At 42.8% G+C, this 72,089-nt stretch overlaps 1 long non-coding RNA gene across 1 annotated transcript; it reads left to right on the top strand.

The window, feature by feature from the left end:
• The first annotated feature begins 37,509 nt into the window (after nt 1-37,509).
• LOC138798831 (uncharacterized) lies at nt 37,510-65,791 on the top strand. The gene is made up of 4 exons (XR_011364177.1): nt 37,510-37,595; nt 56,890-56,994; nt 59,723-59,964; nt 65,740-65,791. It is a non-coding gene; the product is annotated as an uncharacterized lncRNA (long non-coding RNA).
• The last annotated feature ends 6,298 nt before the right edge of the window (nt 65,792-72,089 follow it).

Genomic DNA, 72,089 nt, shown 5'->3' with positions numbered 1-72,089 from the left:
TGCTGCGAATATTCGAATATTCGATTGAATATTCGATCCCATTAAAGTCTATGGGAACAAGTATTCGATTAGTGAAAAACATCCATTTGACCATTTGGATGGTAAAACCGGAAGCTGGGGGATTTGAACGCTTATCGAATATTTGTAGAATATTCGCGGGATGTTCGTACGAATATCGAATGTTCGAATATCTCACTATTCGATTGAATATCTATTCGATCGAACAGTATTCGCTCATCACTACTAGCTAGTCATTACCTATACCTGGTGGAGCAACCTGGTATCCTCTAGTAGAGATGAGTGCTACCCGAGCATGTTCGAGTGTGATTGTTTGGCATTTGAATACTGGAGGCTGCAGAAGTTGGATGTAGCCCTAGTGAGTTTGGGAAAACAAGGATACAGCCTATGGCCTATGGCCCTAGGGCTGCATCCAACTTCTTCAGCCACCGGTATTCAAACGCAAAACAATTGGACTTGAGCATGCTTGAGTTGCACTCATCTTTATCCTCCAGCAACCCGGTGATGGCCACCTCCCTTTCCATTATAGAGGCCACATTTGCATTGTATTGAAGCCCCTTAGCCAATATTCTTTCTGCAACACTTCCTTACTGTTTGTCGTTTCCGTACAGTCTCCACTCCAGACTATTCATAAAGACTCTTTACACCACGGTATTCAGATGACCTCTATATCGGATAACATAGAGGTCTGCACAGCGTGTTTACTACCTACTATAACAAATCCCTTTCCTGGGCATTAAGACTTGTTTGCGGAGTTCAGTGATCTCACTGTTATATCTTCTTATCAAAATAGAAAGTCTTAGGTTTCAATATCCGTAAGGTAGAACTAGACTTCTTAGAATCTAATTTCTCCTTAAATTGTCCTTTCTCACACATAACCTTTTTAAAGTTGTCCAAACTGGAAAGAACTTTCCTTCCAACCATTACTGGTGAATATAAAATCCATAATGTACTCGTGGACGGCACCCTATCTTTCCTGGACAGGAAGGGCAAATCAAATCCAGGTATTGTGCTCGGTGCATGAACAACAATTCTCCTCTATCTCTGTGATTTACTTCTGAATATCTACGGCATGACAGAGTAACACATTTCCACCATAAAATTCTTGTCCTACAAAAAAATTTACATTTAGGTTACAAGAAGTAAAAGTTCTAATAATATGTAGAGCCCCCTAAAGCGAATGTACCATTAGGTACATCGCTATGGGCTTTTTATATTAACAAGGATGCTGGTGGCGGTATCCATGCACTGTGCCGATCTATTCCCAAGAACCGGTCAGGCATGGAGCACTGGAGGTGGGCCCACCAGCCCCCATTGTGACAAAAGCCCTTCCCCTCTGTGACGTGGCTCCATTATAATCAATGGAGCCACGTCACAGTGCTTTATGCCCAGCTGGTGCTTGGGAATAGGCCAGTGTCGTACGCACTGTCTATTCTGTTAGTTCTAGAAGACACATCATACCTTTCACATATCTGTCTGTGACTCCAGAACGTAGAAGAATGCTTTATTCTCCTATGCAAAGTTTCAAAGAGGTGTTCCCAAGCTCCTTAAGTGTTACAAACTGTAACACTTCCTTGCTCTCCCTCCCTTCCCAGTTCCTGCTTAATTGACAGTAAGATAGATGTTAAGTCCTAAGGAAGAGAGCTGGGAGGGGGAGCAAGGAGGCGTTAAAGTTTGTAGCACTTCAGGAGCTTGGTAAGGCCTCGTTGACACTTTTCTAAGGAGAATAAAGCATTTTTCTATGTTCATGAGTCACAGACAGATATATGAAAGGTGTCTCCTTGACCTAACACCTATCCAACAGTGTCAGCAGTTTGGAATTCCTTTTAATGTAGAGTATAGCGGTGGCCACACCATCCACTCCCGTCCGCTAGCTAATTTTGACAGTGTAGCCTCATAGACTTACATTGTCATAATTAGCTGATCAGGAGATGCAGTCGGAGAGTGGCTCACGCTGCTGCCACACTCTCTTCCGGGCTATATCTTCTGATCTTCTTCTGAGACCCATTGCAATCAATAACTTTTGATATGCCTGATGACATAACTAAAATGAAGTTTTTAGTCCAACAGCATTGGATAAGGACCTGCTAGGGGTTCGGTCTGCCCAGGTGGTAGAGGTAGGATACATGCTGGATAGTCCACAATCCCATTTGTGGGCAAATAGACAGTAGTCCAGAGAGTAGTCCAACAGCATCCATAGGTGATCAAATTTTCAAAATTCACAGGTACAGTTGATAAAGTTCAGACAATACAGGAGTAGGTCAGCTCACCGTTGGAGGAAATGTGCAGGGTTGGTGGTAATCCCAATGGAAGCAGGTGGATATAAAGCGGACCGCACCCGGTAAATAATGAAAATAGGACGTAGAGGATCCACAGCTTCCAAAAAATAGATACTTTATTTATGGAGCATAAAAAGTTACAAAGGGGAAGAATAAAAACGTAGGCCTACATGTTTCGGGGAAAAACCCCTTGATCACGGCAACAACATTTAGACACATTTGAGAGATATATATGCTCCTGTTTAAGATACGTCATTAAGGAAACATCATTAGGGAAACACCCCACAGGTAGGAGGGATTACATGAAGGGAAAACCTATAATCAACAAAGCAGACAAAAAAAGGGTAACTATATTTACAAAGGCAATATAATAAACTGCATCAATACAGATATGACAAGTCAGTTTTAAAATTCAGACCTTTCGGTGCTCTAGTCTCGAGACAGAGTATCCAGAAAGCTTCGCGCTTACGGAGGAGGCGGACCCAATCTCCCCCCCTCTGTGGTCTGGATACTCGCTCTATAGGAATGACACATAGAGAGCAGCAATTCCCCTGGTGTGAATCAAAAAAATGTCTGGTTAACCCTGACATAGCTCTACGGGGGTTAAATCTAGCTGCTGCAGACGCATCAGAGATGTGCTCTGCAATTCTCTGTTTCAGTTTTCTTTTAGTACTACCAACATACTGCACATTACAATCAGTGCACCAAGCCAAATATACTACAAAAGTAGTGTTGCAGTTAATAAAAGAATTTATGGTAAATGTTTGGCCCGTGCTTACCGATGTGAAAGTAGTACTTTTTTGGATGTGACCGCATAAGTTGCATCTGGACATCGCACACTTGTAAGAGCCTTTGGTAGAAAGCCAGGTGTTTCTCCGGGTAGTATGGTTATGAATGACCGTAGGAGACAATATATTTCCCAGGGTTTTACCTCGTCTAGCAACGCAACGTATTCCTGAAGATAAAATAGCCTCACATTTATTATCCTGAAACAGAATAGGGATGTATTTACGTACTATATTTTCTATCTCTTTTCTATCTCGTCTGCAGCAGCTAGATTTAACCCCCGTAGAGCTATGTCAGGGTTAACCAGACATTTTTTTGATTCACACCAGGGGAATTGCTGCTCTCTATGTGTCATTCCTATAGAGCGAGTATCCAGACCACAGAGGGGGGGAGATTGGGTCCGCCTCCTCCGTAAGCGCGAAGCTTTCTGGATACTCTGTCTCGAGACTAGAGCACCGAAAGGTCTGAATTTTAAAACTGACTTGTCATATCTGTATTGATGCAGTTTATTATATTGCCTTTGTAAATATAGTTACCCTTTTTTTGTCTGCTTTGTTGATTATAGGTTTTCCCTTCATGTAATCCCTCCTACCTGTGGGGTGTTTCCCTAATGATGTTTCCTTAATGACGTATCTTAAACAGGAGCATATATATCTCTCAAATGTGTCTAAATGTTGTTGCCGTGATCAAGGGGTTTTTCCCCGAAACATGTAGGCCTACGTTTTTATTCTTCCCCTTTGTAACTTTTTATGCTCCATAAATAAAGTATCTATTTTTTGGAAGCTGTGGATCCTCTACGTCCTATTTTCATTATTTACCGGGTGCGGTCCGCTTTATATCCACCTGCTTCCATTGGGATTACCACAAACCCTGCACATTTCCTCCAACGGTGAGCTGACCTACTCCTGTATTGTCTGAACTCTATCTTCTTGCATGTCGTGCTCCGACTGGACTGTGTATATAAAGACTATATATTTTTGTGAAATAACTTCCTTTTTTGGTGGCTATCCCCTTTTTCCATAATAATAATTTTTTGGATATAAATACATTTTTCTGAATCTTTGTGAATATATAAGGAAACATGTCATTAGAAAATGAGGATCGCTTATTGAGAGTGGCTAACGTTTTTTCTGAAGCTAATACTGAAAACCAAAATGTGGAGATGCAAAAAACCATTTGGGATTTAGAAAAAGCAAAAAGCAAACAACTCCGTATCTGGTGGGATATGACTACACTGAACCAATACATGGATAAAAAAATGATACCACGTGGCCTAAGATTAAAGAAACCACCAGATACCACAGAGGGAGAAGATTACGTAAATGATTGGAACCAAGCCCTTTCGGACTGCTCGTTTAGATTGATGTCAATACGGACTGCAAAACAATAGAAAAAACTTACCGATCTTGACTCAACTATAACTGACCTACAATCATCTCTAGTACAATATGAAACTATGGAAAACTATACCAGTACTCTGGAGGAGATGAGTAAAAACCTGTTGGAACTGGAGGAAGAAATTGCACAAAACAAGAAAAATAAATTCAATCGGGATTTAAAAGACTACTTATCTGACAGTGTGTACACTTGGAAAGAGAAACGCCGCACACAGCGTCCACCGCACCCTATTTTGAAAAACAAACAAGCTGAGGGTGATACATCTCGTCGCTCTGTTACTTTTAGTAATACTGAGGAGGATACAACAGATACACAAACTGAGGCTTCGGAATTGGATGAACTGAACACAACATCATCACAAACAACACGCAAAAATACTAAATATAGAAAAAGATCTTCCAATAAAACCTCAAAGTGGACGGGGCCCCGTCCCAATACAAGATCTTATCAAAATACAGGGGATTCTTCCAGTAACTATAATGCCCAGCCATCAAAAAACGTACAAGGAGGGCTGGGAGGAAACATCGGCAGGGGAGGAAACGGATACAACAGACGCAGAGTCTGACCGATGCCCATGATGTCTACAACCTCTCAGCCTGTATACTTTCCTCCAGCCAACTAGAAGTTTTGGGCTACGGACTTTCATATGTTCCTACCTGTAATTTTGATTTGTACCAGACATTACAGGACATTAATAAGTTTGTCAGACTTCTCACTGTTAAGAGACATTTTTTTGCTGTTACAGATTGTGATGATTTATGTGATGCATTACCGCCCGATTTGAATTCAGTAGGTTTGGGACAGACCCCCCTCAGTTTGTCTTTCCAGGAACAGATAGCGGTACACACATTGCAGGATTTACAAACCAGTGACTCTTCTATTGCTTGTACTGTGGATACTACTATTAATAGAACATGTATACCCAACCCATATTTTTATCCAGTGAATTCACGTGTACCAGCTATGGATATTTTTCAACTGAAAGTGGAGGAAGAATTAAGATCTCTATCAACTAAACAGGTAAATAACTCCAAACATAATCTTACACCACCCCAAAAAAAAGCTCTCAAGGATCTGGCCAATAATCCCAATATTGTTATACGTCCCTCCGATAAGGGAGGTTCCGTTATAGTTTTGGATAAATCACTTTACATTATGGAAGTTCAAAAACTCCTAGATGATGTAGTGACCTACAAAACCATTCCCTTCGATCCCTCTGAGATTTTTAGAAAAAAACTCCAGGATGTCTTGGAGCTAGGGGTTAATATGGGTATCTTGGAGAACAAACAGATGGAGTACCTCCTAGTTGAACATCCTATGATACCCATGTTTCACGCACTCCCCAAGACCCACAAGGGCATTTTCCCTCCTCCACTACGGCCGATTGTATCGGGTGTGGGTTCTTTGGTAGAGCGTACGTGTGCATGGCTTGACAACTTATTGCAACCACTAGTTACCAGAACATCTGGTTATATACGTGACAGCAAAAACTTACTTGCGCAGGTAGATAATTTACCTTGTAATTCTTCCAGCTCTTGGCTGTCTTTGGATGTGACCGCACTGTTCTCCTGCATCCCACATGACAAAGCTATTACTGCCCTAAGATACCATCTCGCAAAATACAGCAATTATGGTGAGTCCCTAAAAGACTATATTACTATTATCACAGAATTCTTACTTTCCCATAATTTTTTTAAGTTTTGCGATACTTTCTATTTACAGTTGGTCGGCTGCCCTATGGGGGCGAAATTTTCCCCGTCTTTAGCAAATTTGTATATGGCATATTGGGAGGAGGTCATCATGTACAATCCACACAATCCCTTCCACGAGTATATCCAGTGGTATGGGAGGTACATAGATGACCTCCTCCTGATATGGACGGGGGGTCCTTCCCTTGCCAGTGATTTTGTGGAATATGTTAATTCAAATAATCTAAACTTGAAATTTACATATCAACATGAATTTTCTCAAATCTCCTTCTTGGATATTTCTTTACGTTTCCAGGAGGGCCGCATTCAGACAGGCCTCTACAGGAAACCCTCTGCAGGGAATGGATTACTACACGCACGTAGTCACCATCCGTTACATGTGACTCGCAATCTCCCAGTCGGTGAGTTTATTAGAGCTCGTAGAGCCTGCTCCAGCGATGTCACGTATGAGGACGCTTGTAATAATTTGATTACACGATTGGCTATCGCGGGGCTATCATCTACACACCATTAATAGGGCCAGAAGGATAGCCGACAACAAGGATAGAAGCTATCACCTTAGAGACAGACAACCTAACAATGTTTCCCCATCAGCTACATCTGTCTCTCCACTGACGTTTTCGACATCTTATAGCTCACAATTTAAAGAGATAGAAAATATAGTACGTAAATACATCCCTATTCTGTTTCAGGATAATAAATGTGAGGCTATTTTATCTTCAGGAATACGTTGCGTTGCTAGACGAGGTAAAACCCTGGGAAATATATTGTCTCCTACGGTCATTCATAACCATACTACCCGGAGAAACACCTGGCTTTCTACCAAAGGCTCTTACAAGTGTGCGATGTCCAGATGCAACTTATGCGGTCACATCCAAAAAAGTACTACTTTCACATCGGTAAGCACGGGCCAAACATTTACCATAAATTCTTTTATTAACTGCAACACTACTTTTGTAGTATATTTGGCTTGGTGCACTGATTGTAATGTGCAGTATGTTGGTAGTACTAAAAGAAAACTGAAACAGAGAATTGCAGAGCACATCTCTGATGCGTCTGCAGCAGCTAGATTTAACCCCCGTAGAGCTATGTCAGGGTTAACCAGACATTTTTTTGATTCACACCAGGGGAATTGCTGCTCTCTATGTGTCATTCCTATAGAGCGAGTATCCAGACCACAGAGGGGGGGAGATTGGGTCCGCCTCCTCCGTAAGCGCGAAGCTTTCTGGATACTCTGTCTCGAGACTAGAGCACCGAAAGGTCTGAATTTTAAAACTGACTTGTCATATCTGTATTGATGCAGTTTATTATATTGCCTTTGTAAATATAGTTACCCTTTTTTTGTCTGCTTTGTTGATTATAGGTTTTCCCTTCATGTAATCCCTCCTACCTGTGGGGTGTTTCCCTAATGATGTTTCCTTAATGACGTATCTTAAACAGGAGCATATATATCTCTCAAATGTGTCTAAATGTTGTTGCCGTGATCAAGGGGTTTTTCCCCGAAACATGTAGGCCTACGTTTTTATTCTTCCCCTTTGTAACTTTTTATGCTCCATAAATAAAGTATCTATTTTTTGGAAGCTGTGGATCCTCTACGTCCTATTTTCACAGTTGATAAAGACCTTAAAGGTCTTTATCAACCAATCTTAATAAAGACCTTTTTATCATAGGATAAGGGACAAGTAAGAGATTGCTGGGGGTCCGACAGGGGGTCATTCCTATGGAGAAAGAATAGGGCTGCTGGAGAGAGCAGAGTACAGAACTCTGCTTTTTCCTACGTCTCCATAGGAATGAACAGAGCTGCAGCTCATGTCCGTACTCACGGACTGATGCGGGGATCGGGGGGTACGGAGGTTGGACCTCCCCCCCGATCTCTTACTTGTCCCAAGTTATTTTATCTTCTTGGAATACCACTTTCGCTAAATATTGTTTCTTTTCTACTTCCCTTCTTAAGTTTTAAATAGAGAATGTGTTTGTACATCTTCTGATATATTTTATGTTAGTTTAATCTCTCCGAGGTGCTATTTTAATGAGTAAAGTTTTGTTTATTCCAGATGTTAATCCACCTCAGTGTTTATAGTGTTGTTTATACATGTGTAACAAAGACTTAATAAAAACTGAATTTAAAAGAAAAGAATAGTGCTGTGGGAGCTGCACTGACTTAATGCTGTGCTGAGCCGTAAAAAATCTGTGTCTTACAATTAAAGAGGACCTGTGGTCAGTATATTTTAAAAATGCCCGGACTCCAGCACTGCCTATCTGGACTTCAGCAAAGCCTTTTATATCGGTTCCCATAAATTGATGATAGTGAAGTTGCTGAGGACTGGACTTAATCCCTGTGTAGTTAAAGGGAACCTGTCACCCCCCCCCTTCCCCCGGTGCCGTGCCAGAGCCCGGCCGACCCCCCGCTAGAGACCCCTATACTTACGCTGTGCATGAAGTCCCACTCCCGCCGCTGAGATATCACCATCTTAAGCCCGGCGCACGTGCATCAGAGATGAGTCCGACGCTCATATAGAATGACTGGGCTCTGCCCCGGCACGGGGGGGGGGGGGGGGGGTGGGCAGGTTCTCTTTAAGTGGATTGGTGGTTTCCTAAAGCATAGATACTATATACTGTTATTTTTAATATGTTTGTGACAAAGGGGAAGGTTTGGTAGATAAGGTTTGTCTGTTTTCTAATGACACAAAAGTGTACAAACGAAAAAGCACTTGGGTTGAAGGAATCCTCAGAGTATCATATCAGTAGTTCTGTGTTGGCAAAGACTTCAGAAGAGAAGGATTAAGGCATAGTGATTTCTGATTTCTGCCTTAAAATAAGTCAACAGTGCAACTAGGTGGTAAGGAAAGCAAATCATATGTTGGGCTGTATAGCTAGAGGTATAACCAGCAGGAAGAGGGAGATTGTGATCCCGCTGTATAGAGCTCTAGTGATATCACATCACATACTGTCCAGTTCTGGAGACCTCACCTAAAAACCTTACTTAAAAGACCCCACCTACAAAAAGATATTGATAAAATCAACTGGATCCAAAGACAAGCTACAAAAATGGTAGAGGGTGTGAAGTAAAAAAAACAAACAGAAAGGACTAAATATTTTACACTAGGGAAGAAGGGAAAGGAGGAATATGAAAAAAAAACACAAGAAAAAAGGGAAACAGTCAGTGCTTAGTTTAAGTGAATGTACCATTAGGTACTTTCCCTTTAAGTTCTGCACATGTATAGAACAGCGTCGGGAAGTTGGTGCCACAGTGCTTTTTTTGAACCGTGGCCCAGTTCCCGTGTATGGCACAGCTCTATTCTCAGGCGCCGGCCTGGGCTGAAGCACTAAAGGCAGTCTGTCCCGCCCCCATTCAGAGGAAACCCCCGTCCCTCTAAGTTGCTGCTCTATTGATTCTAATGGAGCCACATCATAGAGGGGTGGGGGCTTAATCCCACTGGGGGTGGGCCAGCCCGCCCTCAGTGCTTCAGCCTGGGCCGGTGCCTGGGAATAGAAAAGTGCCGTGCACTGGAACCGGGCCACAGTTCAAAAAACGGACTGCGGCATTGGCTTCCTTGCACCAACGCCGTTCTATACATGTGCAGAACTTAAAGCAAATGTGTCAGGACAGGGGAGGTGTGGACAAGACAGGACAATGAGTCTTTATGAAGATCAAGAGCCCGGTCCTGATCCCCATTGGACCGGTGCTCAGGATCTTCCAGGCTGCAGACAGGCAGAGAAGAACGTCAATCAAACAGACTTGCTCAGGTGCTGCAATCAAGGTTAGCAGAGTTCAGTGTAACTCTTGCACCACCGGAAGCTGAAAAGCAATCGGGTGTGTCACACAAAAGCAAAAAAAAAAAAAACAGACTACTACACATTCCTGACAGAATGTACCTAATGGTACATTCGCTTAAAGGGTAAGATTGGAAGCACCATGAGAAAATATTACTTTATTAAAAGAGTAGTGGATGTTTGGAACAAACTTCCAGGTGATGTGATTCTTTCATGTACAATACCTGAATGTAAAGCCTGCTGTGATAAACATATATCTATCCTAAAATAGTAAAAGGGAAACACTAAAAGGGTGGAATAGAAGAAAGTCTCCTATGTTTCTATGATTTACAGCTTCTCAGGCTGTGCACCCCTACCCTTTCTGAGCCTGATTAACGCCTCCGTAGTCTCATATTCAACCCCCCCCCCTTCCTGGGCTTTATTCTTACCCCCTCAGGCTTATGTTCACTCCCTAAGCGTGATTTATACCCTCTTATTGACCCTCTTAGGCATAGCGTTCCTACTAGAGATGAGCGAACCGGGTTCGAGTCCATCCGAACCCGAAAGATCGGCATTTGATTAGTGGCGGCTGCTGAACTTGGATAAAGCTCTTAGGTTGTCTGGAAAACATGGATACAGCCAATGACGATATCCATGTTTTCCACATAGCCTTAGGGCTTTATCCAAGTTCAGCAGCCAACGCTAATCAAATGCCGAAAGTTTGGGTTCGGATGGACTCGAGCATGCTCCAGGTTCGCTCATCTCTAGTTCCTACCCCTTTCTGAAATAAAGTTCACACTTTTACACTAGGGCCTGTAAACCTTTGGCCAACAATACTTTATTGAGTGTTTTTTTTTTAATTATTATTTATTTATAGAGCACCCTTAATTCCACAGTGCTATACAAGAGATAGTGGGTAACAAACAGGAACAATACAAGATCAAAAACACATTACATGAAGGCAAATGGCAGACTAATTCGTGGGGGAAGAGGACCCTGCCCGCGAGGGCTTACAATCTTTTATTCAGTGGACAGTTTTTCTGCAGTTTTTTAAATTTATTTATTTATTATTACCATTTTAGACCAATATTTCCTTTGTTTGTTTGATAGTAAAAGCAGCAAACAATCCTCATCAATGGGGAAGGTGTTAATCATTCGTTATGTATTCAAACCCAGAGCAAATATATTCATGAAACATAATTAGGGACCACAATATGATTTATATTCACCAGGAGAAGGTTTATGCTAAAATCAAAGTAGATTTCATAAGCGGACTCCCTACAATACCATTACCCTGACGCTTATCGGAAGACGCCGATTGTGTCATGTTTATAAAGTATGCAATTAATTTGAAGAAATGTATTTTCTCATAAAAAAAAAGTTATATAAATAATGCAAGATGATTAAGATAAATGCAACAAAGAAATTCTCCGCCAAGATAATCGACAAACTTCAGGCGGCTTTTAACTTCCGAAACGTGACATTGAATGGAAAATCTCATTGCGCTTCATCTGGGAATTGGCCGAGCAGAAGACATTTGAAAAGCAAGAATTAAAATTTGTTGTATTTGCTCGTTTTTCACCATGAAGGATTTCTCCACCTGTCATTTGGCCCCAGTGTTTGTGCCCATTAATAGGAACTTCAATTTACACATGTTAATGTTTTCTCGCTCACCCTGAAGGATCAATGGAAGGATATCACCAATATCGCAAGTGGCTTCTTGTTAATGCATAATTCCATGAATCTCCATATATAATCTCTCAACCGTATCTGGTTAATTTGCTAAGTGAGCTCCAGGTGAAGGCTATAATAAGTTTAGATCTATTAACATTTACAATGAATTATCACCGATAATTCACCGTCAATTTTTCTCCGAGCTACAGTAACTAAACATGGCGCATGGAGACTATATGTAGGCTTGTCACAAGAGATGAGAAAATTTACAGTAAGTTTGGATTCGCGAAACGCGAATGCTCGTCATTTGACTTTCGGTGGCTTCTCCATAGTCAAATGCCAAGTGTTCGTCATTTTGTGAATTGAAATTTACTGTAAGTTGTCAGCTTTTCCACTCACAAATTTCAGATTTGGGTTATGTGGATCCATTTTTCGGGGGGTACAGTTATGTCCCCCCGACATATAAACAACAACATAAACTTAAAACAGGGATGTAGTTTTGGCGTTTATTTCAGGTCTCAGAGACTTAAAAGGACAGATTGACTATAACCCACTACCAGTAACCTTCTCGGCTCTCTATGGCGTCATAATGTGGCTGAGCTTTCTAAGTTTAGTTGGGGCAGTATTAACACAAGCCCAAGAAAATTAACACAAGCCCAACCAGGCAATAAGGGGAAAATCCACTTGATTGCTGATGTTTTGAGGTGCAGAACCTTATTAGTTGGCAGAAGACATACTCGTACTGGAAGCAGCTGGAGTTCGGTCATCATGGCAGTAGGATGGGGCAGGCAGAGTTTGGTCATCACAGATAATAGGTTCTTGGCCAAGGTAGTCAACAACAAAGAATAGCTGTGAAAACCTGGTCAGAACTTTGGAAATGCCAATAAGGAATCCATTAGCTGTTTGTTTGGACTAAAGAACCTTGTTGCACCTGTGCATCCATTGTTATTATTTATAAATCTTTCACAATATTTTCATTGGTAGAAACCATTCAACATGGCAAAGGTTACATATACGCCTTGCCTCATCCAACACAAGTTATTTTTCCTATAATACGGTATTGAAGAACAGATAGTATAAACACATACATCTACATTACATTAAATAGCAGTAAAAAAAAAAAAAGGTCAAAATATTCACATCTACCATTTCTCCATAAAAGCCTTACACACATGAGAAGCAAAGATCCACTCGAACCACATCAAATAGTGAATAACCTTGAGCTGCTGTATCAGGGCTCTGATTCCTATAGATAGGATTACATGTATAATTTAATGGGGCAAAGCACCTGCCTCTCACATACATATATCCCTGAGCTGCAAACCATCTGTTGTTATGCTGAGACGCCAGTCAAACAATTACCAAGCGGGGGAGACTGAATGACACTTCACTAACAAATACTGCAGTGAACTTCCACAAAGCAGCAGTCTTCACATTGGGTTTACCCTACAAAACAAAAAAAATTATAGATTTGGTTTACGAAGGAATTAAGTGTACACATGAAAAAAATACAGGAGAGGTGGTGGGATAACTTGAAGCTCTAAGACCCCAATGCTAAGTCTGTGATTTTCCCATAAACCTGAAGACCGATGGAATCCATAAGGTCCTCTATAAGGAGACTAGTAGTATGGAAGATGTATAATAGTTAGAGGGGAGGTCTGTTAAAGATTTTGCCCTAGAGCCTAGGAACTTCAAGCTAAAATTTTTCTGCTCAACTTAACTAAAGAAATATACGTAAAATATAATGTACAGTTGACCTGTTATTTTTTATAACGTCTTAAGATCCCAAGATCTACTATTATCTACTATTGTGAGTAGACAGTATCTAGTTGATCACGGGAGGTCCAACCACTTTGTTGCACACTGACCTTGAGAATGGAGGTCAATTGTCTCCTTAGTGACTGGAACAGCACTGCACATGCTCAACCGAAGCTATTTCATTCCCTATGAGTAGAGATGAGCAAAATTTTCAAAAGTTCCCGTAAAGTTTGGGTTTGTCTAAACCGAATCTTAAACTAACAACACTAATCCAGTTAAAAAATTAGTTCATTTATACTTAACTGTCCATCCCCCACCCCAGTGTCCTTCTTCTCCAGTGACCGGTGTCCCCTGCAGCCACCAAAATCCCTTTCAGCCACTTACTGAATGCGACAGGACAGTCCTGCAGCCAGTGAGTGGCTAAGTGGGCTGTCATTTGAGAGTCTCGAGAGTGACAACCTGCTCAGCCAATCACTGGCCGCTGTGCTGTCCTGTCTCAGTCAGTGATTAGCTGAATAGGCTTTAGGCGGCTGGAGACATCGGAGATAGGCGGACAGGTAAGAAACCCTTTTTTGTGTGTTTTAGATGTGTGGCCATCCTCCTAATGAACTTGTTCCAAAAGTTTGGAACAGATATTGGTTCACGAAGTCTGGTTCTCTCATTATGGGTCTAACAATCAATCCTGCATATGAAACTGAGTGATAGACTGAGTTGTCATTCCATTTAATTGGGGGACAGGTGACCTCCATTCTTTGAATTGATGGGGGTCACAGTGGTAGCACCCTCACAGATCAGCTAGATATGGTGGAGGTGCACCCTCCATTGTAGGACACCTGTTTAAATACACGGGGCAATATGGTTTGATCAAATTATATACCGAGATCCTGGTGTTGGTTTTTAAAATAGGCCTAGTGGCATTAGTATCAGCCATAGGTGGGATGTGCAGCCACTCCTTTCTCTCCAGGTCGTCTTAAAAATTTTTGTTATTGGTAATTGTGTATGTACAAAGTTTGGAACATCGGAACCAGGGACTTACAATTTTTCCCAGCAAAACTCCTTAGGTTTATATTATCCATCTCATCCTTAATGAACCTATTGATGTTGTACAAGACGGCTTAGTGTATCGTACCTCACCATAACAGATGTGCATTCACTTAGTATGAAACTATCTAGATTATGTGGTCAAATGAATATTTAAATAAGAACTTTCCATCTGGGATTAATCTTCCAGTAAGCATGCCAGTACTTCACGGTGAAAAGCGGGAAAAACACCTCAATACAGGGGCCACGTGACTGACCAGTAAATATGTCTGCAGATTCGGTGACCCCGTAACAAGGTTCAGAGTTTTCTCCAGAGTGAGTAAAAAAATAAAAAACCCTATAGTGATAAGAGCCTCTCATTAATCATTCACCACGCATGGAATATCCGCACTTACTGTAATTCTCCACAATCTAATTGTTCATACAAATAAAAAAAATCATACTAAAGACACCCGCGAGATGTCAGCGTGGTTTTCTGGTCTTGGTGACATATTAGAATGGATGAATGTTACAGGGAAATAAATGTCTTTCAACTTTTTGTTGTTATAGAAAAGAAAAATCACTGCATCTAATTACTACTGTGTTTTCTTTTCTTTTTTAATGGGGGGGATGTCATTGGCTAAAGGCTTATGTGAATATACATAACTATTGTTAGACTTGATGCTTGACTGAGCACCTCATGGCCATCAGTTATGTCTATGATTGCTCAAATTTTAGTAAAATTGTAATAAGTTATCCAGGCACTCTCCGCTATGCTGAGCAGGGGCACCCGGTTAAATGCCCGAGTCAAGCACTCGAGCATTTAAGTGCTCACTGGCTATTGATAACATAACTTGCTTTAAAGCGACTCTGTATCCACAAAATCCCTCCCCCCACCCCAAACTGCTTGTTCTGTCGGATAGCTGCTTTAAATCCAAGATCTGTCCTGGGGTCCGTTCGGCAGGTGATGCAGTAAATGTCCTAAAAACAACTTTTACATTTGCAGCCCTGTGTCAAATTGGCGTGGCCTAGAGCATGGGTCTCCAAACTGCGGCCCTCCAGCTGTTGCGAAACCACAACTCCCATCATGACTGGACAGCTAAAGCTTTGGATTTGGCTGTCCAGGCATGATGGGAAATGTAGTTTTGCAACAGCTGGAGGGACGCAGTTTGGAGATCCTCCCCACCCTCCTCATCATTAGGAATGCCCAGGCAGGATTTCTTCTATTCATCACTTGTCTGAACATTGCACATGGGCCTTAATGATCCAACACATGTGCAGACAAGTGATGATTAGAGGAAATCCTGCCAGGGCCATTCCTAATGATGAGGAGGGTGGGGAGGAGGGATGGAGAGATGGTGCAGGCCTAGGGCACAGACACTCTAGGCCATGCCAATTTGACACAGGACTGCAAGTTTAAACTTTTTTTTTTTAAGGACAATAACAACATCACCTGCCAAATGGACCCCAGGACAGATCTTGGATTATAAGCAGCTATCTGAAGGTACAAGCGGTTGGGGGGAGGGGGGAGTGATTGTTGGTACAGAGTGGCTTTGAACAAATTGTAGGCTACTGAAAACTGCATACAGCCCTAATAGGGAAAATCATACATACCCCTTCTTGCCATCATTAACTTTTCAATTTCATTTACTGTAAGTATTTTGGCTGAAGCTTCTGAAGAGTCAGAGACGTGGGATCTCTCCTGAGCTCCTGGCAACTGGATCATCTTCAGCTCTGCCTCTTACCAGAGATGGGACCGTAAGCTTGGGGAACCGTCCCACACCCAGGACCGTAAAAGGAGTTTTCTTGGTTATTCAAACACCATGTCATTCTTCTTCAAATAGTAAGGGGTTTAGTGTCAAATAGCACTAAAGTCTCTGCTATGGTCTCCTATGGGCATGCTTGAGACCGATCATTCAGCATTTGAATACCTGTGGCTGTAGCCCTAGGAAGTTTGGGAAAACATGGATACAGCCTATGGTCTTTGACTGTATTTATGTTTTCCCCAACGCTCTACAGCTGGATCCAACTTCTTTAGCCACCGGTATTTAAATGCCGGACGATCACACTGCTTCGCAACTGGTCATCTATACTCAAGTGGAGATATTTTGGGTCTTCCACATCCATGAGGAATCGTCATAGCTTGGGAATAGTAGAAACCTTGAGACCTCTGTTCCCGCTCCTGGTCCTACTTGCAGAGAACTATTTATATCACATATTTTATTGTCCACCTTATCGGACACAAAGCACTTAAGCACGAAACCTTCAACATGGTTCCTTTTTTTTTTCTTTCTTCCAATCTTTAAATGGTTCGATTTCCTTTTGCTAACAAATCTCCCATAAATCTAGCCGGTATCTGTCTAAATGGCCTGTAATGGTGTTCTTACATCCGGACGGGAGACTAGCAATCATTAACATTTATACTTCTTACTGGTAAAGAGGCAGATGACATAAATGCTGCAAAACGATCCAGTAATTCAATTGCTGTCACATTAGGAATTTTAATATTTAGGCCCAGGCCATAAATCCCAATTTCATGTGCTGTCAGAAGAGAACGAGTGTTAGGTTGTCTCCTTCTGTAGACGTACGCTGTCGCTGTCATCCGTATTTGCCATTTAATGATGTGGTAATAAGCCATTTTCAATACCTGGATGCAATTTTAGAAATCCACTCGGTGGTGCCAACTTCAAAAACTGTGGATACAATGTCATTTTTCAATGAGTAAAAGGTTATGAAACGACTCGAGCAAAAAGATTTTTAATAGAAAGAAAAAAAAAAGTTGGAGCTGTAATTGAAAAACTCAATGCCGAATGAATAAAGGCTTTTATATGTGAGTGCGAGCACAACGACATGGAGGTTCAGGGGCATCTTATGTTTTTTTCATGGTGTCATGGGATTTGGCAGCATTGGGGATAAGGGGTTGATACTTAATCACGGTATTGTGTGTAGAGTTTTTACACGCTTGTTATCAAAAATATAATGCGACTAGAAGGACTAAGTGAAATGTTATATACGTGAATGCAATGATGATCTATGGAAGTGATTACAATGTTAGAAGGGAGAAGGATATTGGGAATAAGTGTACAATTGGGCAGAGGCTTTAGGACCCAGTTGGGCATCTGTAGCCTGGATACAAGATAAGATACGGTTGGGCATGGAGTATAGAGGTTTTGTTCTGCATCCTGTGACACATCAACCCCAAACCATTGGGGCAAGGGGAGTAATGCAAAATTTGGCGTATGGAGTCTATGCAATGCTCCATGGCAAAGAGTAGAAAGAACTTTGAGTGCCCAGGCAGCCTGTGTCCGCCCTTGCCCTCAACCACATACACATACTTACCTGTCCCCTGGAGAAAATGAAGGAATGCGATGGGATTGCGCCGGAAGAGGTGAGTATGTGTATGGGGGTGGGATAGCATACAGGATCCATGGGCTCCACACAGTTTTTTGCTATGGGGCTCCATGAACCCTAGCTATGCGCCTGCATTGGAGTATGTTTCAAATTGCAAAAAGTATTCCTCACCTTTAAAAGTCTATCAGCTGGTAGCGGAGCAGCTCTATTAGCACACACCACTTATTTCAGACGCTTTGAGAAATCGGCTTAGAGAAGAATTTGTCTGAAAATAACTTTTTTCTCTTTATTTTCTTCCATCCGGAGCTATTGTTCTATACAGTAAATCATGGAGGTGTTATCTCCCTTGTACAGTCTGCGCACTACAAGTGATGCTGTCATCTGCTCCCATCCACCTGTCACACATAATCCACTTCTATTTTAATCCATCCGCAAGCCCGCTGAACGACCAAGGTGACCTCTGCGCCCATCCGACCCGCCTCTTACATAATCATTTATGTGCCGCACAATGCTAATCTCACCATCGTCTCCCATTAGAAATTCTGTTAATTTGGAATTTACACGCTTCATATATTCCCAATATAAAGCTTATTATATATATTCAGGTTTTTTTTTAATATCTCCAGAGTCCTATCTTTTGTTCTACACATAGAAGGTTGGATAAGCATTTATAGGCTCAGCAAATGTAAATGGAGGACATCTTTATGGCTTTTATGTACAGGCGGAGTAGGATTTGTTGTACTTTGGTTAAAGGGGCATTTCCATGACATAACCGCATATATACACAATCCAGCTGTAGTCTGGGTTGTATTGGGGTTAGAGTTGGCCTCTACAATAGAATAAATCCATAACCTATGAGCGCTCTTAAATGGCTTTTCCGACGCTATGTTTACAAATGGAATAAAAATCTGTAAATACAAAGAGAGTAATATATCCCTTGCCGCTTCCATGCTGACGCTGTCCAGGTCTCAAGTGATGACATGGCGACGAGACATGTGACTACTGCAGCAAATCATTGGCTTCAGTAATTACCTCAGGGGTGTTAATGTGTCACTGCAACAGCCAGTGATTGGCTACAGTGGTCACATGGCCTGTAACACATCATCATGGACAGAGACCAGACAGAGTCCTGGAAAGCGTCAGCACGGGAGCAACTGAGGAGTTGTAAAGTGAATATCATTCTTTTTGCTAGTTTACAGCATTGCAAGCCATTTTTTTTAAAGGGCTTATCCACTGAAAATCAGTTTCTTTCAAATCAACTGGTTTCAGAATGTTATACGGATTTGTAATTTACTTCTATTCAAAAATCTCCAGTCTTACAGAAATTATCAGCTGCTGTATGTCCTGCAGGAAATGTCTGCTCTCTGCTGCCACCTCTGTCTATGTCAGGAACTGTCGAGAGCAGGAGAGGTTTTCTATGGGAATTTGCTACTGCTCTGGACAGAGGTGGCTGCAGAGAGCACTGTGTCAGACTGGAAAGAATACACCACTTCCTGCAGGACACACAGCAGCTGATAAGTACTGGAAGAGTTGAGATTTTTAACTAGAAGTAAATTACAAATCTATATAACTTTCTGAAACCAGGTGAAAATGTTTTTCGCTGGAGTTCCCCTTTAAGCACTGAACATACACAGGGATAGGATGCATCTCAGCAAAGATAATGGACTTGGTTTACTCACAGTCCCACAGGGGAAGGAAATTGTAGACAAGACAGTGTACGCCAAACTGCTAACTCAGCTCTGCCATATCTGTATTACAGACACCCCACCCCGAAATGATGCATCTCCTATGCAAATAAGACGAAGGATTGTCTCATTTACCTCCCACAAAGGATGCTGGGAGTGACAAATGGCGGTTATTACCAGTATATAAATATATATCAGTAATTGCTGCAAAAAAACAACAACAAAAACCAGGGGTAGGAGGGCGTCTTATAAATGGCGTTATTACACCGGTGATTGATCGTAGTAATTTGTGCGCCATATAACGCCAGGGCCCAAGGTGTTACATTATACAGTCGTCTACAGCCAGACCCGCGGACTCCCTCATTTCCTTCCTGCTTTGCATCAACGTAATAGACGAGCGGTAAATCACTTCTATGACAATCATATATTTATGCTGCTGACAATAAGGCAACGGCTCCAAAGTGGAAGATGTCATTGGCCGGTACGAGAGTGAATTATGGGATGTCGGACCGGCCTCCAGTAACAAACAAGACACAATGCGGGTTGACGAACTGTCAGTTCACATGTCAAAAAGCAATTGATATATATTAATATAAAGTCAAGCAATTGAAGGCCAGGGAGCACATAGCAAATACCGTTTGTAATTCAGCCATGCTCAATTCTGCCTCTATGATAAGACCTGACATATCTTAAATGAAAATGTACTAAGGAATAAAACTCAGAATGAGACACTGTGTCAGAGAGGATCTCTCCCGAGCAGGGTGGAATGAAAATGCATATTGCCTGCTCACCAGACAATAAAGTATGTCATAGCCAAGGAAATACATTTCCACATATAAACACCGTATTTCACTCTTCTGGTGCCGTAGACAAAATATCCCGTCAATCAAAAAGTGGAAAAAAAAAAAAAAAAAAGATTGAAAAGCCAATAAAACCAATAAATCCGTAAAGAGGAAAGGTGGAATGTAGTCAAGGATGGGGAAGAGAGGGAAGATATACAGGGGTAATTCCTTCCGCCGACAAAGTTATTTTTACTGTAGGTGCGAAGTTGGGTGATAGAACTTTTTTCATATGTGAAAAAGATGGAAAAGTCGTGGAATTATGGGAATTAAGAGATATGGGAGATAAAAAAAAAGGTGCCTGGATTTGTGCAGTATGGAGTATGACATGAGTATACACGCACGTGCACGCCTTGGCATGTTCTCGTCGAGGTTATTAATGGTTGTCTGAGGGATGTTCTGCCACGCTGAATGCACTTGGGCACATACAGTACTTCATTATCATAAATCATTATGCCACCCAACACCATAATCCCAGGAGGAGGACCGGTGTGATGATCCCTCCTCAACAGTGAAATTGCAAGAAGAACAAGCTGCTAGGTTAGGGTATGTGCACACTATGGAAATCACGCAGATAACTTGCCGCAGCTTCAGCCACTCGATCCCCCGCACTCCCGCTTGAAGTTAGAAACATAGAAGATTGTCAGCAGAAAAAGACCACTGGGTCCATCTAGTCTGCCCTTTTACTATTTCCTTTCTTATTATATTAGGATAGATATATGTTTATCCCAGGCGTGTTTAAATTCTGTTATTGTAGATTTACCAACCACCTCTGCTGGAAGTTTGTTCCAAGTATCTACTACTCTTTCAGTAAAATAATATTTTCTCACATTGCTTCTGATCTTTCCCCAAGATATCCTCTCACTGTGTCCTCTTGTTCTTGAGCTCAGTTTTTTTTTATTACTAAAAACACTCCCCTACTGAACCTTATTTAGTCCTTTAACATACTTAAAGGTTTCAATCATGTCCCCCCTTTCCCTTCTTTCCTCCAGACTATACAGATTCAAATCCTTAAGTCTTTCCTGATATAGTTTATGCCTCACACCCTCCACCGTTATTGTAGCCCGTCTTTGGACCCGTTCTATTTTATCAATGTCCTTTTTTAGATGAGGTCTCCAGAACTGCACACAGTATTCCAGATGTGGCCTCACCAGAGCTCTATACAGCGGGATCACAATCTCCCTCTTCCTACTGGTTATACCTCTAGCTATACACCCCAGCATACCAATATATATATACACCCCAGCATACCATTATATATATATACACCCCAATACACCCCAGCATACGATTTGCTTTCCCCACCGCCTGGTTGCACTGGTGACTCATTTTAAGGCTGTCAGAAATCACTACCCCTAAATCCTTCTCTTCTGAAGTCTTTTCCAAAACAGTACTGCCGATGTGATGTGATACTCAGATAGAGGATTCCTCCGCCCCAAGTGCATTATTTTACATTTGTGTCGTCAGCAAACAGACAAACTATACCTACCAAACCTTCTCCTATGTCACTTACAACCATCCGTTCCATAGGCTCCATTCTATGCTCGAGCGGATTGACATGTCAATTCTTAGGGTGTACGGCGGAGTCCGTCCAAGCATTGAATGGAATCTATGGGACGGAAGAAAAGTCAAGCAGGAGAGTACACGGAATCCGTGGCAAGTTATCCCTATGATTTCAGTAGTGTGTACATACCCATATGGTGAAGAGTAGGGATAAGCGAATTTACAGTAGGAACAAAGCAAAGCGGTCCGTTCCTATGTGTATTCTGTATCGGGCTGCTGGGCTTTGTATTCTGCTCCGCTCCATGCAGCTACTCCCCAGGTGCTGGAAAAAAAGATGGATCCAGTCTATGAAACTGGGAAAAATTTCTCAGGACGAGATTAATCTATTCCCAACACTTGGGGAAGAGCGGCGCGGAGCGGAGCAGACTACAAAGCCCCGTGGCCCGATGAGCAGAATGCTGCTAGGAACGAAGCACTTTGCTTCATTCCTACTGTAAATTCGCTCATCCCTAGTGGAGAGCAAGATAGCAATGGAGGTCTATCCTCTTCAATAATTAATCTCGCTTTTGTTTGGGATGCAATGATAGTTGGAGATTGGTCTGGGGACTAAGTGGACAACACCATGAGGAGGCCTTCACAAGGGAATGTTACAACAGAACCTCAAGCACATTCAGGTTCCTAAAAGCTCAAATTTCAGCATCTTATTACCAAGTTGGATGCAGCCCTAAGGATGCCTAGAAAACATGAATACAGCCATAGGCTATGTTCACACGTAGTAAGACACCGGCCGTTCTGTGACCCGGCCAGGTCGCAGAACGGCCGGTGTCTTGGATGATTATCCCGGGCCGGTACTGCAGTGCACACCCAGTACTGCAGCACGATCCCGCATCTGAATTCCACGCTGCACACAATGGAGTGTGTGACCAGAGCCGCACGCTCCATTGTGTGAACTGACAGAGTTAGTTTCTTGCGGCGCAGCTGGAGATCCCGGCCTGAGTGTATGTTATGTGTATACACTCCAGCCAGGATTCCTTAGAAGGTACCACTACGTAAGTTCCGTCGTAATGAGATGCCGAGAGTTCGGGTTCGGATGAACCCAGACGTGCTCAGCGTGGCACTTTCAGGGTTGAGGAGCGTTTCTTTGAAAGCCAGAGCTCTAGTTTTCTGGTGTAATTTTTATTGCATCAGGCAATTTTCTTTTTTTTTTTTGTCTGTGAATTTTTATCTTAGATTTAGTGCCATATTAGTGTGGCAGAACATTATCTAAAATACACTTTATATTGAAGCCTATATTAGCATTTGCCTTCAGTGCAGACAGAAGTATTGTTACAAGTTTCATAACCATTAAAAGCTGTTGACACCTTTGAATGCATTTATTTTATCCTCCGCAATATGTGAAAATATGCAAAAACCCGATGAACTAACAACCAGAATATCATTTACTAGCAGAAGCTGTCTTTTATATTCCTTTTTTTTATCTGTTTGAGTTACAAGACTAGGAGAAATTTTAGCTTAAAGTGCACCATAATCTCATATACACAGATACATTTATATCCTCACGGGGACGTGTAGGAAGAATAGGTGATGAATATAGTATTCTGCCTTGGGATGAATGATGCTACAGGAAGAAAAGGCAGGGAGGGAAGGCAACAGGTGCTGCAAATTCACTGTGTGATCGTCTAAGATACTCTGCAACAGCTTTGAGCAGGGAACTTTACATGAGTGCTGAGGGAGTGGAGTAAGCAGGATGGGAGGACTATGATGCGTTCTGAGAATCATAGTACTGATTAACTGCTCAGCCAGGTAACACAACCACAAAATACAGAACTAAGACAGATTTCAAAACTAAGGCGGACAGGTGAGCTATATGCTTCACCATCAAAGCCCTCCAATTTTGTTATTCTCCTGCCAATTCCCCACCCAGAGCTGCTGCAGAACATTGCTCTACATAGGAGAATATTTCTTCACACAGCAAGTTGGAAAATGCTGCTGCATTCCCTGTCTCATCCTCTGCCTGTGGCATTGTTCAGCACAAGGCATCATGCTCTAAACTAGTTGTAGGGGCTAGTGAGAGGAAGTTATATCACTCAGAGGGTGGGGCTTGAGCTCAGAGACAAGATCCAGCAAAATCTCCTAAAACAGCATTGTTGTTTTAAGAAAAGGGGAGGGGCTTAAGACAATACCAATCACAGTCCCTACTTACTTGCCTCAATCAGCCCAAGGCAGCCGCGGACAACCACAAAGATGTTCCCTGTACTACATACGTGCGAAACAGAACAAGACAGACGAAAAAAATAAAAGGGGAGTCAGGGAGCCAAGTCAGAACCAAACACGCAAAGCTGTACAAAGTCGGAGAGCAAACGGATAGTCAAAGGTCAGGCGGGAGGTCAGGTAACAGGTAGATCGAGCAGAAGAATTAGGTACTGGGATCGCAGGAATAGACGGGGGGGGGGAGCTGGGATTGGGGAATGAACCTTAATAGCCAGCGCTGGGAGACTGGCTCAGCTTTCTTTTATGAGGATCAGGAGCCCCGTCTGGATCCCCATAGGACAGGCGCTCTGATACTCCAGGTTTCAGACAGGCAGAGAAAAACGTCAATCAAACAGACTTGCTCAGCTGCGGCAATCAAGACTGGGAGAGTTCAGTGTAACTCTTGCATTGCCAGAAGCTGAGAAGCAATCGGGTGTGTCACACAAAAGCAAAAAAAAAAAAAAAAAAAAAAAAAACCAGGCCCAGTTCACACCAGGCTACTGCACATTCCTGGCAGGGGATTTATTTTTCTAGTTTTATTAAAAAAGCTATTTTCTAATACTGGAATACCCCTTTGAATTTCCAGTGCTGTCTAATCCTATATATTTAAGAACTGATAAGTTTGCCTTTAGAATCTAAGAATGTGGCAATACTGAAGCAGAGCATTAGGCGAGAAGCCTCTATATGACATCATCATTGTTCACTATTGACATAAAGGCTGCGGAATCTTAGTGGTTTAAAACAATACTTTGGTTATCCTAACCAGAACTTAGTATAGATCAGTTTATTAACTTGTGGAGGTCTGACGTCCAAGACGTCCAAGACTTCCTCTGATTGACACAATAAATGGGTCATCTTGGCACACGTTATCTTCCTCTTCATAGGCCCAATGACTCATCTATATAACAGTCTATGTTTGGTATTGCAGCTCACCCTGGTAAGGGGAATTCAATATGATGATCAGCAGGGATCAGCCAAATCCCTCAAATTTGACAGGACCATTCAATTGTCTAAAGTGTATCGTAGCCTCCAGATTCTCCTTAAAGGACAACTCCCACGGGAAAAAATGTTTTGGCTTATTTAACACACATTACACAGTTATATAACTTTGCAATGTGGTTAAATACCCGGTCTGGCCCCCTTCCCCCACTTTTGGACCCCCCAACCCACCCCCCCACCCCCCGGAAGTTAAAGAATGTATACATTACCTATTATGATCTTCACGGTCCTCTTCTCCCGGGCGGCATCTGGTAACGACGACGTCAGAGCCGGAGGCGGTCCGGGTCTTCTTCCTCCTCGGCGTCTTCATAGAGAGTGAATGGGATGGAAAAGGCTGCTGGTGCACATTCGCACCAGCAGCCTTTCCATTGGCTGGAGCGCATCACATGGCTTCCAGCTTGCTCAACCCTGATTGGCTGAGGTTGCTGGAAGCCATGTGATGCGCTCCAGCCAATGAAAAGGCTGCCGGTGCGCAAGCGCACTGGCAGCCTTTTCCATCCCCAGGACCCGGAAGTCAGAGACATCGATGGATGGCGGACGGCGGTGACGGTGAGGCGGACGGCGGGCGAATGGAGTGGCGATCGTCACCGGAGGGATGGTAAGTATGGTGTCTGTGTGTGTCTGTGTTTTTTTTTTTATTTTTTTTGGGGGGGGGGCCCACGGGAGTTGTCCTTTAAGCTGTCAAGGGAGAAAATGGTTGGCCATGTTGAACTTCAACTGCCCAAACCTATTTCTCAGAAAGATAATCCACTACTAAAGTTGTCTGGCAGCAGATTACGACTTGACCACACTAAACGTTCATGTGGATGGGAAGAACCGGGGAGATAGCTGTTGGTCCAATGAACGTTCATCTAACATCTAATGAAGGTATACGGGCAACCTAATAATAAGTCATCAATGTTACGGTCCCGAGAAACTCCTTTATGGGAAAAGCTGTGTGGATGATGTACTGTATCAGACTACATCCTTCAAGGGAGAAAATGGTTGGCCATGTTGGACTTCAATTGCCAAAACCTTTTGTTGTTAAAGAGATAATCGACTACTAGAGCTGCCTGGCAGCAGATCACCACTTGACCACTCTGAACGTTTGTGAGGAGAACTGGGGAGATAGCTGTTGGTCCAATGAATGTTCATCTAACATCGAATGAAAGTATATGGGCAACCTAATGATAAGTCATCAATGTCATGGTCCTGAGGAACTCCTTTATGGGAAGGGTTGTATGGATGATGTACTGTATCAGACTACATCCTTCATTCATTCATAGACGGTTCGGCATGTGGCGAGTTCTGCAAACATATCTTCTATTTTTCCGCTCTAAAACAACAACATTAAAGCCGAGAAGAGAATTTCACAAACTGTCAATTCTTTGACAACATGAGGTCTTCACGGACTCTCCCCACAAGTAACGTCTGCATCCTGGACCAAAGTGAAGCTGTCACATATAATCAATGCTATGACTAGCCGCAGAGACAAGGCTGTTTTTCTTACATCATCAAGAACACAATCATTATTCACTTCCCACTCCGCTCCGAGACAACGAAACGGCAGCTCTGGGATAAAAAAAGGATTAATTAGATCCCACTCACTTTAAATGAAGAACAAGAGCGTGTCACCGGCTGTCAACAGACAAACAGTGCTCCATGTAAGAGCTCCAGAACCTTCAACGAATAGCGAGACGCAATTAGTGGCCGACTGGAAGTATCTGATGTGTAATGCGATGCGGCAATAATTAAGAGACGCAGGTAATGTACTATTGAATTAACTCTGCGGTGGGAGTTGTTTCTTCAAGATGGGTGCCTTCATGGTGTTCAGGAGATGTCACCACGGACCTCGAGGTATAGTTGGTAAAAACTGATGGTTCGGTAACTTGATAGCAATCAAGTTCACACCCTCTAAAAATAAATCTGTCATCGACTAAACAGGTGTAACGGATCAGCCATCTTCCTAATTGGGCGCCATTGCTCATCCTGACCATGCTGCTTGTTGTGTGAAGATGGAAAAAAAATGGCTATAGTAGCCCCTTACTATATTTAAAGTATGTTAAACGTATTGATATCAAGAATCTTATAGCATCATAGATGTATAAGAAGAATGCTTTTCTCCAGTTTCTTAACTTTCAGTCTTTATTAGATTTTTTTTTTTTTTTAATTCACACAAGTTTCAGGTATACACAAGTACCCTTATGGCCCAAGTACCCAAATGACCGCTTTGCGAGCTTCTTGAGATCGGAACAATGGTCTTTAATTCTAGTAGTTTTTGCGGTCGTCCTGACCTCGTTGATCGTTCGCTTCAGAGTGATACCACGGAACGATGAACAACAGATTATCGTTCAAGTAGGTGGGGCGAGTCATTTTTTTCCCATTCTCTCTGCCTCCGGTGGGCATATTTTTCCCGAATGTTTTTTTTAATTATTTTTTTTACTCTTGGCTGGACCTCATGTTCGCTGGAAACATTGCATGCGGAGGGTGCCGCACCGAGAGCCATGTGCCAGCAAGCGGTGTGCGGGTTTACAGCGTGCAAAGCATGGTAGTCTCATTATACGAGGTGCTTCCCCAATTTTTTTTGTTTTATTGCTAATCCTGAACCTGCTCACTCATATCCTTCCTCCTTCTGTTCCCTGCTGCAATGACACCTCTGGCCACTACGGTGCGCATGTGGCCACATTCTCTGGATTTATAGAGGCAGCTTATCCCCACCTGCTGGTGTCTTCTGCAAATCCAGAGTTAACTGTAACTTTTTGAACCCGCTCCATCTGCTCTTCTCTGCCTGAGCATTGTTGCAATTGTGCATTCCAAGATAAAACGTCTGCCTTCTATTCTAGGATTCTCCATGTATCCATGCCTTTTTTTCGGATTATGCCTCCTGCCTTACCCTTGTCTGCACCGCTTGCCTCTCCTGTTGCCAACTCAGATTATTTGACCTGCCTCTGAAGCTATCTGCCCTGACTCTTCACCTCTCTATGATTTCTGTCTCATCTCTTTTCCCATGGACCAGCTACTGCGCACACGGGGACCACACTTGTAGAGTGACCTGGTGTCCTCCTCTAGCCGCAGTCCAATCCATCTTCTGCATCCTGGAGCGGGATAAAGGTTGAAGACCAAGAGGGCAGTTAGACTCTGATCCCTCCAATTAAACACCTCCAAGAGACCTGACCTGATTTTCTGGGGCAATACATAAGCTTTTGCCCACCCTAAATTTTTTTCCCCAATGTCCAAACATAAGGATCACTTTTGCAGCCATGAGTAAGGCAATGTGTGTGTACCCGAAACACGCTGGTGAACACCTTTCGTTTAATAAGTCTGTTACTATTACCCATGGGTCCTTGCAAGTGTCACACAAGCTTCTGATATAAGAAATGTATGAGAACTGGTTGGTGCTGATGTCCCTCTTCTCTTCTCTGCCATCTCTTCTAAAATATTATATGGCAGACAAATATAGTGTGCATATAGTACTGTGTGAATTGTAAGGTGTGCTCATGATGGGGAGTGTTACAGTGTATCTGTATATGAGCCATCCAGAACCTTCTCCGTGACAGCCGTCTCATAGGATTTAGTCTATGAGACAAACATGTGGTGATGCCTTTTATTGTAATTCGGTGCAGACAACTTTACAGCAGTCTCCTCCCTATCATCACAGATAGAACAGGCAGAATCAACTACACCTAGTGGGGAGAATGAAAACTGCAGGATCCTAGGATTATTATATAATATAGGTTTTAGACACAGCTGCAGCAATGACCGGCTGGGAGCATTGGCGCCACTATATAATAAATGGCGTCAAGGCCATCGTTGGTCATTATTTATGTGGGGGTTCAAGGTGTCAGCCCCCCACTAATCGGACATTGATTTCCTATCCTGTGGATAGATGCCAAGAAAACCCCTTTAAGCCTTTCACGTTTTACAGGTTGTTTTATAGCCCTGTTGTCAGATGCCAGAAATCCCCTTTAAGCGAGTACAAGCTCTATTAATACAGCACTTTTGGATTACATTGCAATCCTTATTTTTACACACGTTTTAATAGCCATTGGAATCAATTTCCCATTTCTGTGGCCCAGATGCGTCAGCACTAGCGTACAGTTTTTTTTTTATTTCTAGGGAGACCGTGTTACATTTTAGCAATGTCAATTAACAAATTGCAAAACCGCCGCTATTAATCTCCCATTTATTCTTACAGTCAGCAAATACAGTTAAAAGTGTAAATTGCATTAACATAGGAACAGACTGGAAAGGAAATTAAATAGTGTTGACAGACTCCGAATTTTGAATACTAAACACAACGTGCGGTTACAACCTCGTTTGCTGTCTTCAAAGGACATTATAAAGGAGATATAAAAAGTAGGCGCGCAGCGGAGGGAGCGTTACCTCGTGAACCCGGATCAGCATGTCTGGGAGACCTCACCGTGGGATTCGAGGATATTTATACCGAATGGGTGGCGGTAAAGTTGTCTCCTTTTCAAGTTCAATAAAAGTTTCAGTTCAGCAAGAAAAAGAAAAAAAAACATAAGAAAAATGGTTCCTCATCTGTTTTCGTGGAACTTTTTTAAATTTTCTTTATACAGCAGCTTATAGGGAAGAGCCTGGTACAAACACTTTAAGAGACTCTTAACCACTATGTGCACCAAGTATTCTGGTGTTTTGTTTTTTTTATGTGATCTGAGCCCCTTTAAGAACTTAAGTGTGGGTGTAACTACTGACTTGGCACCTCCCACAGCTATACCCCTGCTTTATCAAAGTAGATCACTATGGACTGGAACTTTTATTAGATGTTAAACATGCTGCCTACCAGCTCTTGAAACTACAATTTCCATCATGTAAATAAGTAGCGCTGTGGCCTTAAACGTAGCGAGGGCTAATTGTTTAAATATCCATTGCCCAGAACCTCCACCACCATGTCAACACAGGAATGGGTCGGCGCTGACCAAGATGATGCAGCACAGGGAAGAATAGAGAGGCGTAGCAGGTCTAGGGCACAGTTGTTCTAGGCCCCGCCTCTTTGACACCACTCCTCCAGATTAAAAGAGTGTTTGTATGAAAGGGACAGCACCAGGAGATATTTGGACCCTGATTCCAGACAGATGGGGAAAGATGGATAGATAGATAGATAGATAGATAGATAGATAGATAGATAGATAGATAGAAGATAGATAGGTAGATAGATAGATAGATAGATAATAGATAGATAAATAGATAGATAGATAGATAGATAGATAGATAGATAGATAGATAGATAGTAGATGGATAGTTAGATAGATAGATAGATAGGAGATAGATAGTTAGATAGATAGATAGATAATAAATAGGAGATAGATAGATAGATAGATAGATAGATAGATAGATAGATAGATAGGTAGATAGATCGATAGATAGATAGATAGATAGATAGATAATAGATAGATAGATAGATAGATAGATAGGAGATAGATAGATAGATAGATAAAAGATAGATAGGTAGATAGATCGATAGATAGATAGATAGATAGATAGATAGATAGGAGATAGATAGATAGATAGATAGATAGGAGATAGATAGATAGATAGATAGATAGATAGATAGTAGATGGATAGTTAGATAGATAGATAGATAGATAGATAGATAGATAGGAGATAGATAGTTAGATAGATAGATATATAATAAATAGGAGATAGATAGATAGATAGATAGATAGATAGATAGATAGATAGATAGGAGATAGATATATAGTAGATGGATAGTTAGATAGATAGATAGATAGATAGATAGGAGATAGATAGATAGATAGATAGATAGATAGATAGATAGATAGATAGATAATAAATAGGAGATAGATAGATAGATAGATAGATAGATAGATAGATAGATAGATAGATAGTAGATGGATAGACATTGACAGATAGAAGATAGATAGACAGAATAGATCAATTTTTTTTAGTTATAACTTTAATAAAAACTTAATATTCTGAATAGTCGGCGTTTAATCTGCAATCAGCCATTTCCTTGTATGTTTTGAAAGCAGAAGAGTAAGGAGGAGGCCGAGTGTGATAGCGGATGATGGGCAGAGAACAGTGCAAGTGTAATTAACTGTCTTCATATTAATTAAGTCTATAAAAAAAATGAGTAGCAGCATATGTTCCAAGTGGTATCAGTTTAGATTGGGCTTCATAATAAAAAATAATAAATAATAAAAAGGTAGATATATAGGAGATAGATAGATAGATAGATAGATAGATAGATAGATAGATAGAAAGATAGATAGGAGATAGATAGATAGATAGATAGATAGATAGATAGCAGATACATAGATAGATAGATAGATAGATAGGAGATAGATGATACATAGATAGATAGATAGATAGATAGATAGATAGATGATTGATAGATAGATAGATAGATAGATAGATGATTGATAGATAGATAATAGATAGATAGATAGATAGATAGATAGATAGATAGATGATAGATAGATAGGAGATAGATAGATAGATAGATAGATAGATAGATAGATAGATAGGAGATAGATAGATAGATAGATAGATAGATAGATGATAGATAGATAGATAGATAGATAGATAGATAATAGATAATAGATAGATAGATAGATATTAGATAGAAAGATAGATAGATAGATAGGAGATAGATAGATAGATAGATAGATAGATAGATAGATAGATAGAATAATATGGAGTTCTAGCTATAACTTGTTGGGTCACACTTCCTTATATACATCTTTCCCAGAATCCTTCCCAGGCAGGGAGTCCCATTGGCGCCCCCCACAGTAGGTGCCTATCATCCCTCCTGGTTACATTGCCCGGGTGCGCTGCATCCAATGTCATTACATTCTATTATCACACACGCCGGCTCCTCCACACCAGATTTGATTCATAATCGTCACTTGAGACAAGATAATCTCAGAAGCATCTCTGTTCTGGAGCGGAGGGTGATTTGCCCCAGCGGTTTAATGCATGTATTCTTTCTTATCCAAGACGCAGATAATCATCATTGGAGGATGCACAGACGAGGAATTAATCATTCCATGAAATGTCATCATGGCATTTTCATCTTTACTGTTTATTCTACAACTTATGGTGTGTAGTGCCGAATGCCACATCACTCAGCTCTACTGACACTCACAGCTGAAGGGGAACATCACTTCTAGTGCCGTTCAGTCTAAACAATAATAATTTTATACAATTGTTACATGATGCCAACAAAGATACAGAAAATCACAGACGTTAGATTGGGGTCTCAACCTGGACCACGTAAATGGGCTGCACCCAGAAACAATTACAGTCACTGGGCTGCATCCCTTTCCATGTTGATACAATAGATTGTTGGTAATCAATTTGTTACAATAATAACGCCCCCTGAGCCCCCACACTGTAATACTTCCCCTGTGCCCCTATACTGTAATGGTATCCCTTGAGTCCCCATACTGTAATAGTGTCCCATGTGCCCCTGTACTGTAATAGTGCCCCCTGTGCCCCCATACTGTAATGCTTCCCCTGTGCCCCTATACTGTAATGGTACCCCTTGAGACCCCATACTGTAATAGTGCCCCATGTGCCCCTGTACTGTAATAGTGCCCCCTGTGCCCCCATACTCTAATACTGCTTCTGTACTGTAATAGTGCCACTGCCTCCTGTACCTCCATGCTGTAATATTGCCCCCTGAGCCCCTGTACTGTAATAGTGCCCCTGAGCCCCTGTACTGTAATAGTGCCCTCGGGGCCCCCATACTGTAGAAGTGCCCCCTGAGCCCACACACTGTATTAGTGCCCCCTGAGCACCTATACTGTAATATTGCCCCATACCCCTATACTATATTAGTGCCCCTGTACTGTAATAGTGCCACCTGAGCGCCCAAACTGTAATAATGCCCCCATGCCCCTATAGTGTAAAAGTGCCCCCCCTAAGCCCCACACTGTAATAGTGCCCCCTGTGCCCCTAGACAGCCGCAGCGGGGGAGCGAGGTGCTAGGTGAGTTGTGGTTTGTTTTTTATCTGGGGGCCATCTATAAGGGGAGAGCGCACAGGGGCTATATACTACAGGGGGGGCCTCACAGGGGGCTATATACTACAGGGGGAGAGCACAGGGGGGCTCCACTACTGGGGGAACCTCACAGGGGGCTAATTGGACCGTATTCGGGGCGGGTAGGAGGTCTGACCAGGGGTCCGGACAGCTGGCCTCCGCGGTCTGGGTTCGGACCGCGGTCCGCCAGTTGTGGACCCCTGCTTTATACAGCGATCGCTTATCTGACTGCCGGGAGAAAGGTAAGAGACCTCCAGCACTCAGAACCCCCGCATTACACTACGAGGGTCCCGGTCACACAGTGACAGGAGTGAAGCTCTGTGTCACATGATCAGTTGGGCTCATAATGTAAGTCTATGGAGCCTGACTGATTATGCTAACACAGAGCGGGGAGAGGACACACGGCAGCACTGTCCTCTATCCGCTCATTCTCCCAACCAGTACAGGTGTAAACATTTAGACCTGGACCCATCAAAACTTTTAAAATGTCTCTATGACAGCCTGGTCAAAAATATCTATGAAGACAGTGACACTTTAAAGTGACGGCAGTCACATTACCATCAGCTTCATTTCTTCTGGTAACAATGTGTCGTCTATCGAACAATGATTTCCGCTGAGTTAATTAACAATTCTAAACGTTTCGTCACTTGTAAAGAATAGAGATAAGTGTTGTGTGGGGCCCGGCTATAGTCACAGCCGTCATTCATTAGTTGGATCAGTGCTAAATATGAGACCGCACTGATAGTATATACTGTATATCTAATAATAATGACTGCACTAATAACCCAAAATATGTCACTCAGTGACGCCATAGCCTAAAGTGGGAGCTAATAGATGGATGATCTAACTCCAGCACAATAGTAATAATGCAGAGTATAATGAATGGAAAACCTAAAGATATAAGGAGGAAGAAATAATATTAATATCTGTCTGTTTATGCTGGTTTGTGATGACAACTATTATAATACATAGATAGATAGATAGATAGATAGATAGATAGATAGATAGATAGATAGGAGATAGATAGATAGATAGATAGATAGATAGATAGATAGATAGATAATAGATAGATAGGAGATAGATAGATGATAGATAGATAGATAATAGATAGATGGAAAGGAGATAGATAGATAGATAGATGGATAGATAGATAGATAGATAGATAGATAGATAGATAGATAGATAGATAGATAGATAGGAGATAGATGGATAGATAGATAGATAATAGATAGATAGGAGATAGATAGATAGATAGATAGATAGAAGATAGATAGATAATAGATAGGAGATAGATAGATAATAGATAGGAGATAGATAGGAGATAGATAGATAATAGATAGATAGGAGATAGATAGATAGATAGATAGATAGATAGATAGAAGATAGATAGATAGATAGATAGATAGATAGATAGATAGAAGATAGATAGATAGATAGATGATAGATAGATAGGAGATAGATAGATAGATAGATAGATAGATAGATAGATAGGAGATAGATAGATAGATAGATAGATAGATGATAGATAGATAGATAGATAGATAGATAGATAGATAATAGATAATAGATAGATAGATAGATAGATAGATAGATAGAAGATAGATAGATAGATAGATAGATAGATAGAAGATAGATAGATAGATAGATAGATAGATAGATAGATAGAAGATAGATAGATAGATAGATAGATAGATAGATAGGAGATAGATAGATAGGAGATAGATAGATAATAGATAGATAGGAGATAGATAGATAGATAGATAGATAGATAGATAGATAGATAGAAGATAGATAGATAGATAGATAGATAGATAGATAGAAGATAGATAGATAGATAGATAGGAGATAGATAGATAATAGATAGATAGATAGATAGATAGATAGATAGATAGATAGATAGATAGGAGATAGATAGGAGATAGATAGATAGATAGATAGATAGATAATAGATAGATAGATAGATAGATAGATAGATAGATAGATAGATAGGAGATAGATAGATAGATAGATAGATAATAGATAGATAGGAGATAGATAGATAGGAGATAGATAGATAATAGATAGATAGATAGATAGATAGATAGATAGATAGATAGATAGATAATAGATAGAAAGATAGATAGATAGATAGATAGATAGGAGATAGATAGATAGATAGATAGATAATAGATAGATAGATAGGAGATAGATAGATAGATACTGTAGATAGATAGAAGATAGATAGATAATAGGAGATAGATAGATAGATAGATAGATAGATAGATAGATAGATAGATAATAGATAGATGATAGATAGATAGATAATAGATAGATAGATAGATAGATAGATAGATAGATAGATAGATAGATAGATAGAATAATATGGAGTTCTGTTTAAACTTGTTTAAACGTTATACATTACCTATCCAGGCTGCAGGGCTCCTCTTCCTCTCTGCTTCTCCCAGGGTCCGCGCACTTCAACTTTAGAGTGGCTGACAGGCCACTCAGCCAATCACTGGCCGCGGCGGTCCTGGCCAGTGATTGGCTGAGTGGTCTGTGAGCTGTGACAGGCCACTCTGAAGCTGGTGCACGCGGACCCTGGGAGAAGCAGAGAGGAAGAGGAGCCCTGCAGCCTGGATAGGTAATGTATATCGCCAGTCGCCGGCCGCGCACCGCTACGTGTAATAGTTGGTGTCCTACAATTATAGGTCTGAACCTATATTAACGATCAGCCGATGACAACGATCATCGGCTGATCGTTGTCTTTATTACACAGAACGATAATCGGCCGAATCGGGCTCATTCGGATGATTATCGTTCCGTGTAATAGTACCCTTAGACATAGTGGATCTTTGAAAGAAAGAATTAAAGAGGTAGTGCGGCGCTAAACAATTATTCACAAAATAACACACATTACAAAGTTATACAACTTTGTAATGTATGTTATGTATGTGAATGGCCCCCTTGCCCATGTCCCCCCCCACCCACGCCAGACCCGTAAGTGTGATGCACTATACTCACCTGATTCATGTCGACAACCTGTCCTCCATCTTGGGATAATGATGTCATCTTCGGGCGGCCGGCCGAACCGCTTCATCCGCCCCTCGTGCCGGCACCCCCTCTGCCGCGTCATCAGCAGCTCAGCCGCGATTGGGTGATCATACCTGTGCGTGCGTGGGGGGAAACACGGGGAAGGGGCCATTCACATACATAACATACATTACAAAGTTGTATAACTTTGTAATGTGTGTTATTTTGTGAATAATTGTTTAGCGCCGCACTACCCTTTAATATAAGTACTGTCATATTTTTGGGGAAACACGACAGATTGATAGATAAATAGGGGGAGACTTATCAAACATGGTGTAAAGTGAAACTGGCTCAGTTGCCCCTAGCAACCAATCAGATTCCACCTTTCATTCCTCACGGACTCTTTGGAAAATGAAAGGTGGAATCTGATTGGTTGCTAGGGGCAACTAAGCCAGTTTCACTTTACACCATGTTTGATAAATCTCCCCCATAGTATCCAAAAAGGCAGCAGCACACTTATATATAGGTGTATACATCGGTCATTGGTTAACCTCTTAGGTTACATATGACGTACCCGGGTACGACCCCGCTGTGAACCGTCACGGTCCCGGGTGCCGCGTGTAGCCCGGGACCGCGGCTATTAGCGGGCACGGTACAATCGCCATGCCCGCTAATCAGGTAATCGGAGGCGGGAGGCTGTGAAAGTTGACAGCTGCATCCGATTACCTTATGCAGCCGTTCCCTGGTGTCTAGTGGCGGAGATTGCGATCTCCGTGTCAGTTACCTGCCAGGGTCTTCGCCAAAATGGCGCTGACTCCAGCTGGGCACTTGGTTGTTTTCGGCTGCAGCAGCTGAAAGCAATCAAGTGCCGATCTCATCGATCTATGCAGTATAACTATATAAGGCATAGATCAATGGGAGATCAGAGTGCAATTCAACTCCACTACACTCGCTTCAGTGGAACTGAGCTGCAAAACCCCAAACCCAAAATGGGGACAAGAGTGGTAATGTTTCTGGAAGAAGGCGGACATGTTTTTCTTATGGATAAAAGAAAATGTATTCCAGCAGTCCAATAAAATCCGGTATTTATTGTGTTAATTCCATAAAATCGTTACATACAAAAAACATAGAAAAATCTAGACGCGTTTCAGCCCGCTCTGAGCCTTGATCGCAGCATATAACAAAAAGTGTGTTCAAATTCTGTGCAGTGCCCCCGCAGGTGAGAGGAAGCATTACATGGAGCCCAGACTGGGTCTTCCGGAGCTCGAGAGATTTTTTTTTTTTATTCCCCTTTCTAGCTGATTTTTCTCCACAAAGGGTTAATTAAATAACAAAATAAATTTGACTCCATAGTTACTCACATACGTGATGCTACCCGGTCTACATTCAGTTGTTGCTTATCAGGCGACTGTACCTGGTAACTATGGAAACGTGTAGGATATTAATCTTGGAACAGTTCTGCATAAAGCAGAGGAGGCAGATGACTTCTCCGGCACTCTGGGGTCTGCAGCGTCCGGGGAAGCAGCCGGTGTCAGTCCAGCCAGCTGACAGTCATTAGAGGTAAAGTGTGACAGAGGCCTGAGGCATGGAGGCTGATGTCCTCCCCGGGAGCAGGGAGCAGTGCACAGCCTGGACCAAGAGAAAAATATACCCAGAAAGGATCAATGCTAAATATTCAATAAGACCGCACCGATAGTATATAGTGTATATCTAATAATAATAATGACTGCGCTAATAACCCAAAATATGTCACTCAGTGACGCCATAGCCTAAAGTGGGAACTAATAGATGGATAATCTAACTTTAGCACAATAATAATAATAATAATAATAATAATAATAATAATCCAGAGTATAATGAATAAAAAACCTAAAAGTGGAAAGAGAAAAAGAGGCCGAAGGGAAGAAATAATAATAATAATAATAATAATTATAATAATAATTATAATAATAACAACAAAAATAATAATAATAAATATTTAGATAGATAGATAGATAGATAGATAAATGATAGCTATGAGATAGATAGAGAGATAGATAGATAGATAGATAGATAGATAGATAGATAGGAGATAGATAGATAGATAGATAGATAGATAGATAGATAGATAGAGAGAGAGATAGATAGATAGATAGATAGATAGATAGATAGATAGATAGATAGATAAATAGAAGATAATAGATAGATAGATAATAGATAGATAGATAGATAGATAGAAAATAGATAGATAGATAGAAGATAATAGAAGATAATAGATAGATAGATAGATAGATATGAGCGTATGTCAGCAGCACAATATATATGAGGTGGGTGCCAGTAGTAGTTCCAACCACGAACCTCCAATATACTATAGTAAATCCAACGGCACTCCAAGATATGTTGAAATCCAAAGATGTGATTTATTCACGTGGTTAAATCATGTTGCAGCACAGCAAACAAAGAGGCAACGTTTCTGTGGCCTCACGCCACCATTTTCAAGCCAAAGAAAGTGAGCACATCACACACTTAAATACAAGAGGGTTACACCCTAGGGTGTTCCCCATTGGTGAAAACATATGTCCATCACAGTGGTTATACAAATCTACATCTGGTGTGTTAAGTGAATATAATGTAAAAGAAACATCGTATCGTGCCATATAAAATATAATATACAGTGTACTCAAGTGACCCCAAGTGAACAAGTAAATAATTTACAATTTTTTATCTATGGGAAACGTCCCAATGAAAATCCATATATCATATTCATATAAAAGTCATTGAGAAGGTCTTAAATCATGTAGATCAGTCCATAAAAGTCCGCCTGAAAAAGCAAATATCGCACTGTTTCAGGATCCATTTCGGGAACTTCATCGGCCGCTAGAGCTTCTGTGGTTACATCTTGTAGCGTCCCTGTCTCCAAGCAACAGCTGACGTCAGGAGTAGCGCTCCAAATAGACGTACCTCGGTATCGGTTGCAAGTTAAGGTAAATTAGCCACCATAAGAGGCAGCAAAAAATGTTACCAGTGTCGCTTAGCTCTGCAGTAGATTAGCCACCATAGCCGTCAGCAGACTTGGCCACCATAGCAGGCAGCAGAAAATGATATCAGTTTCGCTGGATACAGCTCAGACGATGCGTCTTCGGTGGTTGCGGTATTTCCTTTTTTCCATACTTCTCTGCTACTGGGTGATTATGGCGGCCTGTCGGGCCCCACGGCTATATGATTCCCCGGAGCTGGGTGATTATATTCCACTGCAGAGTAAAGCGAAACTGATATCATTTTCTGCTGCCTGCTATGGTGGCCAAGTCTGCTGACGGCTATGGTGGCTAATCTACTGCAGAGCTAAGCGACACTGGTAACATTTTTTGCTGCCTCTTATGGTGGCTAATTTACCTTAACTTGCAACCGATACCGAGGTACGTCTATTTGGAGCGCTACTCCTGACGTCAGCTGTTGCTTGGAGACAGGGACGCTACAAGATGTAACCACAGAAGCTCTAGCGGCCGATGAAGTTCCCGAAATGGATCCTGAAACAGTGCGATATTTGCTTTTTCAGGCGGACTTTTATGGACTGATCTACATGATTTAAGACCTTCTCAATGACTTTTATATGAATATGATATATGGATTTTCATTGGGACGTTTCCCATAGATAAAAAATTGTAAATTATTTACTTGTTCACTTGGGGTCACTTGAGTACACTGTATATTATATTTTATATGGCACGATACGATGTTTCTTTTACATTATATTCACTTAACACACCAGATGTAGATTTGTATAACCACTGTGATGGACATATGTTTTCACCAATGGGGAACACCCTAGGGTGTAACCCTCTTGTATTTAAGTGTGTGATGTGCTCACTTTCTTTGGCTTGAAAATGGTGGCGTGAGGCCACAGAAACGTTGCCTCTTTGTTTGCTGTGCTGCAACATGATTTAACCACGTGAATAAATCACATCTTTGGATTTCAACATATCTTGGAGTGCCGTTGGATTTACTATAGTAGATAGATAGATAGATAGATAGATAGCAGATGATGATAAATTTACTTTTTTTGTGTAAAAATATATTCATATCTGGTGCCAATATTAATCTCACATTTATACATAAACATAATGCGGCATATAACACTCAGTGACAGCAGTGATCCCAGACAGAATGTTTTCTATATGTTGTAGACATTTGTCACAAAAAACAGAGCTGGATCCAGCAATCTGCACCTACTCCTTCTCTATCCATATGTGAAGAATATCATATTCTGATAATTATTAACGACAATAATAATATGTTAAATTTATCACAGCGCCACCCTTGTGTATAGGCTGTGTCTGGTACTGCAATTTGAAGAAACTCTTGGGAAGACATTGTAAAACCTTCTAAATGAAATGATGTTAGTGATGTCTTGTTTTAGTCGTTTCCCCTATAACGTCAATTTATCATAGAGATAAATGACGCCGCGGTTAATGCGGACTGCTTGACTATATCACCGGGTCACGAGGCCTCCGGGTCATTAGAAGCGGACTCATTAAGAGAAGATCTCATCCTCTTTACTTTTATTTCTTAATGACCATAAGAACATTTCATCTCAAGGTACAAAATACTCAAATGGCAACACAATTCCCAGAATGTAATAAGCTTATTACTGCTATCATCTTCTGATAGTGGATCTGGGCTGCAAATGGGCATTCTGGGCAGAAGTGCAGACGTGATCAATACATTATAATGTCTTGTTTTAGAACAGCACCTAGAAAATTAAAGGGGCATTCTAGTGGTTGGAGGCTATGCCCGATCAATGGGGTCACTTGTGGGGAGTTGAAGATATATAGAGATTCTTATACACTGTTTAATAACATTGTTTCTCATTACATCTCCACACTATTGCACATTGCCCCTCCACACTATTGCACATTGCCCCTCCACACTATTTCACATTGCCCCTCCACACTATTGTACATTGCCCCTCCACACTTTTGCAAACTGCCCCTTCACACTATTGTACATTACCCCTCCACACTATTGTATATTGCCCCTCCACACTATTGCAAATTGCCCCTTCACACTATTGTACATTGCCCCTCCACACTATTTCACATTGCACCTCTACACTATTGCACATTGCACCTCTACACTATTGCACATTGCACCTCTACACTATTGCACATTGCCCCCCTACACTATTGCACATTGCCCCTCTACACTGTTGCACATTGCCCCTCCACACTATTGTACATTGCCCCTTCACACTATTGCACATTGCACCTCTACACTATTGCACATTGCCCCTTCACACTATTGTACATTGCCCCTTCACACTATTGCACATTGCACCTCTACACTATTGCACATTGCACCTCTACACTATTGCACATTGCCCCTCCACACTTTTGCACATTGCCCCTTCACACTATTGCACATTGCCCCTTCACACTATTGTACATTGCCCCTCAGCACTATTGCACATTGCCCCTCCACACTATTGCACATTGCCCCTCCACACTTTTGCACATTGCCCCTCTACACTTTTGCACATTGCCCCTCTACACACAAAAATTATTTCATTACCATTCCTTTATTAGAGATGATATGTTTGTATTCTGTCCGCACCCCCCAACTACTCAATTACTATGCCTGCGATGCCTGCGATCCCGGGTGCATAGTTGCGCTCCCGGGATTCTGCGGGCAGGATTTTCCAGGGAATTCAAGATACATTCCCTCGATTTCCAAGGAATGGATCTTGAATTCCCTGGAAGATCCCGGCCACAGATTCCCAGGAGCGCAACTATGCACCCGGGATCGCAGGCATCGCACTGGAGTGAGCGGCTTTCGGACCGAAAGTCCGAAAGTTCCGCTCACCTTTACCCCCAACAACCAACAGAGTACTCTAACAGAGATGAGTGAATCCCTGATCTCAACAAAGTGAAGTGCTTTGTTTGATCAGCGCTCCGATCCCTGCCACTCTGCCCTGGGTGCCAGGGAAAAGATGGCTCCAATCCTGGGAGACTGGGAGAAGTTTCCCAGGATTGGATCCAGCTTTTCCCAGCATCCTGGGAGGAGTGACAGGGAGCGGAGCAGGGCTTCATGAGCGGAGCACTGATCAAACAAAACACTTCACTGAGATCAGTGATTAGCTAATCTCTACTAACAATAACAAGCTATCCAATGACTAATAATAATAATAATAATAATAATAATAATAATAATAATAATAATAAAAATAATAATTGCTAAATTCCCAGTGGTCGGACTCCCAACACTTGCTAAAATTGGGGTCATCTGTTCCCAGTTTGAATGGAGCGTTGGATAAGCATATGTACTACTGCACATGCTCCCCTGTTACTCCATTTACATGGTGGATACATGACCCCTGTTCTAGTGATTGCTGGAGGTCCCAGAGGTCCGACCCCCATTGATCTAGAAGTGGAGAGATGTAAACTCTGAATACCACTTTAATATAGTTAACCCTAGTCAAAAGCCTTGAATAGCCTAGATAATACATATGGATGAAGCCGGCTTGAGGTCTATCACACTTGGGACATAAAATGCTTGCCTTGCAATAAAATTTCGCCAGTCTCTTGAAGTATAATACGAGCATAGAAAATATATATATAAAAAAATCTGTCACACTGTGTACCCTATTAAACGAAATCCATTTCCCGCCTATTAAAATTCTCCTCCAGTCTATATCTCCCAATGGACCAATATCTCTATTCCGGCGTCCATGAATAAGCGTCCTCCTTTATAGTCTAACAAACCTTTGTATATCTTGCAGATAGCTTTCTTTCCATTATTACTATTGTATAAACGGCTCACCAAATTTACTTCTATGAACTGAAACCATTCAACATTTTTGTGACAACCAACAAGTACTTTAGCTGCAAGTATCGAAAGACCCATAAATCCCCGGATTCCCTTAGATACGCATTACTTAAAATATTGTGAATTCTATAATTGTGCCATCATTTCCCTTCTTTTAACTTCACTATCTCCTCCAAGTGAACATTATAACAGTGAGAATTTTAATGTTCTTTAATTTATAGAATCTCCCTTAAAGCGTACCTGTTGTTTCCGGTAATATAACATATGCAGGCTTTAGCTCTAATTTGCAGTAGTTCCTGAGCTAGTGGCTATAGAAAAGCTGCTATGATATTTTCATACAATGTACAAACAAAAGAGCATCTCTGTGTGTGCTATAGAATCTCTATAGAACACCCTCAGACATTGCAGCAGCATAGAGGACATTATAAAACAGTGTTGAGCAGAGTAAGCTGTAAAATCAGCACTGGGCTGAGATGTAGCACTAGTCTCCATCCTCCCCATTCCCCTCTAAAAAAACTTCTATGGGCAGCTATGTAACTTGATACCTCAGTAGGTTCATCCCTGTTAAGATTTTTTTTTTTTTTTTTTTTCGGCGTAATGATGAGCATTGTGCTCATTAGCTCTCTGATAAGATATAGTACAAAGTATATTTTTCCGTAGCTATAATTGATTATTATGTTAAGTTTGGTTATTGTAAATCGAGTATTTAATGTGGTATTCCCATTGCATGAAGTTTTCCCCTATCAGCAGGATAGGGCATGATAAGCAGATTGGTGGGGTTCTTCCGCTTAAACTCCTATGGTCCTGATAATGGGGACGACATTGTCCCCAAAATGAAAGGTACACACTAGAGATAAACAAATCTCAAGCACACTTGGGTCCGTCCGAAGCCAGTCATGCGGCATTTGATTACCAGGAGACGTTGGATGCAGCCCTAGGAAGTCCTGGAAAACATGGATACAGGCTATGGCTGTGTCCATGTTTTTCAGGCAGACTTATTGCCGTGGCTCGGGGCGCTGGATACTGGTGTTGAACCAGACGGAGGGCTCTGGTGTTTTGGGACGACTTGTGTCAGAGACACCTAGTGGCTGGAGTAGGGTACATCAACTGTGGCACCTGACAGAACTAGTTTTATCTGGGTGTGTAAAGATAGAAGAACCACCTGTAGTGGGATACTAAATTATGGCTGTATCCAATCAGATGCCGCAAGCACAGGCTTGGACAGGCCTGTCCATACTTGCTCTATGGGGTCGCCAAATCTTTCCGAGTTCAGTTGTGCAGGCATCTATGGCTAAGGCACTGTGTAGAGGAATCTAGGGCTAAGACACTATGAGGAGATAACAAAGGCCTGGGACACTGTGTTGAGATATCTAGGACAAAGGCATTATATGGAGATACCAGGGTTGAGGCACTGGGTCAAGGAAACTAGGCTAAGACATTGTGGGGGAAATTTATCAAACTGGTGTAACGTAGAATTGTCTTAGTCCCCCCTAGCAACCAATCAGATTCCACCTTTCATTTTTAAAGAATCTGTGAGAAATGAAAAGTGGAATCTGATTGGTTGCTAGGGGCAACTGAGACAATTCTACTTTATACCAGTTCGATAAATCTCCCCCATGTGTAGGTTTGGAGATATCTAGAGCTGAGGAGACACTATGTGGAGACACCAAAGGTTGGGGCACTGTGTGGAGGTATCTAAGGCTAAAGCTCTATGTGGAGATACAAACGACTAGGCCAATGTTTGGAGACATCTAGGACTGGGGCACTGTTTGGAGGTATCTAGAGCTGAAGAGGCATTAGGTGGAGATATCAATGGCTGAAGCATTGTGTTCAGACATCTAAGGCTGAGGCACTATGTGGAGTAAACTAGGGCTGAGGCACTGTGTGGAGGAAACTGAGGCACTGTGTTATTGAAATTAGGGCTGAAGCACTATTTGGAGCATCAGAACCTATAACAGAGAAACTGTGAAGACCTGAGCCTTCTATGGAGCATATCGGACTATTCTAGTGGGAGGAGCCTCTAGTGTTCCTAAAATCTTTAACCTCTGATTTCATTCGGTCCAAAATGACTGACCAATCCCTAGACTGGACCTTCGGTATAAAGTGCCGCCATAGGTGGAGCTTCATGTTAAATGTTTTTGGGATTTTGTTCTGAAAGAATTATCACAGAACTATTCATAACACAGTAATTTAGAGTAGAAACGATGTATATGTATAAAGCTTAACCTTTACAGACGAACATCAACATGTCATAATCAACAGGATATGTTTTGGTTCGGTGATTATCACAGAGGGTTATTATAAGCTCAGAGAGAACGGCACAAGTGTTTAAATAATACAAAAACAAATGGATGTCTCAAGGTAAAGACGACCAGAACCATCACCGATGATATATGACTAGATTAACTGATGAAGCCATAAATTGCTGATTCGTGGTGATCTGAAGTCCATTTTGACCTCACGTTGGACATGGGGGATGTTTTTTTTATTTCATAAGACTTAAAAAAATAAAAATGTTTATGCACTGTTCAACGTTGAAACTGCAAAACAAAAAAGTTATAGGTGTCAGATACCGAGCCGGCTCTGCTCTGGAGACGCCAACAGCGTCCTTCATGATCAGCAGGGCTGTTTGCTGGAGGCGCGCCAATGGCGTCCCTGGCAGCCAGCCTGTTGCAGTTTATTTTGTTTGATCATACTGAGGCCAGGGCTTCACCACCCCCGGTCGATCAGCTACAGGTGTCATGTATTGGGCTGAGTGACTGACAGATGACCTGGCCAGTTAGCTGTCAGCACTTAGCCTTCTGTCCACTATAAGTTTCAGCCCTGGCACTTACCCCTTGACTGTGATAGCGCCTTGTGCCTTGACCTAGCATTCTCCTGACTGTTTGTTATTGTGACTTTGACCTTTGGATTTCGTACCCTGACTTTGCTTCCTGGATTTTGATTTTGTACCTTCGCTGTCCGTGTGTTGCTGACCCCGTACTCTGACCATTCTCTATTGTGTTTGTTTGTCCTGTCTTGTTTTGTGTTGCATTTATTTCAGTGTAAGGATTGTCGACCAGTTGTCCGCAGTAATCTTTAGTACTGTTTGTGGCAAGTAGGTAAGGTCAGCTGGGGAGGGTGCCAGTCTAGGGATGCACTTGTCTGTTGTCTTCCCAGTTCCCTACCTGACAATAGGATTCTAAAAATCACAGGAAAAATTGTGAAACAAATGATGAAAAAATCGAGGGAAAATTTTGAGTATTGTTAGTATGGAATAGGAGCGCAACCCACACTGACACTGCTTGGCATTCTATGATGGTTTAGTCACGCTGAATGCACTTGTTCACAAAAGATCCCCTGCTGGCAGTTTCTTTTGCATTTGCCGACCAATGATGTCCTAGATATGTTGGAAGGGTGACAAAACTAGAACATGGTACCACATTTAGCCACACAGGTTGCTCACAGTAACACTAGGAACATGTGGTCTGGCTTCAGGTAGAAAAATGGCTCCTAGGACTCTTTGGAAAAAATGGTGGCATCACTGGTTACACAACTTAATCAATGTAACGCCCAGCCGTAAGTGTACGTGGAGTGAAGACTAGAGGGGTACCGTACATTATACACTCCACACCATAATCCTGGGAGTAGGACCAGTGTGACATTCCCTCGTGAAGGCCATGTGATCTCCAGACTGGTCTCTGGCTGTCATTGCCTGCAACGGTGGCTGAAGTACTTGCTTGCAGCTATAGGGAGTCTTGAAAAACATGGATACAGTCTATGGTGTGTAGGCGTATCCATGATTTCCAGGCAGCCTTAGAACTGCATCCAACTTCTTCAGCCACCGGTAATCAAATGTTGCACGTTCGTGTTTGGACAGAGCTGAGCGTGCTTGAGGTTCCCCCATCTCTAATAAGCAGGACTCATCACTGAAGAGGATAGACCTCCATGTTTGTCTTGCTCCGCACAATAAGTTTATGGCATCTCTTTCTTGGTGTTGAAATTTCAATGTGGAGGAACATTCTGATTGGTCTTTGCAACAGTTCAAACATTTTTGCTTACAATTGTTATTTCTTTTGTCTTGTATTTCAAAAATGTCAAAACTAAAAAAACAAACAAAAAACCCCTGTCTAATTCCTGGACAATGTAAACTTTTGCTACGTTTACACGGAACGATAATTGGCCCGATCGTACGATTAACGATGTCGGAGTAACTATTTTTTTTCATCGTCAGCGTTTAGATGGTACGATATATCGTACGGAAAAATCGTTTTGCGATCGTTTTGCAATCGTGCGCCCACAGCCCGGCCCGGCCACAGCCCGCCCCCCCCCCGCGCGCAGCCCGGCCCCCTGCTCATCCGCAGCCTGGCCCCACAGTCAACCGCAGCCCCCTGCGCCGCCCTGATCGCCACCCCCGCCGCCGCTCCGATCGCCACCCCCGCTGCCCCGATCCCCACCCCCACCGCTGCTCCGATCGACACCCCCCGCCGCCGCCGATCTGATCGCCGCCCCTTCCCCCACCGCCCCGTCCGCGAGCATACGTTACCTGCTCCGCGTAGCAGGTCTTCAAAATCCCCGACTCCCCTCTTCAGTGCATTGATTGGCTGAAGAGGTGAGTCGGGAATTTCAAACGGCTCCTCTTCAGCCAATCAGTGCTGAAGAGGAGCCGTTTGAAATTCCCGGCTCCCCTCTTCAGCCTATCAATGCTCTGAAGAGGGGAGTCGGGATTTCGAAGACCTGCTACGCGGAGCAGGTAACGTATGCTCGTGGCGGGGGGATCGTAGCGGCGGGGGGCGATCGTAGCGTCGGCGGGGCGATCAGAGTGACGGCGGCGGGGATGGCGATCGGGGCGGCGGGGTGGCAATCGGAGCGGCGATGGGGGTGGCGATTGGGGAGGCGGGGGTGGCGATCAGAGTGGCGGCGATGGAGCCGGCGAAGGGGGCTGCAGATGAGCGGGGGACCGGGCTGCGAGCGGGGGGCCGGGGCGAACAGCAAACAACAATTTAAGAACATGTTATGGTACTTTTACACGGAGCGATAATTCGTCCGATCTCAAGATTAACGATTTTGAATGAACAATTTTTTATAACGATCAGCGTTTAGACGGAACGATAAATCGTACGGAAAATTCGCTATGCGATCGTTTTGCGATCACATAGGTGAAATCGCTGAAAGACTGTTTACACTGAACGATCTGAGAATTTTTTGCGAACGATCAACGATGATTTGAGAACATGTTGAAAGATCAAAATGAACGATTTTTTGCTCGTCGTTTGAAGGTTCGCTGCGTTTACATGTACAATTATCGTTCGAATTCGATCGTTATCGTGCAAAAACGAAAAATTCGCCCGATCGTTCCGTGTAAACGTAGCATTAGACTAGACCGTCTAAAATGCATTAGATTTATCAATATATCAGTCTGTTTGATAAATCTAAGCTTACATAGTGAAGACACGTTATTATGACAAGTAGCTAATATCCAGTATAACCACTGGGTGCAGCACAGACAGCATCTAGATGGGCTGTCCAGGCATGATGGATATTGTAGTTTTGCAACAGCTGGAGGGCCAAAGGTTCTCCACCACTGTAAGATGTGACCCGAAGGGATGGATTATCCCCCAGATCTGGTCAGAACACCTCCAAATTGGATGATCTACTATTGTAGTATATCGAAAGTTCTATAAGCATCTTTCAGATGAACAAGCAAAACACTTACCTAGTACGGTTGAGCTACAAGATTGGCACAACACTATGACACACTTTTTGGCAAAGGTACCGCAGCCCGTGGAGGATCACCACTGGAAACTTCTGAGGCGTAGAGGCAAAGAAGCGAAGAAGGAAGTGCAGGAAGGATTCCTCCTTTAAGTGACTGTACCATCAGCTACTACATCACCTTGTTTTTATTTTACCTTAATGGATAGGTGTTGCCGCCTATTTTTGAACTGCCGCCTGGCTCCTGTGCCGTTTTTCCGGGAGCACTGGCCCGACCTGGAGCCAGTTATGTTAGACATAGCTGGTAGCCCCCTGGTTCAATATAGCAATGAGCTTGTCCACTGTAGCGTGTTAGTCCACTCTTTAGCAGCCATCGCTCATCTCTCACATCAATGGCACATGGTGCTATATAGTTTCCGCATCACTTATTCTCAATGGAGCCATTTCTCCCGTCATTATCCATTTTCACCACAGCATCAGAACAAATTCACAAATTATGTAGTGCCAGAAATACCGCCATCATGTGGCGGAAAGCCGAAATTCATCTCTTATTGCAACTCTGATAAACCTCCCCTTTTTACGCATGAGAGCGGTTTGGGATACGCGTGCAGGTAGCGGTCATAATAATGCGACTGTTTATACAGATGCAGCAAATCCAGCTCTTGGCTCAGAACGCGCCATTACGCCATCACTTGATTGTCAGTCTTTGTGACAGAACTTCATCATTCCAATTGTTCTGTCATGTAAGAGCTAAATGAGTAAGCAGACCCCCCAGTTTCTGTTGTGTCTGAGCTTTATAATGTTATAATGCTCCGAACAATCTCCAGTAAACGCGTCAAGGGATTTTTAATACAATCTGCTGATTAAGGAAAGTATTAAGTGTATTCAGCCATGAAAAAGATGTTGATTATAATATACCTCAGCTGTGCTACGACGTGTTGACCATGAAGAAAAATAAAATAGAAAATGAAATGTGATTAGTTCCTGATGGGCTGAGGTTCTTGGGGGATGAATGGCATGGTGAGAATATATATGTATACCTCTCCCCCTTGTCCATTAACATGGCGTGTATATAATAGCCATATAGTGACTTACGCCATTGTATCATTGTAATATTTGCTAAGCGTAGACTTTGACATGCATTGTGCCCGGCAGGGGGGCTGCAAATGGCTAAGACCAATTATTATTGTTTGCCGACACTGCAATTACGCTGCATGATTATGATATTATAAGTAAAGTATACTTTCAAGGAAAGTATTATAGCGGCACTGACGTTCGGCAAACAAGGACACGGCAAACATTAAATTGTAAGAGCAAACATATTATATAGAGGAAATGATGCTTATTATTGCCGTACACACTGTGACAATTACAAGGGTCACAGACGATACAGAAAGTTTACATCGCTAATTATCAGAAGAAGGTTTAAAGGCCTATTCCAGGAAATGCCACAGATGGCAGCACCTCATGATGGCCGGATAGGGGTATAGCTGGTAGAGCTCAAGGCTAGCTGGGTATAGTAGTCTGCGTGTCAGGTGGCAAGGGGGTGGTGTTAGCGTAGCATTCATACTAAGAGAATAGTTGATGCCAGGGGGACATTAGGCAGAAATATCCAACCCTGGGCAAGAAAATTGTGGCAGAATATAGAACTTATCCTCGCAGCATGGACTGGAATAGTGATTTGCTTGTGGCAAATTCATGACCTTGAAGAGGAAACAAACCGCTTCCACAAAGGGAAAATCTTCTTTGGTTTGACTTTTATAGACAAGTAATTTAAATTTGAGCTCAAGGGCAGCTTCAGGAACTTGGTCCTGGAACTATCTACCTATTTACTTGTCTCTCCCTTTATACTCTATATGATTTTAGCTTAATAGCAGACTAACTATTCAAGAGATGAGCTAGCAGCCATGGTCTGGCCAAAGCCAGGCTCACTCTGGTTTTAGGCATACCGTTTCCAGGTCCAACTAGGGACCAGGGATTGCTCCCTTTGAATAATGGATAATGTGACCAAAGCATCGTATTTTCATACATGGGACCACTGGGTGTGGTAAAGACATAGCAGTAATGTTCCCTTGCACTGACAATATACCTCAGCGTATGCTGTTAAGCAGTGTGACAAGTAAAGTGTCAGTACATACAAAGAAAACACAATACCCAAACTCAGTTTAAAGTGTAAACAGTGTCTATTATCCCCTACATGCTGCAGGGTGCACTGTGTTTTGGTCTTTTCACTCTCTTGCACTTTTTTAGCGTGTTTATCTTCTAGCATCTTCACATTTGTGCTGGCCAGGCTTCCTGGGTGTTTGGCTCCCTCAAGAGGCAGTTGTACGCCTGTTCACTTGTATTTATAGACTCAGCACATAAGTTCTAGTGAATTCTAGGCTAATCACCTAAGGGTATTTACAGCCATCACTTCCAGACCTCTATCCTCAGTGTTTTTTTCATCCAACCATGGCTCTGCTTCTGGGCTATTCACCACTTTCTCGCTTCCTAGTGACCTTCTAGCCATTTGGATCTTGTTCCCTTCCTCTTCCACTGCTCAGCTCCCGTCAGAACGATGTCTTAACACTAAATTTTGGTGTTCCACCGCAGAATAAGAGCTCGATTGCTCCTTTTTTTTGAGGGTAGCGACCTGGGAGTTTCCCGCAAAAAAAAAAAAAACATCCTGCCTTGTGGTGGGCTCTAGTGAAATCCGGGGTCTTCTTAGACTCCACTCCTTGGAGAAGGTATGTCGGCACTCCTCGATGATCCATGGGATCCATCCCCTCATGCCTGGTCTATCCATCACAGTACAACTAAGCCATGGATTCCATTGACCCTGCTCTTCCTGACTCACTGTACCTAGTTGCAGAAGTTGGCCGTCATGGTGCTTGTGAGGAACAATTGTTCCAGGTGCTCTTAAATATTGCGACACGCCTTCCACCATCTGCTTCTGTTACCATCATTCCTGGCAGGTCATCCCTGCATCTGCCTCTGCATCCACACATTAATGGAGATATTAACCCTTGAATCTCTTTGGACCACCAGGGATATTAACCAATAAAAACTCTAGACCATCAGGGATAGTAACTCCTAATATACTCTAGAAAAATCTACGATATTCATCCCAAAACCTCTCCAGACCCCCAGAGATAATTACCACTAAAACACACAATAAGATGTGCTAACCACTAAATCACCTTAAGGCTATGTTCACACAACGTAAGAGACTGGCCGTTCCGTGCACGGATCATCCAGGCCGGTACTTAGGCCGGTACTCAGCAGGCCTTCTATATCTTCTATGGGCTGCCTGGGCGATCAAGTGATAACCAGACAGCCCCTCTGCAGCTGCCCAAAGCCCCCCCTGTATTCACCCACTTGCTGCTGGCAGTGAGCGGGGAACAAGGAGCAAGCAAGCGCTGACAGCGCTCGTGTGGTGTCCCATCACAGGTGTTTCTAGTTTATGCACCTGTCGAAGAAGCCTTATGCTTCAAAGTAAAGTGGTAATGAAGGTGCATTCTCAGATATTACCACAAGATGTCACTGTTTATATCTATGTATGTTGCACAGCTGTAGTAAGCCAAGGGTTATTGCTGTATTTTGTAATTATGTACACCAATGAGAGATGCTCTTCTCTGCCTACCTATCTCTAGCTTCTTTTCTTCTATGCATTCTCTTCTCCACCACTCACAGGAGCTATTATATACCTGTAGGAAGTAGTCACATGGGGAGAGGAAGTGTAGCTCCTTTTTAGTTAGTTCTTCTCAGATTCTCAGTGAGGCAAGACACACAGATCAGGCATCCCTGCTGAACTCAGCCAGGAGCCTATCTCTGTCAGGTTCCCTGTCTGGGACAGACCAGCTGTAGTGTTAGTACACGGGCATGGAGAAAGCAGAGACCTTCTTTCCTAAAACAACATTTATACTCAAGATGCAGTGCTAAACACTATATAGTCGGAGAACACCTCAACCTACACCGTTAACATATCTACACAGTGCAGAACAGTATCCTAGATTGAGGGACTGACCTGAATAGAGCAAAGCAGCCAGAGTCAAGGCCTATGTACTCCATCTCGCAGCGCAGGTGACACGGGACACCATCGGACACTTTCCTCAACTCAGGTAACCAAGACTGGGGCTTGTGTCACCTATGTAGGAGGTTACCCTGACACTGCATGGCAGAAGGTGGTTTATAGCGACAAAGGTCGAAACACGGGCACAAGTATTCTTCTTCTTTCAAGTTTTTCTTATACAAGTATCTCTTACTAAATTGGGTTGAATCTCTCCTGACAAACTCCTCTTCTACTCTACTGAACTAAACTAGCATTACTGTTCTACCTCAGCAACTCTCAGTACAGATCCTGTGAAAGCAAGTCTGTATCAGTCATGTATCTATTAGGCTATGTTCACACAATGTGAACGACTGGCCGTTCCGTGACTGTAGTCACGGCCGGTAGTGCAGTGGCCGTAGTGTTCTGATGCGGGCGCAACAGCGCGCGCCCGCATCAGAACTCCCCATAGGACACAATAAAGCAAGTGGCCGGAGCCGCTCGCTTCATTGTTTGAACTGACAGGGTTTTCATACGGCCGCAATTCACTGAATTGCGTCCGCAGAAAACTGACATGTCATTTCTTTGCGGCACAATAGGACAATAGGCTATGGCAACAACTGCCTTACTTTTACGTAGTGTGAACATAGCCTTATCCTGTATTATCAGAGACTTATCAGTAAATATCAATTTATTTATTCAACTGGGACTATATACACAGGCTACACCATTCTTGGGTCATTTCCCCCTTTCTGTGGGTGGCGGTACCGACAGTCCAGGTGGGTCATATCTCCACTCCGGACCCCCGTGATAAGAGCCCAAGGGACCCATCAAAACCCAGCAGGTCACCGACCATTAGGGGACAATACAGCCAGCCAAAAAAACCCCTAAAAACAGGTGCAACACTATACCTGTGTGCCGAGTTAGCACTGGTGTCACGACTACACCACCATTGGCTGAGCTGTATTCCAACCACCGACATAACATCATCCTGGCGGTTGGGCACTACACAACCTGGTGCACATCAACAACACCATGACACCACACTCGTTTGCTCCTCTCTGTCGCTCCGTGTAATAGGGGCTTAAGCCTCACTAGACCACCAGGGATATTACTGGGAACATTATTATATTTGATACAATTTTCCTGTTTTACACCTGGGCGTATTTTCATATGATAAGATCATTGCTTTAATTACTTCTCCAGATGATAGAAGGATCGGATAATACTAATTATTTTCGAACAAAGTGAACTGAAATCTGAAAATGACAAGAAAACTATAATAAGTTATTACCACGTCTGAGCTGGAATCCTAATTACTACTGATCAGCGGCAGAAATAACTCTAACCAAGGTAATAATGAGCCCTTACCTCATCACAGGACAAGCCGGGACGCCTCACAACAGAACATTTTCTACCACAGTGTTATCTATTATTGGGATATTTGCCTTAAAGCGGAGTATTTTTGTGATATTTATTTATGAGTTTATGTCCATTATGTACAGTACATAACAGCTTTATATGGATGAATATGTACTGTATGGTTTGGCTCATTGTTGGGCTTGTGTACTATGTTAATTAAGCAGAGTACTTGTACCTTCCTTAGGGGGCAGTGCTGAAGGTGGTGCAGCAGTAATAGTCACACCCTGGAAATATAAGCCCTACTCCAAAAATAAGTCCTAGTTACAGTCAGCTGACCAGATCTAGGTGCTTTGCATCAGCCAATCAGGACCAGACTTGTTATGCTCCGCCCCCACCTGTTCAACCCCGGCTGTAGGGGAGGCAGGAGGGATACGAAGATGCACAAGGGGGACATTGAAGATGGGGGGGGGGTATGTGGGCAACTTTGGGGGAAAGGTATAAAGTATAGAGAATACCTGCAGAGAGGAGATGTTGACAGGATGGGGGAAAAAATGGGGGAAAAAGTAGGGGGACTACCTACAGAGGGGCATGTATACAGTACAGAGATAAGGGAGAGATAACAGAACCTCCTAAAGTCATTTAGAATGGTCCCTGGAGGGCAACTGTCCCAGTGTATTCAGTGGTGGCTACCGCATCAGACATCCACTTGGCCAGACTTGGCCGGATCAGCGAGATATAACAGTGTACAGTAGGGGTGTCAAACTGCAGACCTCCAGCTGTTCGAAGACTACAACTCCCATCATGTCGGACAACTGAAGCTTTGGCTTCAAGACATGAAGGTAATTGTAGTTTTCAACAGCTGGGGGCCCCCAAGTTTGACACCCCTGGTATACAGGGACTTTGACAGTACTCTACCTGTACAAACAATTTACAGTACCTGTACGAACAAATAGCAGTACCTGAACAACAAATTTAACGACAAATTCAAAAATCTAGATTATTAGTAAGTGACTGTAAAACATATGGTGCATTGGAGGTGACATTGCCTGCCTACTGTACTGCCTGCCATCTCCCCTCTCAAAATGTTGTATTAATTCATAATATGGTGGTCATAGAATAGTATTATAGGCCCATCCTGTACCTTAGCAGACCACTGTTTGAATATAAAGATATTGTACACAACTTCTTTTAAGGATCTACACAAACCCTCCAGGCTACCAACAAAGCTCCATGTACCACCCCAACTTCCTAAGAGAGGGCAGGTGGGCAGTTTATATTCCAAAATGGTATAGTGGACGCAAAGCCAGACTCTGCTTCTTGGCACTCCTCCTCTGCACCAATCAGGTCCCTTCTTTCCTGCCTTATTCTTCCTATACACACTTAGCCCCTCATCTGCCTGCCTTCTACCTGAAGGGTGTCCATGTCGGACAATAGGTCCAGATATGAGAGTCATCCTATATTTTGTCAGAATTTTGTCACGGATGCCCAATCGAATCCTATAGGATCATCCAGACTTTTGGACAGCTCCAGATGCGCATCCCAAAACTGCCCAGAATTCTGGATGACTGCTCATCAGTCCAGGCCAGCACCAGCACCTGGGCAAGCACTTCCGGGGGCTGTGCCTTGCCCTTTAAATGTATGAGCTTCTTATTAGAAGCGTACACATTTAAATGTGTTGCAGTGGCCCCTGGTCCACTCTCCCTCTTCCCCCAGCACTGTGATGTATGTGTGACATCACTCGTGTACTCACAGAGCAGTGAGGGAGAAGCTGGAGAAGGGCACCACTGCAGTCTGCAGCAGGTGAGTATGCCTTTTTTTTTTACTTTAGTTTTTATGGTCAGAAAATAGTGACCATTTCCTGAATCCTCCTAATCAGTATTTTCTCACCGTAAAAACGGCCACAGATGTGTGCAGGAGGCCTAAAAATAGTACATTGGGAAAACTGCTGTAAGGGTGCCTTCACACACACCAGATCCGCAGCGGATTTCACGCTGCAAATTCGCAACAAATTCCACTGCGGATCCAATGCCAGTTCATCCCTATGAGAATAACATCCCTCTGCGAGTATGTTAGTTAACCCATCATACATCACCTGCTCCACGCTCCAGCTTGCTTCAGGGGCTCCCGGCATCCAGCCCATCGAAGCAAGCCAGAGCCGGGAGCAGGTTATGTATGCTCCAGCCAGCGGGGGGTTAACTTACATACTCGCAGTGGGATGTCAATGTATACTCATAGGGATGAACTGCCACTGGATCCGCAGCGGATTTCTCTGTGAATTCGCAGCGTAAAATCCGCTGCAGATCTGGTGTGTGGTAAGGCACCCTTACAATAAATGTGCCCATAGGGGTGCATTTCCAAAAGTATACTCTTTTTTTCTCTGTCTAATACAATATTTTGCATTAAAATGTATCTTGGGAGTCTGTCAGCAGCTGAGGAGGAGGCCATCATTATTGAAGGTGCTCTATATCCTCAGTGTACATCCCAGGATATGACTGATAGATCACAGGGTCAAAGGGTCACACAGCACATACAGCACTGCTTAATATACTTGTATTACATAGGTCGAAGCAATGATAAGAATATGGAAGACAATATTAGAAATGCTAAGAGGTGTTGAGTGCCAGGCCCTTATTGAAGACCCTCAATTACCATCTGAATTCTGTTCAGGGAAATCTAGGACAGCTCTGTGTAAAATTGTTAAGTGTGACTCAATGCTGGCAGCGGCGCTCAGACGGGTTTCACACAATTTCATTGTGCAGTTTTTGAAAGCAAAACTGTTCACAGCAGTCAGCTTTTGAGAGTAAACCTCGGGGACTAGTAAAGATCTTGGATAAGTGAGAAGAACATTTAGAAAATAGAAACGGCTTCTGAGCGATGCCACAAATTGGGTGTAAGACGTTCTTAGCAGACTTTGTATATACACATTTCTGCAAATGCAACTGCATAGTGTACAGTAACTTATTAACTCCACAGGGACCTGGATCCGGTGCATAAAAAGCTAGAACGCTATTTGTGGGATTTACAGTATTTGCAAAATGAGGACAGCGAGCATCACATGATCCCAGCAAAACAGAACTGGTAAAGCGTTACTTTTACTTTTATGTCTTTTATTATACAGTCAAGTTTGTGGTTGTTCTGAAATTCTTATTTGCTACTATGACTTTTATTTGAAAAAAAAAAAAAACATATTATGACTGGTCTTTGTTAATTATTACTGGCAATGCATTTGGCAAAGTTTTTATTATTAATATTATTATTATTATTGTTTTTTGTTGCCCTTTATTTTTAACCCTTTCTGGACCGGGCTAATTTTCGTTTTTGCATTTTCGTTTTTACCTCCTTGTGCTTAAAAGGCCATAGCAGTTGCATTTTTAAACCTACAGACCCACACGAGACCTTTTTTTTTGCGTCACTAATTGTACTTTGCAATGACAGGCTGAAATTTTGCATAAAAAATGCTGGGAAACTAGAAAAAAATTATATGCGCAGTGAAATTGAAAAAAAAAACAACCCAATTCTTTTTCTTTGGAGGGGATTCGTTTTTACGCTGTGTGTCCAATGGAAAAACTGACATGTTGTATATGTTCTTCAAGTTGGTACAATTAAAACGATATGTAACATGTATAACTTTTATTGTATCGGATGGCCTGTAAAAAATTCAAACCATTGTTAACAAATATATGTTCCTTAAAATCGCTCTATTTCCATGCTTATAGCGCTTTTATCCTTTGGTGTTTGGAGCTGTATGAGGTGTAGTTTTTTGTGCAATGATGTGTTCTTTCTATCGATACCTTGATTGCGCATATGCGACTTTTTAATAACTTTTTATTACAATTTTTCTGGACTTGATGCGACCAAAAATGCAATTTTGCACTTTGGGATTTTTTTGCGCTTACATCGTTTACCGTGCGAGATCAGGAAAGTGATAATTTAATAATTCGGGCGATTACGCACGCAGCGATAGCAAACATTTTTATTTATTTATTTTTATTTATAACATGGGAAAAGGGGGGGGGGGGTGATTCAAACTTATATTAGGGGAGGGGGCTTTTTCTTAATAATAACACTTTTTAAAAAAAAAAAAATACATATACTAGAAGCCCCCCTGGGGTTAGGGTTATTCCCCCTGGGGTTAGGGTTATTCCTCCCTGGGGGACTACTAGTATATGCACACTAATCTCTCATAGAGATCTATGCTGTATAGGATATACAGCATAGATCGACAAGATCAGTGTTCTATTGCTTTTGGCTGCTGCAGCCAAAAGCAATAGAATGCTGAGCCGGGATCAGCGCCATTACGGCGCAGACTCCGGCCGGCATCAGATGCGGTGATCGCTCCTCCGTGATAATTTTCAATATTTTTTTTCTAGAACTATCATTTTAATTTTGTCATTTGTCACTAGATCTAAAAATTCTTCATCATTTTTATTATTTATAAGGGCGAGAGGTCCTGGCATCCATCAGTGCTTCAAGGCTGGCCTGAGGAGGATCAGGAGCCGGGGTGTCTACGAATTCTTATGCGGTGGCCTGTAGAGAAAGAAGACATGGTGTCATGGCAAGCGACTGTCTTGTCACCAATGCCCAGCTACAGGGAGCCTATCGAGTCCGGCTGGGTTAAGGAACCAGTTCCACACAGCCCACTACCTTCATACTAGGAAGCTGTATTGGGCCCAGATGCACAAGTAAATGACTGGAGTGTAGAAGTCCCAGAGAGGCCGACAAGCCATACAGAGCGTGTAGCTGTCCCAGACAGGCCAATAAGCCACATTGAGCATGCAGCAGTCCTAGAGAGGCTGTCAAGCTATACTGAGTGAGCAACAGTTCCACTGAGACCATGAAGCTTGCCTGAGCCCCCTCCAAGTGGCAAAAGGTCATTTCCAGTTGCTGACTAAGGAGAGTTTGGAAGAGAGCCATGCTTAGTCCCAGAGTCTTGTCAGACTGGACAATGCTAGAACTTACTACTAGAGATGAGTGAACAGGGTTCGGGTTCGAGTAGATCCGAACCCGAATGTTCGATATTTGATTAGCGGTGGCTGCTGAACTTGGATAAAGCTCTAAGGTTGTCTGGAAAACATGGATACAGCCAATTACTATATCTATGATTTCCACATAGCCTTAGGGCTTTATCCAACTTCAGCAGCCACCGCTAATCAAATGCCGAAAGTTCGGGTTCGGATAAACTCGAGCATGCTCCAGGTTCGCTCATCTCTACTTACTACCTCTGGTCCACCTCAGAGCTGGTTCAGGAAAAAGATCAGCAGTAGAAATGGCAAAGACATGTGGAATAATTGAATCTGGGAAAGCAGTGTCCTGAATGAAGAGAAGCCATAGTTCTGGAATTTAACACAGTCAGAGGACACGGCTTTGTCACGGATCTTGTAATAAGCATTCTTTTTTTGTGAGTCACCACTCTGTCAAGAGTAATAGCACCCCTATGCAGTAGCCACGTGGATGATGGGCAGCTGCCATTATCTGGCCAGGTGTGTTGCCTTAGGTACATCGTTCTTCATCAACAGAACCTGAGGTGTTGGAGGAAGAGGAACCACAGCAACCTGTGCAGGCCCTGTTGGAGACATTTGGAGGCTTATGACACCTTTGCCAAAAGCAGAGATCATTCAAACAATGGCTGAATGCACCTCGCCAGTCCCGTCTACTTTCAAGGGAGTCCCCAAGTCAGCAGACACCATCTCATCTTTTCCTCTAGTTGCAGCCCCCAAGCCAGCAGACACCATCTCAACTCCTCTAGCGACAGTCCCCAAGTCGACAGACACCATCTCACCTTCATTCCTGTGTCCTCTCTCTGTAGGAACCACACCATATCTCCACTACTAACACATCAAATGAAGTGGAAGAGTACCATCCCTCTGACGGGTCACCCTCAAGACGACTTCACCTTAAGGTGCCCTACCAGACCTCCCTACCACAAGCTGTAATGACAAGACATAAAGCAGAATAAAGAGCTACAAGGCAGAGGGAAGCTGGTCTGGTGGGAAACTGATGCTCCACCTGTCCTCCACCTCTTCTTAAACACCTTCAACTCCCCACCTGGTAAGTGACCTAGATTAGCAACTCCTGTCCCGCCTTACCAGCATCTCCCTGTCCCCTTTTTGACCTTAACCCCTTATTGCCCCTCCTCTTATCCCTTACCCTTAGGGCCCTATTACACGGGACGATTATCGTGCAAAAAATCGTTAAATCGTTCGAATTTAAACAATAATCGTTCTTTGTAATCGCAGACAACAATCGAAAAATCGTTCGTATGTCGTTGATCGTGATTTAGATCTGAACCTAAAATTATTGTTAATCTTAATCGTTTGCTGTAATTCTACGTTCGTTCGCTCAAGTTCCGCACTTTTTCACTAATCTTTCAGTGTAATTGCACATTGCCCATTGTTTTCCTGAGATCAGAAGGAATAAACAATTGCAATAACGATCGCAATAATGATCGTATATAACGACTATCGTTCTGTGTAATATGGCGAACGATTTCAGGTAGGGATGGTCCGAACCGAGTTCGGTTCGGGTTCGTACGAACCCGAACTCTCGGCAATGATTCCCGCTGTCTGCCCGCTCCGTGGAGAGGGTGGATACAGCGGGAGGACCGCTTGGAAAACTGGGATACAGCCATAACCATAGGCTGTATCCCAGTTTTCCAGGCCGTCCTCCCGCTGTATCCACCCGCTGCACGGAGAGGGAAGACAGCGGGAATCTGATGCCGAGCGTTCAGGTTCATACGAACTCGAACCTCGGCAGTTTTGGACCATCCCTAATTTCAGGTTAATGATAAACAATCTAGTTTGCGATCGTTTATCGTTAGTCGTTAATAGTTACAAATCGCTCCGTGTAATAGGACCCTTAGTTCTCCTATCCCTGCTATACCAGTCATGCCTGGCCTCCGCTAAGTCTACGCCTTTGCTCTGTGACCTTTCTTATGGATTTTTGGTGGTTTTACAACTGGGACATAAAAGTAAGCAATGCAGCATGTTTATATATTTACTTGATGTCGAAGTACCCCATTAATCGCCATACTTACTATAACCATTAGCCACATATTTAATTTTTTTCCACCCAAATAGAAGAGATACCCCCCCCCCCTGCCCTGAAACCTTTATAGATTACACACACAATGAGCAGTATTTAAGAACACGGAATTAACACTAATATCCGTACAGATCGCATAGAAGTCATTGAAACCCTAATGCACAGCACTTACAAATTCTAAAAGCGACACTACCAAACCATAAAATTAAAAGCAAGGATCAATTACTTAGTTTCAACCTTTTAGTCGAAAATTATTTTCTTAATATATGATATGACAGCGCCGGAGCTGTTTTCTTGGGTTTTATAAGAGGTAATGAGCAGTAAACCTACCAATTACTCATACACTTCACTAAATGTCATTTTTTTTTTTTATGGCGCCACATAATACGCAAAGGAAAAAGATTTCGTCTAATAAAGAAAGGGCATTTAGGCCAATTTCATCCTTCAGGTGTTTCATTCTCGTATGTGATGCCTGAATAATTTTATGCAGTGCCGAGATATAGATAGAAGATCTCCGTGTCGTTTAACTATACACTTAATTGAGCTGTTCCGTGTAGTTTTATGCGCCAATTCAACCAGCAAACACCTCCAACCTATGTATCACGCAAAGAAATTATGTCAGCTTCTATACCGTATCTCTTGTCGGCGGCGGAGTCGTCCCTTCCGCTCGTGTGTCACTTTTTTTTTTTTTCAATAGAGAAACTCAGCTAATTGATAATTATGTCCGGTTGTTTTGCGGATAAAAGTGACTGGAGAATCCGACAGCACTACCAAATTTGATCAACCGACTTGAAATAGAAGCAAAAAAAAAAAAAAAAGAAGCTAGATACGTTATACTTTTCAGAGGAAACCTGTTTAATCAGAGAATTTGTAATTAGTTTTATCTTTTTTTTTTCTTTTTTCTCACTGGCACCATGGAGAATTTCAAAGAAAGTTTTTTTCACTAAGATGTCATGGCATAAAATCACGAGTAGAGCTGTTGCTGCAGCATCCAATTTCTTCCCAAGTCCTGTATCTACTGTAATCCTCCATAGAGTTGGTTCATTGCTTGTGACATGCTGCATGCTGCTGCACTCCACGCAGTCCACAGCTTCTCCTGTGCCTTTTCCGTTTCTTAGAGAGTCCACTCATCTTAGTCTTAGTCCTCCACCCTCACCTCCTTAGATGTATGACCAGAATTTTTTCTTAGAGATAATGTCGATAAAGAGAAGGGCTGAGCCTGTTGTATTTTCATCACTTGATCCTTCTGCAGGTGTCATGGCTGCAGCTTACTCTTACCCTTCCTATCAAAAACAATGAACGTTCGACCATGCTGAGTGCTCATGTGTATAATGCACTCTGCTGCATAATTCAACTGCTTTAGTTTGAAACAGATAGTCAAGTGCTGTTTTGGGCTCCTCCTCGGCAGTCTACTAGAAATGAATTGGAGAGTCAGCTCGCATACTCCACCAATACTTCGTTCATCAATGTATAAACAATGTATGGTGAAGATGTATGAGAAGAGTAGTCCAAGCCTTCTGTCTGGAATGGTGGCTGAGTATACTGAGTATACATACTGCCTCTCTAAAACTAGCAGACTTATGGAGGGAATCTTATTACAATGGTTTTCTTGTTGGGAATGAATAAAGTTGTGGCACTCACCAATACACATAAAATTTCTTTATTCCAGCCACAATAAATAGAGCTACTTCAGTTTCGCGCAGGCATGCCCTTCCTCTTGGCTTATCATCAGTCACAAGTCAAGAAGAAACATGTCTCTACACAAAATGTCAATCGTCCAATTTTTTTGTCTGGGTCCTGGACTATGTGGTTGGAATAAAGAAGTTTTATGGATATTGGTGAATGATGCAACTTTATTTATTCTCAACAAGAAGATTATGTTATTAGACTCTATCTGTATGATTGCTGAGCACTACCATGATTACAGAGTGTCCAAGTATTATTATCTGACTACTCCCCGAGCATACCGCTTTGTATTTGAACAGTGCTTTGTATGTGAACAGAGGACAATTTGTTCTTTTTGAATGACTTTCTTTAGCAGTCTCACGCAGGTGAATAAAGTGGCAGTGCACATTCCCAGGGGGTAGAGATGAGCAAACCAAACTTGCAAAGTTCAGGACAAGTTTGGAAAGTTGGCGGCTTCACACAGTTGGTGGCTTCATCTGTCAGCGCTCTTCAGGTGTCTTCCAACCTCTTGCCCATTCAAACAATCAATTAATGAGATGGGACTGCACCGTAGTCAGTGATTGGCAGAGCAAGCTGTTTCTTCTAAATCAATCAGTCATTGGCTGAGTGGGCTGTCACTTCAGAGATGAGCAGACTTTTAAAAATATTCATTCATCTCTGCCAAGGAGCCATTCTGGCAAACAGTAGGGGTCTTAATCAGGACTGTTGCTATGCATGTCGGCACTGTATATTGCACATAGGATGTGTGAAGATTTGTTACAAATTTTGCTTTGAGAAGTTCCAAAATCTCACCACCCAGTATGACTCCAGGATGGGACCTGTAGTTATCACAGCTAGTGTCTGCAGACAGCAACTTCCACAATCATTCTGGAGTTACATTAAAGGTGTCAGAAAGGAAGACAAGTTGTTAGAAGGTCTATTTAGAAATGTCTTTAATACAACGTGTGACAGCCAATATGGTCGCACCTTCACTAGACATCACTCTAAATGGCAAATCAGTGAAAGCTGAGTGATAAAAACCCATGGGGGGGGGGTAGGGGTGGTTTTCAATGGCAAGTTTAGGGTGATCGCCAAGCTCTCTCAGAAACAGATGAATTTATTTTTTTCATTTTTTTGCATTGATCTAACACCTGCAAATAATAGTAATAATGCTAAACATAATAATAACCAGAAGAGGACAGTGGCAGACGTCATTGCTGCAATCTGCAGCGCTGTGTGACTGTGCCGCTCGAGGATCATGCTGTTTTTGTAAATAGTGTCTTTTGATGTTGTCACCGTCTTATTTCCAGCACACTCTGTTCACTTTATCCGTCTGTAGTGTTTATCGGGAGACGAGGTGATAGGACAATAAACACCTTCACACAAACACCTGGAAAACCTGACATTTAGTGACAGTAAATATTTCTTCTGGGTAGTAACACGCAAATGAGCACTCATGCCACCGCCAAGGACTCCAGCAGCTGTCATCTGCCAATGGATGCCGTACATCATGTATAATTAAAAGGAGTTGTCCATTTAAAAAATAATCGGGTTTTTTTGTTTTGTTTTCTTTTTTCCAGACTGATAGACAACTGCTAAATTTGTTCACACTATTACACAGCTACCTGAGACAACACCCACTAAAGGCCAGTTCTTATTTTGGCAGGATCGGTTTACTACCTTATGCATAGGGGGACCTCCCAACTTTCCCCTGACAGAAGATATTGGAGAAAAGACAGGGCAAACATGTTGAATTTTTATCTCTTCTTCCTGGATATACTGTAAGCCATTGCCAAAGACTTGATCGACTTAAAACAAGGCTTGTGATCTCGATGTATCTTAGTGGGGCGAGACGTGCTCAAACATGGTACATAAACCATCCAAGCTGAAGTTGATACAACCAGTGACTTGGAATCCAAGGTTTGTGACCCCCATGTATTTCAGGGGTTCAAGACATCCGTGAAAACATACAGAATTTAGCACCCCAGGGCTTGTGAACTTTTTTGGTTACACATTACACATAAACCGTACCTGCTAAAGAGATTATCAGCAATGGCACTGACACTTAAAGCTTGTGATCTCAATATATCTTAGGGCCTTGAGACTTTTTTTGGCCACACACCACATCAAGCATCTAAGGAGATGGGCACCAATGGGCACCACCAATGCAAGTTTTGTGACCTCTTTGTATCTTAGGGACAAGAGACTTCTTTGGTCATATATGACAAATCCACCACCCAGCTAAACGTAGTACAGCAATGGTCTGGAGTCCAAGGTTTGTGACCTCCTTTAAGGTGTGCAAGATTTTTATATTTGTATATGTTTATATTTACACCCTTTCATAAATCTTCCCCATAGTGTACACTCCGGCTGTGATCCATAACGGCGCCAATGAATAGCGGCCGCAAAAAAACCCTGTCAGTTCATACAATAGAGCGTGCGGCTCGAGCTGCATGCTCCATTGTGTGCAGTGGGGAATTCTGATGCGGGTGCACACGGATGTTCCCGCATCCGAATTCAGCTGCGGTAAAGATCATCTGGCCACGGAGCGGCCGGTGACTTACAACGTGTAAACGTAGCCTATGACTGTAAACCACATGGAAGCACCAACAGAAGGTACCATTCAACAAAAGGCTGTCTTTAGAACAAATACAATATATTAATATATTATCAATCAATAAATACAGCACCCAAGCACTGTCACCGCGCCGGAGGATACAGATTTACCACAAATGATATATTACCCAGTACCCATTTTCTCTTCAATTAAAGGAGCCGGCGTCTTCCAGCCCAGCACCAGGTGCGAGTTAATAGTGATTAAAAATCTCATTAGCCAGAGAAATATAAGTATATTTGCAGAAGTAAAATCGCGTCCAAGCCAAAATCATTACCAATAAGAATTTCATTGATGATAACGAGATTTCTCAGACGCCATCTGGAAAATTTGTCATCGCAAAAAAAATATCCATTTGTGAGGTGACTTATAAAAGAGACGGGATAATATGACACCGCGGGGGTAACAAGCGGAACGTTTTACTTAGAGTTTGTTTATTGTTTAAAAAAAAAAAAGTGAAATTGACGATCGATTGTTTTTTTTTTCTTTTTCGGGACATAAAGGAACGTGGCGGGAGGAATGTGTAAGGCGCGTTTTCATTAGACAGAAAAAGCAATTAGTTCATGAGGTGCCAAGCTAAGAAACTACACACGATCAATATGCTTACAGACATCAGCGGGAGATTTGTTTGTGTATGTACATAAGACAATAAGAAATGTATCAAGATTTGCAAATTAAAAAGTTTTCTTCAAAGTCGTATTAGAGGCGTTTATTTTTTTATTCCTTTCTTCTCTTTTTTGTACAAGAACATTTCAAGCTATTCTCTTTTATTTAACTTTTTTTTTTATCAATTTCTAAGGAAAAAAAATAAAAAATAAAATAAAAAAGATAAGTATCTACACCCCCGGAAACATTTCATTTATGTATAGTTTTTATTGAAGTGAAATAAATGAATCAACGTCTTTGATTTTTTATTTTTATTTTTCTGGTTACTAAAAGTTATTTTTTACACTTTTATTTTTTTTTCTTTTATGTTTTTTTTTTTTTTGCTCAAATATTTGCCTTATTTATTTATTTATTTTTCTGACAAAAGTATTGACACTCCTTATTTTGCTTTATAATGTATTGTGAAACCGGATAGAACTTATTTGTGGGGTAATTTTTTTTTTTTTAATAAAAGCATAATTTAGTGGGTCCATCGCCATACAGTGTAATCTTTTTTGGGGGTACTAATACGGTAACACAAGTCTTATTGTTTGTATTTATTAAAATATTGCATTCCCTTCCCAGAGCCCCAGGCAGCTGCCTACTCTGCCTACTGATGACCACCTCTGCTTGTCCTGTACTTGGCCCCATACATTATAGCATTAGATTTGCTGGCTAAACCAGTCTGTGGTAAAAGTATGGGGCTTTGCCTAGTACAACGTATGGAATAGAGAAAATGTTCCGTTTGTGATGCATGGACAGGCAAAGATGTGCCATACTTATAAGAGGGAAATCATCGGCAGGTAAGATCATCGTATTCTCCTCATATGGCCTAACAGTACATGGTACAGTGATTAAAGGGGTACTCCAGGCAAAGATTAAAAACAGAGGGTAGGGAGTGTCTGGATTGGAAACTTCTTCGAACACTCGGCATTTGACTCCCAGGGTCTGGAGAAGTTGGATGCAACCTTAGGGCTGCCATGAAAACATGGAAACAGTCATAGGCCATCGGCTGTATCAGTGTTTTCAGGATTTCCTACGGCTACATCCAAGTCTGCTCAACACTGTCTCTGCACTGTGGGGGCACCGGCACGAGTGAGTAACACTTCATTTTTATTTTCCTACCACCCCCTGTCCTCCCTGTTTTTTTAGTTTTGCTCAGTCTCATATTTATTATTGTTGCCTTTAGAGATATTAAAGCAAATAATCAGCATGGTTGTGCTGATATAGTTCCCTGCTGCACACTATAGCTCTGCTGTACAGCTCCCCGAAGCTACCAGCCACTAACTGGGGAAAATGTTGTTTTATTCCACCACGCAAGGGTGGGAGAGGGGCGGCAACTAGTCATCTAGGCGGGGACTAGTCACTACTCTCTGCCTGTCAACGCGCGGTGCGAGGATGATTGACTGGCAGTGACTAGTCAGGGGCGGCTTCCCGCTTAGATGACTAGTTGCCGCCCCTCTCTTACCCTGGCATGGTGGAATGAAACAACATTGTCCCCACTGTAAAGCTACCGCCACAGGTGAGTCCATTAGCTTTGGGATGCGGCACAACAGAGCTATAATGTGCAGCAAGGAACCATATCTGCACAATTGTGCTGATTAATTCCCTTAAAGACATTTCTAGACATTTCTATAAATTTTTGTATAATATTATTTTCTCTCTCTTTTAGATACACAAGGGCATAAAGAAAGTAAATAATATACAAAAGAACAAAGGCAGCGAGAAAGCAAGCAATGGAACTTGTGTGTCCTCCAGGGGGTGGGACTGGAAATTAGAAGAATCTGGAACAGCAGGGGGCACTAACACTGAAGATCTCTTTAAACAGAAACAGAATTTTTAATCAACTGCTATGGCCGACGGATTTATTTTTATAAATACTATTCAAATACGCACAATATTTATGGGACAGCCCCTTTAAGGTCTACAATAGGCTGGTCACTAAGAGTTTAAATAGGAACTTGGAAGCTTACTGTACACTTTTCATACATGGATTTCAATAAACAACCAGTGTACAGTAAGCGCCTCCGCTTGCCTTTGTCTTGCCTCCAGGCTAATACAATTTTATAATTGAACTCTACGGCTTTTGGAAATGTAGCTGGAGATTTGGAGCTCTGTATTAGAAAAACAGAGTTCGACCCTCATAAAAAATATAGTAAGAAATCTATCAGCAAAACGGCGCTCAAGGGAGAACATACCCTTTAAGTCGTCAAAATATTTCCCTTGGGCTCTTAGTTCACCCCTTTATTGAGCAAAGGGCAAGTATACGACTGGTTCAGATATTCCCGTATAATCTGATTGTTCTGATAGAATCTATGTAATTAACAATACCCATGGATATGTTCCGGCATGTATAGACCCCGGGTCTCAGATCCTTGGGATGTGGCTGTGACCTAGCCTGTATCTGTGACAATGCGTTCCGTCTAGACCTGTAGATATGAAGGATGGATCAATAAATTGTCCCGCTCGTTAGTGTTTATTTGCAATGTAAACTCAACAGCCCTTTTACGAGGGACGATCTCTAACAATGCAAATGATCTGCAGGCCTGTTAGCTAATGATTCATAGCCAGTCGTAAATGAGTGACCATTGTTTAATGGATTATGTGCTTAACGTTCGGTAACATCCCTAAGCCGCTCCTCTTAAGAGACCGAGTTAAATAAGCAGAAAAATATGAGCCCCCTGACTATTAATCACCTGCTCATCGGAGATCCTGCTGAGAAAGTCACCGCACTTTGCAGAAATCAGCCCTCGTAGCTTTCACCCACTCTCTCCAAGTTTTAGGAACAATTTGAAGGTGAGAAGCTGCAAATATTCATGCTTTACTAAATTGACGACCTCTTATATCTGAGTTAAAGGCAAGCTAATCATCGCCATACAAAACATCTCTGGGGTATGAATACTGATAAGTCTTTATTATTTCTATAAAAGAAAAGAAACAGCGCCACTCTAGTCCAGTGGTTGTGCCTGGTATTGCGCTATATACTACATGGGCACAGAGGGGTCCTATATATACTACATTGGAGCACAGAGGGGACATATACACTACATAGGGGCACAGAGAGGTTATATATAGATTACATAGGAGCACAGAGAGGACCTGTGTACCACAGGGGACAACAGGGAGAAATATATTGTACATGGGGTCACAGAGGAGACCCATATATTACATGGGGACACAGAGGGGACATATATACTTCAAGAGGACACAAAGAGAACATATAAACTATATAGGGGGGGCAGGGGGGCCTAACTACTGTACTGGGGCTCAGAGGGGGCATAACGGGAAACTAACTACTCTATGGGAACACACTACATAGTAGTTTATTAAATTAAGCATAAAGTGGATACTATTTTAGTGTTTGGTAAAAGGCAGTTTGTATAGAGTTGAGAATGTTGCTGGGCCGAGGAGCCTAAAATATGGTAGATTCTGTGGAGATGGCTCGTAGAAGTCTTCTTGATAGCTGGGGCCAGATGGAGAAAAAAAAAAAAGAAGTAAACAACTCCAATTAGAAAAATTGTCACCTGTGTTTGAGTCAGAGAAGTCGCCCCCTGTGAGTCACTGGATGTAACTAATCTTTTGGAGGATGCGGGTACAATTATTGTATGTAGAGACCCAACACACGTTTTGCACAGGGGCCCCTTGCAGTTTATGTCCACCCCTAACTACCACTAACCCTACACAGCCCACGTCTGCTGCCGTGTCTACCATGTTCTGTGCTGATACTGGGAGCTTTACCCTGCATAGGGCATATATAAAAAAAAAAATAAAATCCAGGAGACTGTTACGCCTGGAGTAGTGGATCCACTGGACCGTCACCAGCGATGGCACTAACCTCACCAGGGAGCGGAGTCTAAGGGGCCGCTGGTTTTCACCAGAGCCCGCCGCAAGGCGGGATGGACTTGCTGCGGCAGGCGACCCCCAGGTCGCTACCCCTGGCTTGGTTGCTGGTGACGGCAGGCAAGGCGTGGCAGGAGCAGTAGGCAGGAGATCGCGCAGGCAGAGGACAGAAGGCATGCTCGCAGGTAGCGGACAGGACTCAGGAACAATGGGAAGGCAGCGGGCAAGGATAGGGACAAGGACTAAGGACAGGAACCAGGGACAAGGACTAAGGTCAGGAACAACAGGGAGCTGGGCCAAACGCTATGGGAAGCATGTAGAGGCTCCAACACAAGGGACAGGGCATGCTGGGATTTATAGGGGAGTGATTGGTGCAACTAACCAATTAAGGGCGGACTGGCCCTTTAAATCTGAGACAGCCAGCGCGCGCGCGCCCTAGGGGGCGGGGACGCGCGCGCCGGCCGGCACAGACCGGGACAGGAACGGAGGAGAGGTGAGGCGCCCCAGGGGCCGAACTAGCAGCAGCGCCGGGTCCCTACACAAGGACCCCGGCGGCTGCATGGGACAGGAGGCGGTCGCGGCGGCGACCCGGAACGCGGGAAGCCGCCGCGGCCGTGACAGTACCCCCCCCCCCTTTGGCCTCTTTCTTGCCTGCAAATGGCACAGGAAGCCACAAAGTCTTTGACATCTTGGAACAAACTGGGCCACCAGTAGTGGCGGGAGATCCGTTGCCCGGTCTTTCGGACTCCAGGGTGCCCGGCCTCCAATGAGGAATGTCCCCACTTCAAAATCCCTCTTCGAAGCGCAGGGTGAACATGGGTCTTTCTGGGGGGTATTCTCTGAAGAGTAGGGGTGACGACTGGTACTAGGCGATCAGGAGGTATACTGTGGCGAGGGGATGTGGGTTTGTGGATGAGATCCTTCTCGGCAGAGAAGGCATCCGCCAAGTCTTGGTCTTCTGCCGGTAGGCCGGATAGAGGCTTGGCGGGGTCAGGTGACGACACCGAGTACTTAGTCTGAGGTGACTTGAGACACTGGTTGGAACAGTCCTGACCCCAACTGATAATCTCCCCGCTTCTCCAGTCCAGCTTAGGAGCATGTAATTGCAGCCAAGGGAGTCCCAGGAGGATGGCGGGGGATGAATGGGGCAGGACGTAGAAGGATATCTTTTCCTGATGTAAAGGACCCACCTGGAGGACTAGAGGTGCGGTCTGGAAATATATCTGGTCGGTAAGAATCTCGCCCGTGACCGAGGAGATAGTCAGGGGCCTGGCTAGTTGGATCACGGGTAGCCGCCATCTTTGGACCAATGTTGCCGCAATAAAACTGCCTGCTGACCCCGAATCGAGAAAGGCAGTAGTCTGGTGATTCTGTCCTGAGGGTGACTGGATGGAAACCGGCATAGACAAACTTGGAAAGGTAGCATTCACACCTAGGAACACCTGTCCCACCGGACCTAGGTGCGAGCATTTCCCGGACGTTTGGGGACGTAGGGGACATCTCAGGCGAAAGTGATCCAAACCACCGCAGTAAAAGCAGAGATTCAGCTCCAGACGACGAATTCTTTCATCAGGCGTCAGGTGAGCCCGTTCCACCTGCATAGGAATCTCAGGAGAGGGCTGGGACACCGGAAAGTCAGGATTCTGGAAAACCGGCGCCAGCTGGTGATGGCGACGAGGCAAGCCTAGTAGATGTTCATGCCGAACCTCCTCCTCCCTCTCCGAAAAACGAGTATCAACTCTGGTGGCCAGTAGGATGAGTTCGTTCAGGGAGGTGGGTAGGTCTCGGGCGGAAAGCACGTCTCTCACCCGACTAGACAGGCCCTTCTTGAAGGTGGCTATTAGAGCGGCTTCATTCCAGTCCAATTCAGCCGCCAGGGTACGGAACTGGATGGCGTAATCGCCAACAGAGGAGCTCCCTTGAGAGAGGTTGAGGAGAGCAGTTTCAGCTGAAGAAGCACGGGCAGGTTCCTCAAAGACGGAGCGAAACTCGAATAAGAAGGTTCGGAGATTGGCAGCAGCAGGGTCATCTCGGTCCCACAGCGGCGTGGCCCAGGCCAGAGCTCTACCCTCTAATAGGCTGATGATGAAAGCCACTTTAGAGCGCTCAGTGGGAAACTGATTGCTTAGAAGTTCGATATACATAGTGCATTGGGTCAGGAATCCTCTGCACAACTTGGAGTCACCAGAGTATTTGCTTGGGAGAGCCAGTAGAAGTCTCGAGGTAGCTGCAGGTGGAGATAGGCGCTGGGCTGTAGTATGCTGCGGTAGGGCGGCAGTCAATTGCTGGATTTGCTGCGACTGTTGCTGGATCTGTTGAGCCTGTTGAGCGACCACTCTGGCGACGTCACGGAGATCAGGCACCTCGC

Source organism: Dendropsophus ebraccatus, chromosome 8 (assembly GCF_027789765.1).
Source record: "Dendropsophus ebraccatus isolate aDenEbr1 chromosome 8, aDenEbr1.pat, whole genome shotgun sequence".
Lineage (NCBI taxonomy): Eukaryota > Metazoa > Chordata > Amphibia > Anura > Hylidae > Dendropsophus > Dendropsophus ebraccatus.
This window is presented reverse-complemented; position numbering and strand designations above follow the sequence as displayed.